General features: G+C 42.6%; 1 non-coding gene across 1 annotated transcript; it reads right to left on the bottom strand.

Annotated features, from left to right (window-relative positions):
* Positions 1–24,701: 24,701 nt before the first annotated feature.
* Positions 24,702–24,773, bottom strand: Trnag-ucc. Its single transcript has one exon. It is a non-coding gene; the product is annotated as a tRNA-Gly (tRNA).
* Positions 24,774–72,089: the final 47,316 nt, after the last annotated feature.

Here is a 72,089-nt window from a genome sequence, read left to right as displayed (position 1 = left end):
GTTTTAATTTAATAAGGGTCTATTTAGGCCATCTAAAAGTGGTGTCAGAATACATAAAAAGCAAAGATGGATGCGAAGAGATAGTTCAGAATCCATAAGCACACAAGAGCAATCCATTACTATAACTGAGGAAACTGGCTGAGAGAGAGCAAAGAGCAGTGATGAGCAGCTGGGGCAACAGACCCCATTTGGTGGACACCTGGGCCTCAGGCTGTTGGAGCCACCAGCAAATATTAGGCTGAGAGGAACAGAACAGAGGGTTGCTTCTTGGTTCTTGAGGTTCACATGTGCTCAGAGGGGCACCCTAAGATGAGAGCTCCCCATGGTGTTCCGGAGAGGATGCGTCTCTACATCCTTCTTGTACATCAGCTGTACTAGTACCATCATCTCACTGTGGTTCACATGATACAGAGGACCAGGAGCCCTGGGCAGTCCCTTTTACAGGGGCATCGATTGCAGTCAGGGCCTTCACCCTCATGACCTCATCACCCACAGCACCATCACATTAGGGGTAACAACTTCAACATCTGAATTTGAGAGGGCATTGACATCCTGCCCACAGCACTCCACACATGCAGACATACATGGCAGAGTGTGCATTCCGGCTGAGAGCACAGAGAAGATTTCCCCAAATTAACTATGCTGAAACAGGATTGGAATCTCCCAGGGTTCTCTGCCTCCAGAGTAGACCATTCTCGTGCCCTTTTCCCATCCACACACAGCTCTGTTTCTTGCCCTTGCCTCATTGGTTCACCAGAATTCTCTGATGTGACTCAGGAAACCATAACTCTCTTCCGTGATGCTGTTGTTGATGGGTATGTTATTTCAGTCAACCGCCTGGTTCAGTTCAGTTTTGCCTGTCCAGTCTCTCTTGGTTCACCTCTTCCCCAGCTCCACGGCATCAGGAAAGGAAGCTGCAGTGCTGTCTTGGACCCTGTAGAACCTTAGTGTCTCCCCACATCTGCTCTCGTCTCCTGTGAAATCAACATCCATCTTGCACTCATGATAGCCACTAGAAATGCAACTCTGATCTCATTGACTTTGGTGACATCTTCATTGCCTAATCCTCTGCATCCACAGACCCTGGGACTGACAGACCATAGCTTCTTGCATTCTCCATTATGGTGCACCTAGCCAATGTCAGCTCTCACTGTACCATCCTGTAGCAGTGTGCTTTACTGTCTGTGGTGCTCAGCCATGCTTGGTTTCTTCCCATCTTTCTCTCCATTTCTCCATCTCTCTCCTCCCTCTTCAACACATGCAACACGATCCAGTTCTGGGTCATTCTGACAGAGGAATAGCAGTAACAGGGATGTCTAAAGTGAGGGTCTGCATAGGATGATCAGGAGAGGCGTGAAGGAGCTTTCACAGGTTTCAGGATCAATGGGCTTCACCTATCATTTGTTCAGATTAAGATGCTCTAATCCTCTGCATCCACAGACCCTGGGACTGACAGACCACAGGTTCTTGCATTCCCCATTATGGTCATTCCAGAAGCAGCCTCCAGCTTTCTTATTCTTGAAGCCTCTGCCAACACGTAGCCTATAATTTCCACAGAATGTGCTCACAGGTGGACAAAGAATGCACGTGTAGGTACTGCTGGGAGAACAAGAGCACAGATGGTCTGTGTATCCCCAGCACGGTGAAGGGTAGCAGAAATAGACACAGGTTTTTGTCAGAATGTGTTTTGTGGGTCACCTGTTTCTAAGTGATGGATGCTTACGCTGAGCTATGCTACCACAGTTTGGAGTTCAGCTTCATGTGTTTATTCCATGCAGCTGGTGGTTTTCCCACACCATGGCCATTCTAATGTCTGAGCTGTTAAGAAAGCCATGTTTACTGGTAAAGGACACTCTGCTTTGCTTCTCAGAAGTAGTCCCAAATGAGTTCTCAAGGCTGGATACACTTCCACAAGTAAACAGTGCCAGGACAAATTAGCACACTGCCTGTGTGACACAGTACAGCTGGGATGGTTGCCTGTCCCTGGGTCCTCCAGCCTGGCTAACATGAAGAGAAGTTTACAGAGGCAGGAGGAAACAGATCCTTCACCTGTGGATGCTTTGAACTACCTGTACTCACAGAACCACCAAGGGCATGACCCTTCTGCTCTTAGAATCACCTCCCACTTGAAGGAACGATCCCGCCTACAGGCTTTGTGTCAGAGAACACAACCCACCCTATTCCCACAGCAGATTTGCCAAGGTGTTCAGAATTCCTCTTTCATATAATTTCAATGACCTGGAATCTAACATTACCTTTAAGACTCAACAGTAAAACTGCAACAATCAGAACTGGGAATTTTTCTGGAGGTAAGACGTGTTCAGAAGGACCCTGTGATCATTGATGCCCCCAAATTTACCTTAGAAGATGGCCTCTCCCACAGGAATCCAACCCCAGACACAGGTGCACTTTGCACTTACAGATTTTGTGCCTCAAGCCCTTAAGACTTCCCAAACACCAGTCCTGACTTCTGCTGACTCTCTCCTCAGTCTGGCCTTGAAATCTCACCAGCCAATCATGACTACGTGAGTTATCTGCCAACACAACAGTTGATAACCCGAGCTTTGCCAGAGGGAAAAGTCAGGTGACATTCAGTGTTCTCTGATGGCTCAAGAACACACACACATAGCAGATGCTGTCACTACTGATCTCAAATCATTCAGTTCCAGAACAGACACCACTAACTGAGAAAACCAGAATGGAACACAACATTCTTGCTCTACACCTAAGAACTGCAACATCTCTTCTGAAAACAAGACAATAGTATATGTTTTATGATAATTTTACCACTGGTGTTTGAACTGCCTCTTCAACAGGAACAAAAAGATGACTACTGTGTAAACTATAGATGTACTAATTAAATTTTATTTGTAAGAAGAACAACCAGGCTGGAGGGCCTGGTTTGCTGATGCTGTTTCAGGTCAGCATAGCTAAAAAGCAGGCAGGCTCCTGACAGCAGGTGTTGGAGCAGGACAGCCTGGCAGTGATTCCTTTCTCCTCTGGCTGTGTGAATATAAAATGTGGAATTCTTCAGTACTGAAGCTGAAGGCAGAATGGGACATGTGTGGATGCTCAGACTGTATCACCAAAGCCACCCCAATCGTGGTCAGGCTCAGGGACCCCTTGAAGCTATTTTGAGTTGTTTACCTTCTGTATTAGGGAGCTTCCCTGCAGGATGCAATGTTTCAGTTTCAGGGGAAACAGCTGCACGGCAGTATGTGACATGGACAGACCTTAGGAGAAGATGGTGGCTCTTGAGCCAAACTCTGGAGAAGCACCGTGTCCCCACTGTGCCCACTGTGCAGACCTTACAGGGAGTAGCTGAGCTCAGGATTCTTGCCTGACCAGGTTCCATACCCTCTTTTCTGTCCTCAGCTGTTCTGTACCCAGAGGGGTTCTTGCTGATATAAGCTACATCATCAGATCTGAACCATGGTGTTAACCCTAGTCTGCATTTAAAGGTGGATCCTTCATAGTGGACCAAATGCACACAGCCAGTCATAGAAAATCAGAAAAACAATACCTGAGGATTATAGACATCATAATTCTGAAAATTATTTGCTTCAGAATTTAGGAAGCACTAACTGCTTGATAATAATCAGAGAAAATGGTCTACCTTCAGTTTCATAAGTCATCTTAAGCAGATTTGATCTTGAGATCCAGGGGTGCCTGGTTTGCAGGCATCACCCTGAACTTGCACATCCTCTTTAATTCTGTCAGGTTGGAAGGTTTTAATTCCTATTCATATTTACTGCGTTAAGTTCCTTGGTTCCTCCCATCCTCTTCATTCAAATAGAAGTCTACACAATCCATCCATTCTCTTGTAGTTTTTCATGATGAAGATTTCATTTGATTCTTTTCGTAATTCCCACTTTTTAGTGAGAATTTTCATCTTTATATTCTTTTCAGTGGTGTTTGCTCTTGGATGAAGCATGTTGTAATGACTGCTGAACAGTTCATCAAATAATCCCTAAGTCTATGTCATGTCGTCTTTGTGTGGCATTTGCTGACCATCCTTTCTGTTGGGTTTTTGTTGAAATTCTCCTAGTTTTCTGGGTGGTTAAGAAGTTTAGTTGCATTTGGGACATTTTTTAAAAGAAACTCAAGGAGCTGATAACATCCCCTGTAGGGGATTTTGGTGGCTTATTTAAGCAGTAGCCAAACCATCCACTGCCTCTTTACTAAAGGTTTGCCACTTTACTTCAGTGGGAGAAACTATATCACAAAATAATTTTGTACAGTGTTCTTCAAAACATTGATAGCTTTACTATGGCAACCCAGGGAAAGGGGTACAGCAGAGATAATAGGTGCCATCTAGCTTGAGATTCTCATCCTATCTAGATGGCCTAGCTGGATGGCATGATACACTTAAGAATTCTGAATGACACACAGATACGTTGGTACTTATATTTTTGTGTGTATAATGGTTGATATAAACTCCCATCTCCTCTTCTTGAAGGCAAAGGCATTTCTGCATTTTTAATGTTATGAGTGCATGGCTATTCAAGAGACTCAAGGCTATATATGGGACTTAAGCTAGTGCTGCTTAGGTCTTGGCAGTTCACGAAACAGGGGCAACCCGACATGACTTGCTACTATGCCCTGTAATGCTAATTTAAATTTGGGGTTTGTTTTCTCTGTTCATGTTAATACTGCTTCACACTGTGCAAGATATTGCTGGGAAAAAAATACACTAGTTTAGCACTAAGATACTAAAAAATGAATAAAAGATGTTCAAAGCTCATAAAATTCCTTTTAACTTAGAACATATGTATAGACGATGACAAGAGTATGTGTTGATTTATAGAGACAGTTTGGGAATATGATAGCTTTAAAAATATTTTTATTGGGCAGTTTCAGCTACATTTCTGAAATGTATATTCAGATGCTTTTGAAATATTACAGGTGACAGATGTTCCAAAGTCTGAGTCCAATTCAGTTTTCCATAGAACCTTTCCAGCGGTTTTCCTGTGCGAATTTCTTAGTCTTCCCTACTGTTTGTTTTGAATATGCTTCTCCACTGGGGGTAGGTCACTCCTCTGTCTGGAAAATACTTTTTTGAGCATGTAGCTTCTGGAAAGAGGCCTATGGAATGGAAAGCAAAAGGTGGATACTACTTAACTTGTCAAAATTGTCTGAAGTGACCACGAAAAGACCCTCTTGAGGTTATAGCCCATTCCTCTTGGAGAGCTTTTGGCTTCTAGTTGTTCATTAAGTTGTTTACATCTACTAATCAACTTGGGTTCGTTCCGCTCTATACCATCAGAATGCGTCACTCACATTCTGTGTTTCCATGGACAGCAGCTCCCCACTGCTGCCCACAAGTGCTGATGATGATTCTGGGCTTCACGTAGGCCAGGCAAGCACTCCACTGCAGCTCTATTTCTTTTCTCTTAGTATGGAGAATCTTGCTATACTTGATATACTGGTAAATTCAGGCTATCACCATAACTACAAGGTCAGTTAAGCTCCCTTAGAGGCCCTTCCTTCAGGGCCTAGGAATGTGAGCAGTAACTGAGATCTGAGGGAACACCTTCTGTAGGTGTCCTGGATGTCTTCTCCAGAAGGAAGACCCAAAGATAGCATGAGGCCCAGGTGCTTCTGCCATGACTACAGCTCCTGAGTGGGTCTGCTCTGCTGTAATTGACCTGTGACATTTATGTCACAGAGGTCTCCAGAGTTCTAAATTTGTGAACTCCCCATATTCTACAAATGCATTATATTTTTAATAAGAGTTACTTTCTAGTTCTTTCTGCCAAAGTACTCTAATTTACAAGTAAGTCGCTTCTATACCGACAGAAAGTTAATGTTGGCCTTGGTGGCCACAGCTGCCCAAACCTCTCCCGACATTGCATTATTATTCACACACAAACTGATTCTGTTTTAGTAGCATTTGAGTTAATGAGTAGAGTTGGTAGTGGTGTGAAGACACAGCTGTGGGGACTCCAACTAAGGGATGGTCCATTTCAGCTGCCCTGTATGGTGAGAGAGTGGCTAATTGCCCAGCCTTTTCTGGCTGATTTGCAGCGTGTATCTATCACACATCATTTGTGATGTAAACTTTATTGTTTAAGCTAAAGCCACTTGATATTTTATTCAAGAATACTCATCCCCAATTATACTTACACTCTTGAGGGTAGAGACTGTCAATTAAATTCTGTAATTAGGTGTTGGGGATTTAGCTCAGTGGTAGAGCGCTTGCCTAACAAGCGCAAGGCCCTGGGTTCAATCCTCAGCTCAAAAAAAAAAATCTGTAATTATCTCTGATAGAGTTGTTGAAATGAAAAGATATTTTCAAAACAAAAAAAGACTGCATAGTCAGCCAATGAGTGACTCAAATGAATTTTAAAATTTTTGTTGTATGAAATCTTAAAGTGATTAAATTATGTTTGACTAAGGAAGTATTATATTTATTGATTATTTGTCACATTTTAGACAGTTTTAAAGCATGAGACACATGAAAAAATGTTTCTATCTGTGCTTATTTACGTAACCACATCCTTAATATGCAGAATTATAGGAGAGTCTGGTACTGAGGCAGTTATTAGCAGTACAGGCATCCCAGTCATGGTAAGCCAGCATTCTAATGGGCTGTTGCTCACAGCCTGCTAGTTGGGATAACATCATTCACCGTGCAATGAAATGATAATAATAAGTAACATTGAAATGTGAACATTGAACCACACTGATCTACAAATGATTCAGAATAATTACAATGTGAGAAAGAACCCAGGTGAGACATCACATCCAAAATACAAGAAGTACTGGGTGAGTAGAAAGGACTGTGTGCTTTCCTAGAGACAGATGGCCTTGGAGCAGGAACCGTGGAGAGGGGTGGTCTCAAGGGCGGAGGTGCCCTACAGGTGGCGGCAGCCTCACTACCCCGACTGCACTGTTGGCCTCATATGTGCTGACCTGCATTAAAACGGCAAACTGTATACTCCAGACACATGGAGTTGATTTCCTGTCAGTGCCACCTCAATATGCTTGCTAAAAATACAACAAGACATGCTTTACAGAGTTGGGAACTATCTGTGGAAATGGACACAGATGTCGGAAAAAGAATAATGAGGGACTCACACTTCATGCATAACAGAGTTCTGTTCTGTCTTCATGAAGACAAAGCTGGAGACTTTATTGACGGTGTGGCTTGTTTATTAACCATCCTGTTTTCTACAGGGTGATTTTAGCCAGACTTAGTGTTCCACTGCTTAAGTGTGGTCTGACGTGGGACTCTGCTTTCAAGGGTGGTGCTGCCTGTGTCCCACCATATTTAGTATCGATTGTGAACTTGGTCTGGTGGACCAATGCTAGTAAGCCCCCCTAAACAGGAAGCTTCATGTGTTGATTTTCTGCCTCTTCTCTTACATCCGAACAAGTTTTCAAAACCCAGTTGTAAAGTGTGTTATCTGAGGAGGCTAACTCCTCAGACTTGCTGAGAGATGTTATATGAGAAAGCAATTCTGTTCCAATTTAATTGAAAGACACACTTGACATAAGTTTTCTTTGTTTTGGTTTATACTTTTACTGAACATCTTCCAAAGGTCAAAAGTGTATAATCTACCCCGTTTTGTATCACGTATTTGGTTAGCAAACATGTCCTGCTTTGACCTTCTTGTAGGAGTGCTAATCCACCAAGTACTGCACTGGGGCTCTCGGGGCCATGAGATTGTGAGAACTGCAGAACTGCAGAACTGCAGAACTGCAGAACTGCAGAACTGCAGAACTGCAGAACTGCAGAACTGCAGAACTGTAAGGAAGATGACCGAACAAGAGAACAGAAGGATCTCCAGCTGCCGGGCTAGTTCACATTTCTATCTACATCGTGCTGGGAGCTGTAAAGCTTTCTTCAAGAGTTATATTCAGAGAAGTTTTTCCATTCATTTCACAGGTTCTCCACAGGCATGTATGTATTCTGCATCAGGTCTGTTAAAGGGTGTGATCCAGGGCACCTCTCTAGGAAGATGAGTAATTTCAGATGGCGGAAAGTGCTGTGAAGAAGACAAAACACAGAAGAGATGGGTGGGTGTTGACTGAAAATGCCTACTAAGCTTTGAGGGACATCAGCACTGTCATAGAGCAGAAGCCACAGGTTCTAAAGCCCTTGAACCCAGTGTCAGCTTTCTAGAGTTAACATGGCTGCTACACGCCAGACAAGAAGCTCATAGTGTGACGAGTTCTCAGGACAGCATGGAGAAATCCTAGGGACAGAGAAACTGCCAAAGGCTGTCCTACCCCAAGGTTGGGTAAGCACAGTACCTTCCCTCAACCTGGGGCCCTACTGACACCTACAACATCAGTTCAAAAGGTTGTGGACTTGTGAGTCCAGCTACTTCCAGAATTTCCCGTATCCAAACACTACATTGCATTCCTGATAGAGTCCGGGTAACACCTGTATAGTTTAGCAGGGAATGGCACCTCAAGACCAGGAAGACTGAATTCCTTGTCCCCGGGGCCCGAGACCTATTTCCCATACTCCCCTAATTCTTGTATCAACACTGCTGTCACCTGTATCATTGTGCTCATTGCAACTGGAACTTTGTCCGGTTTGAGGCTGTCCCTTCCAATGAACTACATCTCAGGGGCCACTGCCAGCACCGCCTGAGGCTCTGCCACAGTTGGCAATTTACATTCTTCCCTTTGGACCCAAGATGATACAACCATGGCAGCACACACCTACCAAAGGTGCCCCTCTACTTTCACAAGTACCTGAAGTCTGGGTTATTGGAGCAGCGAAAGCCACTGCTATTTGTTATAGACACAGAAGTGTCATGGAGATCACATTTGTGTCCATTCAGAAGCATGGAGGAGGTGGCTGCTTCATCAGCTCTGCAGACATTCAAAGAGGACACAAGAAGCATGGAGGAGGGGCACAGAGGGAGGCAGATCTCCGTGAGTTCGAGGCCAGCCTGGGCTAGAGAGTGAGTTCCAGGAAAGGCACCAAAGCTGTACAGAGAAACCCTATCTTGAAAAGTCAAAAGAAAGAAAGAAAGAAAGAAAGGAAGGAAGGAAGGAAGGAAGGAAGGAAGGGAAAGAAAGAAAGAAAAACCAAATAGATTGCAAACAAAATAATAGCTAAAAATTCGCAAGCCATGGGACAAGTAGGAACACCAGATCCAGGAAGACTCAAAGGAGTAAAAATAGCCTCAATCCAAGAAGCTAGTCACACTTTCAAGAGTCTAAAAACATCAAGAGTAAAGTATCAATTCCCATACAAAAGGATCTTCACCAGACTAACGTGAGATTTCTCAGCAGAACCTCACAGGCTAGAAGGTATTGATATGATTACATTCAAATTCTTAAAAGCAAAGCCACATATTCACAAATGCTATGAGTGACATGGTTCTACAGAAGTTATGCCTTTTCTAGGTTAACAAAGCCTAAGTCTAACTGCTGCTAGACCGACTCACAAGGAACTCTTAAGAATGTGCTGCAGACTGGGCATGGTGGCACACACTTTAATTCCAGCATTTGGGAGTCAGAGGCAGGCGGTTCTCTGTGAGTTCAAGTTTGAGACCAGCCTGGTCTATAGAGTGAGTTCCAGGACAGCCAGGATACACAGAGAAAACCTGTCTCAAACAAAACCAAAAACAGAACAAAAGGAATGTGCTGTAACAGGAAGTGAAAGGATGGTAACAACCATCATGAAAGGGTGAAAAATAGTCAATCTTACTGGAAGCACAGGTTGCATATGCGGGAAAGGACAAATAACCAGTGAAACAATCGTCATCACCCTCCCAAAGCCCCAATAAACAAGCAAACAAAAACACCAAATCACAAAGATGGGCACCAAAGGAGATTTAATGGAACAAAGACCTTAAAAAACAAAACGAAAACAGAAATGATTAATAACGTGAAGAGACAAAATTCCTATAATGATATCCATATATTTAAACATTTAATTCCACAAGCTGAAAATGTATTAGCAAAAATGCGTTGAAATGGAGAGAATGGGAGCCACTGTATGCTGTCTGCAACAAACTCAGCTCTCTGGGATAGGTGCACATAGATCAAAGGTGAAGAGAGGGACAAAGATCCCCCAAGTGAACAGAGGCCTAAAGTGAGCAGGAGAAACTTCTGTCAGATAAAATAGATGTCAGGTTAAAACCTTGTCAAAGGATGTCGTTCAGTCATGGCAGAGGGCTCAATTCAGCAAGAAGGCTATAAACACTTGTAAGTACCTAAGTGCCCGGTCCTAAATTGTACAAACATATAGAGCAAATATTCTCTGTTGACAGACCTAAAGGGAGCAATGGGTGCTCATGCATTGTCAAGTGAGATTATCAATATTCATGTTCAGCAATAGAGCATTCAGTTATAGATCAATAAAAAACACATGGGTGTTTACAGAATGCTTTCGTCCATCCATGGTTTCACAATGTATGTTCTTGTCAGTGCCTGAGATGTTTCTCAAGACAGACCTGTGCTATGTCACAGTCAATAAATTTTTAATAATTGAAAATATATCATGCATCTCTTATTATGTAGAATAAAATTACAAATTAATAGGAGCAACAATGAAAATTATACAAATCTATGAAAATTAAATAATATGCCCTTGAACAACCAATGGGTTAATGGAGAAATTAGAAGAGGATTCACAAAATTCTAAAAGTAAATGAAGATAAAATGCATCTGACCAAAACATACAAAATAAGAAAAAGCAGATATAAGAGTGAATGTGGAATAAATAACATCTGTGTCATCAAAGGAGAAGTGTACTGTATATACACATATAACTTTCATAGCTCATTCATTAGAAAGATGGGTTAAAAAAATCTTATGGCATAAGAGCCATCTAGAGACCAAAATCACACAGCACTCACTCAGGCTCTGAGGTGTCTTCCTGGGCTTGCCGCTGTGTCTCGGGAGAGGCCACTTTCAGTTCTGCTTCTGGGATCTCTGTTGCTGTTCAACCCTCTCCCTTCATGGCCATCGGAGTCCAGTATGACTACATCTTGTCCTCTGAGGAGTCTCTTTTCTTCAGTGTCAGGGCCTTGGCCTCTACCTTTCCATTTCCCTTCCTGCCACTCCTGTACGGCTGCTCTTCTCCTTAATTAGACTTTTATGTTCATTGAAAATGGTGACTTTATTGCCCTTGCCCATAATTATTCCCAAAATGTCTACCACACAATAGGCACTTAATAAATTATGACAGCCTGAGTGGACACAGCAATCATTTCTAGTATTGATAATGGCACATGATGTTCGTGTGAACCAAACCTGAGGGCCACATTTCATGGTGAACAGCAGATGGAGAATGAGTAGTTGGAGACATTCTAAAAGAATAGTTGGTAAGTGGTGCAGTAACTTCTAGTGCTGTTGGTCATAGTAATGGTCTTTAGGAAGTCTGGCTCATGGAATGGAGTGAAGACTTGAAGGACAGAGGGCTAGGGCAGTTCAGATCTTGAGAACAACCACACCACAACACAACTCACATCACAGCACAACCCACACCAGGGTACAACAACAACCTACAACACAACCCACATCACAATACAACCCACAACACAACTCACATCACATACAATATACATCACAACACAACACAACACACAACACAACATATACCATGGCACAATCCATACAACCGTGAGGTAATGGGCTAAAACCAGAAATATCTGTAAGGATTTGACCTTGGGAAGGTCCTGGACCATGGCTGTGGAGTAGCACAGGGAGGAATGTGTGGCAGCTTCCGGCTTCCTGCCTGTGCTCCCTCATCTTCTGCTGGCCATCATCTTCCACTTCCTGCCTGTGCTCCCTCATCCTGCCCAGCGGCCTGTGAGCCGCCTGAGGAATACCATGCCTCATGGTTTGGAATGGTCACATTAATAGTTATCATATGTGACTTCAAATTATTTTTATCTTGGAAAGGAAAATTTTGACCAAGAAATCATTACATATTTATTTTAACATTTCGTGAGTAGAAACACATTTTCTTGGTTGTATTTTTCTCTTCAGCATTTTGGAAAAGTTAAGAGGAAAAGGGATTTGGAAGGCATAAAAGGGAAAGAAGTTTTTGGCTTTAAATATGTTGGGAGTATTAAACTTTCAAATCTTTTGGAATCTTATCAGAAATCATCCTGCGTCTTCAACCCTGCAACTGTCCATGATGGAGCTCAGCCTTTCCTGTGATGAATTGTGTACTTGTGTTCCTGAGGAATTCCTGCCTGTGCTCCCATAAATTTCAAAATCAAGCCATCCTTTGGGATCCTCATGAAAAATAGCAGCAGCGGAAACAGGCCACATGACCAGCCTGGTGCCTTCTCGTTGATCACAGTCCTTCAACGTCTTAGCTCACTTGCTCAGCATCTGTGTTATGTAGGCTTTTTTTTTTTAAGAAAGTGAAACTGACCTCAACACTTTATCCCACAAGCCCCTTCTATGGTGGAAAGTGAGGTGACAGACGTGTGGAGCAAACGAAGCTAGAGCCAATCTGATCTGGGCCAGGGAGTTATGTGAGTAGAGCAAAGGAAAGATGGACTCCGAGATGCATCTGAACCACAGCCTGTGGGGTGGGGTGAAGCGTGAAGGACATAGGGCCTAAAAACAATCAAGCCTCCTTCATGCAACTGTCTCTCCAATAGTTCCTACGAAAAGCAAGCCTGATTCTCCTCAGCATGGGCTGGAAACTGCAAACTCCCTTCTCTCAAACTTCTCTGTACACAGGAGAAGCCTCATTTTGACCTTCAGCTTTACAGCTTCCTTAATGTCTCTCATGCAAAGTAAAGCATGAAACCCTGGCTATGGAGAACAAGAGTCTTTCCTTATAACCACTCTCTTTTCAGCTTCATTTCCTGTTCATCTTTTCTTCCTCCTTCCACCGTATCCTTCCTTAGCTCTGAAAAGATTTAAAACCTGTTTTCATTTCAGGACTTGTAAGTCTATCCCCCCGGGTATCAGGACAGGAACTGGACCCATGTGCTTGTTTTTATTCCTTCACTGCACGCTAAGCTTCTTTACTTGGGAATTCAGCAGAGGGATTTTCTGTATTCCTAGCTCTTGGAGCCACAGGGTGTAGAAGGGGAAGATGACCAGAAAAAAAAATGTATATTGATTGTCTTCTGTTAATGATGATCGAAATAATGATTAATTCACAATTTGATTAAAAATATCTTAAATGGGGGCTGGAAAGGTGGCTCAGAGGTTAAGAGCATTGGCAGCTCTTCTAGAGGTCCTGAGTTCAATTCCCAATCACCACATGGGGCTCACAGCCATCTATAATAGGTTCTGATGCCCTCTTCTGGCATGCAGATGTATATGGAGATGGAGCACTACATACATAAAATAAATAAACCTTAAAAAATTATAAAATTAACTTAAGGGGTTGGGGATTTAGCTCAGTGGTAGAGCGCTTGCCTAGCAAGCACAAGGTCCTAGGTTCGGTCCTCAGCTCTGGCAAAAACAAACGAACAAACAAACAAAACTTAAAGCTCATTAAAAAATGAAATACATCAAGATAGATGTTGAACAAAAATAATGAATTCTATTTTGAAGCAAAGGGTGTATGTAGTAGGCCTCCTCAGAGTAAGAAGACTGGGAGAGGCTGAGGCCTCCCTTGTGTGCAAGTCTCTAGGTGACTCTCAGGAGCCCTGCGACCACCCTCATATGATGTTTCCCTCAGAGAACAAACTGGTTCCACCCTGTCTGTCCCCGTCCTTTCATGTGTGCCCAGCCTTGAGTTAAGAACCAACACTTAGGAGCAGGAGAGCATCTGAGCTACTCTGCTCCCGGTTGCTGAACCGTAGACATTTATTGGCTTTCCAGTGTAGGGGTCTTTCCAGTTGTCAGGAATAGTCCTGACAATCACTGCAAGCTGCCTTGGAGGAAACAGAGACACTGAACTCAGAAAAGGCATTAATGAGGAAAGGGGTCAAGTGTGATGCGCAGCTGAGTCTAGGGGAATTTGGAAGTCAGGAAAAGGATACCTCATTCTTCATTGTTTGAGGAAGCATCTTATATTTCCAATATTTGGAAGATAAAGAGAAAAAACTTATCCCAGTGAAATAACCTCTAATAGGAGATAAGGTCTGTGCCTGGCTATCTGGTTCAGGGAAGTCTCATTGTTGAAAGATAGAACGAGAGAAATGTGTCCATGGCCTGTGGGTTGGAATTATTTGTACTTATCTCAGTACTGGGAGCCTCTGTGGAGAGGTTTTGAACAGGTTTAGAATGCTGTGCAATTAGAGGAACCATCTCAAAGTTCTTAGAACCTCCATAGCCGAATTTTGAATATCACGTGCTCAACACTGCCAAACCTTCTCAGTTTCTTCTGGTCTTCACCTCTGTCACCTGTTTTCAGGGCATGTGTGTGGGAGCCCATTTTCAGGTTCCTCGTGGCCTTACCCAGCAGGTCCACATAGAGAGGATGATTGACCACTGGCCTGAGTGCAGGTGTCTGAGATGGTCTGCACTTGGCTGTGCTGGGGGGGAGGTCTTTTGCTCCACCCCTTGGCATCTCTATAAATACCATAGGGTAGAGACAGGCCCTCTCAAGGCTATCCTATATTTTCTATCTGTTTATCTCCATACTTTAAATCCTTCTATCAAATATTTCTTGCTGTTCCCACTCAAGAGCACTCTGGGGGAATGTGGGGGTGATGGGCATCCCCCCTATACATGTGCACTATGGGATGGCATGCATCTTACCTCTTGGACCCAGGGAAATGTAGCTATGCCTATAGCATGGCCCACAACAGACTCAGGAAATGGCCCACCTTCTAGCATTTGTAACCCCTGGATTCTGTTATTTTGCTTCAGGGAAACAGCTCTTTGGGTATAGTGATATGACTTTTAGTATTTTCACTGCAAAAATGAGTAATATCTTGAATTTATTTTTGCAATAAGACAAATATGATCTAGAAAATAATTTTATGCTGATGAGATACATTTAAAAAATCTTATTCATATTGTAACATTTTCCGAAGACTTGGGAAGATTAAATAAAGATCAAAACCTTACACACACACACACACACACACACACACACACACACACAAATCCTCATTTTTGGATGATCCATTACAAACAAAAATAAAAAATTTCTCACAATTTTTTCAAGAACAAAATTAATAGCCATCTCTCTAAATGTGTTTTTAATAAATTCTCCAGGGCCCTGGAAACTACAGAAGATTCAAAGTTCCTCACATTGTCATTGTTTTGTATGGAAGCCAGCCCTAGGAACTCAGAGAAAGGGTGGCAGGCAGATACATATGTTTACACAGCCACTCCAGGAAGAATTCGGGTTTGGAAGGGACTTGAACGCCAGCTCTGCGGTGGAAATTCTTGCTCCATATTCCTTTATTAGGGACAACAGGAAGGATCATTTGCATTCCGTGTGTGTCCCATTTCCCAGAAGGCTCCTTTCCTTTGTTTGTTTTTCATGGAATGTTACTTTTCCAAGGTGTTGGGGAGTGGGCTCATGGAAAAGACGACTCCAGTGGGGTTCAAGAGCAGCAGGACCAGCTGGTTTGGAAGCTTTTCTACCTCCCTTCCTTCCTGTCTCCCACGAGAGACAGCTGCTGCTTTCCGCTCCACTTTCTCCCCATCCCCCACATCCTTTGATTCCTCCTGCCAACATTCTAATAGTTAATGAATTTATTAATCACCTAGACATTTCAAGGAGATGTTTTCAGCTCTTTGTAGACTCCTTGAGCTACCCACTTCTTTGGTGTGTCTAAAGAGAAATGTTTTCAGCACATAAGCCAATGGCAGTGATTGTTTTCTGAAAGTATGCTGTTTCCAGCTCTTTAAGGTCCGAGGTTCCCACACCAGCTAACTCAGTGTGGTGTAGCATGAAGAGAAACTGTTTTTACCATGTTCCTGAAATGTTGGGCAGACTCTGGAATTAGGTAGATGCTTGCTGTTTGATAAACTGACAACTTCATGTGCACTGTGATCAGTTCTGAATGGTATGGAATTAGACAGATTAGTAACTTCTTAGATGAGGTTGTCTTTGTAAGGTGTCTATCTCCAGCTTTTATTGCAGAGCTCACCAAGCTGGAAACTGCTTACGGCAGATGCACATATTTCCAAACATTGGAAGTGCTTCAACAAGACAAGGGATATCTGCCCAACTGAGATAGCCAGACACCTCTGCAAATGCTAGAAAACTAAGTGCTGTGTGCACCACCACTCTCGTCAAGTCTTCTGCATGGATGCGAGAGATCACATCAGCACCACATTGAGATAGTGTGCTGGAGTTGACCGGTTCATGACTTTTCCCATCCTTATAGCCTACTGAGAGAGAAGAAGTCAAATAGATTTCTTGTTCCAAATGAGAATTCATGACTGGCAGGGTAGAGTCTGTTTCTTTTGTAAAGTGATATATTCATGAGTTGAGGTTGGCATGTAAACATATGCTGATAATACATATGTTTACACAGCAACCCCATGGAAGAGTTGTTCCTAGAGCTATTAGGGTCAGAGCCTGGGCCCTGGCAACCCTAATGAGTCAGGCCCAGGGGGCATCTTCAATAGGTCAGTTAAAGAAACAATAGTGAAAAGCCGAGAAAAAAGTCTTATTCCATGTGGCTATATTAGGAAGAGGGGCATAGTTCCTGCACAAGTCCATTTCATTTTCTAGGTCTTGATATGATGTTTAAATAGAAGGACAGAGAGATGTATGCCTAAGCAGTTCTGGTGAAAGTGTAGTCTGTCCCACTCATCATGATTGTCTTAGCTGCAGTTTCTCCTTCAAGGTGATCTGACAAGTTCTCAGGTGGCATGAGGTCTCTTTCCCTCCATCTGGTACTAGGCTTCAGTCTTTTCTTTGCCCCACATAAGAGTCCAGGGAAATGCCAATTTCCAAAGGAGGACTTGTTTCAGTAGTCTGCTGCTGAAAGGGAAGGACACTGTCTCTTAGAGTATCTTCCTTGTTGCTGGTATGGTCACCTGATCTTTAACAGAAAAGTGCTTAATGACATGCGCCCTGTGCTGGACTTTGCCAGAGCAGAAGTGGTCATCAGCTAAAATAAACTGATATAAACACAGATGCCTCTGGAAATTCTACTTGTTTCCTCTCACCATTTCTAATGGCTGCAAAAGTCATCCAGTTCTTCCTGGGATGATTTTTAGTGGAAAAGATAACATGGCTGGCATTGCAGTGTCGGGGCATGATGTTTTCAGAGGAATGGCAAGTATCAATACTTCTTTCAAATTCCCAAGCCACCCATCTTCTGACATGTGGTGTGGCCTTGGCACCAGTTTGAAGTTAGATCCAGCTAGATTTTGCCTTAGTTCTTACTGGAGTTTCAACTGCTGGATGAAATGGCCAAGAGCTCTCTCTTCCAATGTGATGGACACCAGAAACCAAAATGGTGGTTAGTCTGTTGACCATATATGTTGTGTCTCTGAAGAGCAGAGACCACATGAACCTGAATCATATGAAGCATTAATACAGAGCAAACTTTAACAGTTCAAATTTACTATATTTGGAGAGATCAGGGTTCTCACAAAATAACCTAGTGTCAGCTTCTAATATAAACATAAGTTCAGTTTCTCAACACAAGAGCTACCTTATGGTCCAGGAAAGTGGCAGTGAGAGAGATGAGGCTGGAATTGAGAGGCAATCAGCTTGCTGCAGAATCACATGAAATCTTGAGATAGCAGACCCAGAGACAGAGCAAGAGGACATGGGACACCTGGGTCTGTCCTTGCAGGCAAGAAGGCAGAAAACAAGATGCTGGCTGCATGTTTGAAGAAAACAGGATGCTAGTGGCTTGTTTGGGAGAGAGTCCTTTGGTTGTCATGGGTCATATTTGATAATGTCCCACAAACCAAAAAACCAAAATGAGATAAATATTCAGTCTTATGTCAAGATAAAAAGGGACTGGGGACAGTCCAGAATCCTGGGACCTGGAGACCTTTAAGAATCAAACAATAAAGGCAGCACAGATCTGACTGCCTTTGAGAGACAGAACATGAGAAACCAGCCCTGAGGTTCTGCTCAGCAGCTCTCGGTCCTCACTCAGCATGGGCACCTGCAGCAGAACCAGGAGCAATCACTCCAAAGTTCTGGTCTGAGACTGAGGCTTTGAGGTGGGAGAGCAAAGGTGCCGGTCTAGCCCCGAGGTCAACATGGAGGAGAGGGGCTCCTCTGTCTGCTCCTCTTGTGTGCACTCCTCAAGTCCCACAGCCAGCAATGGCAGACACAGACACAGCTGTCTGAATTACTGTTGTGTACTAGCCTCCAGGTATTAAAAATAACATTAAAAAATTAGATGTGCTGGTATTGTGTTCCCCAAAATATTGTGCACCCTAATAAACTTATCTGGGGTCAGAGACAGAACAGCCACAATATTAAACATGAGGATAGGCAGTGGTAGCACACGCCTTTAATCCTAGCATTCCAGAGGCAGAAATCCATCTGTTCAAGGATACAGCCAAGCATGGTGACTCTCGTCTTTAATCCCAGAAAGCCAGCCTTTAATCCCAGGGAGTGATGGTAGAAAACAGAAAGGTATATAAGGTGTGAGGACCAGAAACTAGAAGCATTTGGCTGGTTAAGCTTTTAGGTTTTTGAGCAGCAGTTCAGCTGAGATCCATTTGGATGTGAGGACTCAGAGGCTTCCAGTCTAAGGAAACAGGATCAGCTGAGGAACTAGCCAGGTGAGGTAGCTGTGGCTTGTTCTACTTCTCTGATCTTCCAGCATTCATCCCAATACCTGGCTTTGGGTTTGTTTTATTAATAAGACTCTTTAAGATTCGTGCTGCAAATAGATTTTAAATTGAAATAGAATTACATCACCATCCCCCTTCATCTCTCCATCATCCTCTAGCTGTCTTCTCTTAAATCCCTCTTATGTTCCCCTTTCAAGTTAATAACCTCACTTTTCATTATTGTTACATATCTATATATCTGTGTGTATAGGTGTATACACATATATAAATATATATACAGGTATACATATAAATATGCAACCTGCTGAGTATATTTTTGTCATTTTTTTTTTTAATATATGGTTTCAGGGTTGACCACTTTGTATTGGAAAAAAAGTAAGGGAGTTCATCCCTGAGACAGGCTAATTCTCCTCCTTGCAATTATACAAATGGGTTGCAAGCACACCACATAATTTCATCTTAAGGAAATGGATTATACACAGGTTTTATTTTTGAAAGAATTATTTGTTTATAATGATGTGTATGTGTGTGCGTCCACATGTGGATATGTGCACTTGAGTGCAGTTGCCTCTGGAGGCCGGATGAGGTCATCAGATCGTCTGGGAACTAAACCCAGGTTCTCTAAAGAACAGTGTCGAGCCATCTCTCCAGTTCCCATGTGTCCTTTTTAAATCCCACAAGCTTAGGTGCACAACAGAAAAAAAAATGTAAGAATGTTATAGAAACAAAGTTTCCCAAATTTTCTAATTTATGTTTTGTTGGATATATTTTTAATAAAGCACAAATGCCTAAATATTAGTACATGATTTACTGCTACCTGATCTTATATAATACAACAGATATTTACAAAGAATCTAGATAGTATAATTTCTACATGTGTCAATATATTCTGATTCACCCTCAGGTGTTCTAGGGAGTGGCGAGAAGGCCAAGAAAGGAAAGAAAAGCACTTTTTAGAAGGGAGTCAGCCTTTAATTTGCATATAAGCTGTGATGATTAATGGTATCAACTTTATGTCTACACAAGGATCCAAAGCAATGGTTCTCAATTTGTGGGTCACAACCCCTTCAGGACTCAAACACAGGGTTTTACATTGTGATTCATAACAGTAGCAAAATTACAGTTATGAAGTAGCAACAAAAATAATTTTATGGTTCGGGGTCACCACAGCATGAGGAACTGTGTTAAAAGGTTGCAACATTAGGAAGGTTGAGACCCACTCTTCTAGAATCACCTTGAAGACAAACTTCCAGGCATTTAGGGGAGACCCCATGCCATGGGTTGAGATTCTCCTAGCTGGAATAAAAAAGAGCAAGCAAGCATAGGATCAGCACGCATCTCTCTGATGCCCAGCTTCCCCAAACTCACCTCTAGTGTCGAGTTAGAATAGCCTGGCTGCTGTTCCCTTCTCCTCCTGTTCTCTTCTGTCACCCGCAGCCCCACACAAGGGTCCCTCGGCTCTTCAGCCTTCACTGTGTTTCCGCACACCTGACTCTCAGATATTCTCTTCACCTGTGTCTTGGCAAATTCCTACACATCTTGCTTATAGAATCAATGAGAAACCCCTCAACCTGCCATCCAGCTACTCTTCAAGTCACCCTCCAGCACCTGCCTCGGTTTCTCTAGGTCTAGAGTGAACCCATGGCACTGGCAGTCTCTACTATGCATCCTGCTGACAGGGAGGAACCATACTGCTCAGAAAATGGACCTTTTACTTCCTTTCTTCTGATGCTCAGTCTAGTTTCTATTGAAAATGAAAGACTATGTTCAGCTCACCCATGGCCCTCAGCTGTTGTGTAAGCGATGTCTTCCTTGGGAGCTGCAAAGGCTTTCTTTGTGTCTGCCAATGTCACCAGTGAAAGGGGAATAAGCAGGTCATGTGTGGTGTGACTTTAGCACAACCCCCACCCCATGTTAACATGTCACAGCTGAAGAGGGAATCTGCAGCTCATCTCTCCTCAACTAGGATGTTGGCCACATGCTAACAACAAAACCAAGATGTGTTTCCATGGTCCCTCAAAACAGCAGCCACTGCCCCAGACTCAGGGAAATGCAATCTTAATTTTCTGGTTAAGTAAGTGAAGCCTACAGCAGATATGTTAGTAGCTAGCCTACTCACTGGTTGTTCATGGGGCACTGACACAGTTGGATCAATTGAATAGTGGTTTTCTTTGAAAACAAAGACTTTCCAGAAGATGTACATGATAGTCTCAGTGACTATTTAACTACTCCTAGCTTAGCCATAGATATGATTAACCATAAATAATGAATCTTCAGTAATCTGTGCATATGCTCTGATATTCGACAGTGATTTATATAAAAATTTCCTTGCCTGATTTCCAAGTCTGTAATCCAAGTGGGGTGGAAGTAATTACCTTGACTCATCCCTGAATATCCGAACATAGGGTAGCCCTTGGCTTACCCTCAAGTTGCCCAATATGTTTTATTTTTCCTGACTATACCGAGGCCCATTTCCCTAAAGAGGCAATGATACATCCACACAGTTTATTTATGGCTTCTCCAAGGGGCTAAAGCCATAGGAGTAAGCAAAGCCAATGGGAATCTGAGAGGACATCCTTGCTTGTAACTGTTTATTCTTAGGAAAGCAGTGTGTGGCTACTTAATGGAGGTACACCAGCACACTGGCCTCTGAAGAGTTTGTTTCCTCAGACTGTACTCAACAGTATGGTATGTGGTCTATAGGACTCATCTCATTGATATCTTTATTCTTTCTTTTAAAATCCACTTTATTTTATTCCCTTAGTTTTAAAAAAAATGTTTTCTACAAATGGCTTCCCTGTTTCCCTGAGTATTGCAGGTATTTATACCATCCACTAACTGTTCTTGGCGGTCAAGTTATACATATGAAAAAGAAACCTTCAGAAGTTAAGTAAATTCCCTCAGGTGACCAAGATTGGGGAGATCAGTGGTCTGGCACACAGAGAGCCTTTCTCCTGGACCTTTTTGTCAGCAGTTGCTGAGCTCTTCCCAGTCTTTTGGTGTGGGACAGGTCACATAGTTTCCAGAGCTTGCAATATAGTCGTTATTTAGGGCAAAGCTGCAGAATTAAGGAAGAGACACAGCTGGGATGTTTTGGCTGGTGCCCAAATACTTTTATAAGCCATAATACATCTTTTAAGGTCCAGGGCAATAGTCAAAATTCCTGGTATGGGTTGGGAGAACTCTGCTTGACCCCACTCCTGGGCTGCTCTGTCTGCTCAGCGGTAGCTTCGCAGGACTAGGCCATTATCTAGGACACAAGAGTCAGGCCCAAGTCTGCATCTCTGAGCTACAGGCCACCCAGATCTGTCAAGGAGGCTGATGTGGGAACGCCCCCTTTGCCGGTATGGCTTTATAGGAAATGCAAGCTTCTTCCACAGACATGTTCAAGCTCCAAGTTTATTTTGGAAAGTGATTCCACCACCAGTCCAAGATATTATCCTGGACATTTGGGTTATTTTAAATTACTTTGCAAACACACATACACATTTAAATACAAATAAATGTTAGTTATTTTTATTAATTCCTGTGTACAAAGCCAAGGTACTTTGAAACATGTACTAAAACAATGAGAAAAAGAGAGAGAGAGAGAGAGAGAGAGAGAGAGAGAGAGAGAGAGAGAGAGAGAGAACATATAGGTAACACAGCTCATCTATACCCTCAGTCCAGTCAGAGCTTTGTTTTGTTCCTGGCACTTTACATAGAACTTGAGAAAACTATTTCAAACTTGGGCCTTTCTCTTTACATCTTGGATTTCTTCCTTATCTATTTCTCTGGAACTGGAAGACTCCTCTGGACTTGAGAGAGAAGTACCACAGTTATTCACAGGAACACTTACAGATTCCTGATGGCAAGCAATCTTGTTTATATACAATACAGCTCCTTAGCTGTCCCCATTACCCATCTGTCTTGTGGCTGCATGGGTGGGAGACAGCTCCCCTCCCCGTCCCGGTTCCACTAATGCCTGGGGCAGGTGGGAGAGCCCTGTGGTCATAAGAGCAGGAGAACTGTCCCTGACCCCTACCAGCTGCAACACTTATGAGAGCAGGCCTTACACCTGGCCAGGGCAGTACAACAGAGTCAATTCTGATAATGCAGGTGTGGGTGAGCCAGCCCTGCAATTGTGAGCATGGGAGAACTGTCCTCATTCCACATCTGTAGGACCAATCCTACAACTAACTGCTCAGGGCCAAACCCAGGGTTAAGACTTGACCCACCCCATCATCTACCCCATCTATGATCTGTTGAGGCATGTGAAGAGACCTGACCCACATGCCCAAAGCTTTAGGATCTCCACAACACAGGGCAACTATGGGATATCCAGGAAGAGTCCTAGTGAGGGCCCCACATGGATAGTGTAGTAGAAACCAGAGGCCTTGAACCAGACCAATGACTCTTTGCGATATGTACAAAAGGGTTTAAGGCATGACTCACTGTGCTACATTGCAGCTTCCATGATAACATTTTTAATTTTTCCCTTTATTTTATTTTATCTTTTTCCCTTTTTCCTTAAATTTTGTTTTATTTGGGGGGTGCAAGGGTGGAGGGAAGATATGAAGGGACAGAAAAATGAATGGGATCAAGATATAAGATGTAAAAGACACATAGAAAAAGGAGAAAATGAGGTCATGATTTTGAGAGAGAGCAAGGGAGGATGGTATATGGGAGGGACTGGGTTGACAAAAAAGAATAGAGGCAGAAGTTTCTGTCCCACAAACTGCTCCCAAGTAACCACACAGAGGCTTAATATTAGTTATAAATGCTCGGTCAATAGCTCAGGCTTGTTACTAGCTATCTCTTACCTTTAAATTGTCCCATATTTCTTGTCTATGATTTGCCACATGGCTTGGTACCTTTTCTCAGTATGGCATGCCCATCTTGCTTCTCTCCTCATCTGCTCACTACTCCTCTGACTCTGTCCTTCTTCCCAGCATTCTCTGTTTGGCTCTCTCCCTAACCTTATCCTGCCTAGCTATTGGCCAGTCCTGCCTCTTTATTATACCAACCACAGCAACATCTATTCACACAGTGTAAAGAAATATTCTACAAGGGAAATGATGTAATTATAGCTGGAGAGCTCTCTCCAGGTGCCACCAAGCCCCCGTGGTCCCACAACCCACATATAAAATAATCACTCAGATGCTTATATTACTTATAAACTGTATGGCCGTGGCAGGCTTCTTGTTCTATCTTAAATTAACCCATTTCTATTAATCTATAACTTGCCATGGGGCTTGTGGCTTACCTGTACCTTACATCTCGCTTGTCATGGCGGTGGCTGGCAGTATCTCCCCACCTCCCCCCACCTTCCTGTTCCAACAATTCTCTTCTCTCCTTGTCCCGCCTATACTTCCTGCCTGGCTACTGGCCAATCAGCATTTTATTTACACAGAGTGATATCCACAGCATTACATTTTAACTTAAAAAAAAATGTCACAAGCTATAAAAAAGGGATAGGAAATGTAGTTTATATAGACTCTCACTAAAATTTTAAAAAATTATCATGAAAATTACTCACTAATTCTTTGTTTCTGGTGTGTCCTGGACATTTGAAGGTAGCTCTAAGATTTCATTTATAGTATTGGATTAACAACTAGTACTGAATTAAAATGTAAAACTATTGTAATATTATATAAATACAGTCATAATACTGAAGAAACAATAGAGCTCTTTTTTGCTTTTTAAAAAAAATTAAATTAAGATTTATTTTACCTTCATACATGAATAATTTTATTTTGATCAAATCCCCCTTTACTTACCACCTCCAGTTTCTCCTTGGTCTCTTGCCCCACATTTCCCTTCTAACTTCTTGTCCTTATTTAAATATCTATATCTCTATCTCTATCTCAATATATCTCTATATCTATCTATCTATCTATCTATCTATCTATCTATCTATCTATCATCTACCTATTTATGTAGCCTGCCAAGACCAGCTGGTACTGTCTGCATGCACATGTGTATATGGTTGTCCAGTATAGCATGATCGGTCGGTCAGTCACACAGTCTCAGGACAAGCCAAGAGACACCAGACAGGGCCACCCTCAGCCCTGGACCTTGGCAGGACCTTGTGGGGACTCTGTGTTGGCTGGGAATCAAACCCAGGTCAACTGCTTGGAAGGCAGTTACGTTCACCACTCTACCACCAACATCGCACTCCAGTATAGCATGATAAGCCTCCTTTCTGACCCCTGCCAGAGATACTGGCTTTCTTTCCCCCAGTAGCCATCTATGTAGCTCCTCCACAAGGCCTTGTGAGCCCCAAGACACCCATTTGGAATACTGACCACACTCAGCTCGTGCAGGTCACAGTGTTGAGAGCTCAAACTGCCTGTTATATCTGGGAAACACTATGTTACTCCAGTCAGTCCTCCATAACCTCTGACTCTTTCTTCTCCATCTTCTGGGGCATCACCTGAGCCTTGAGATTGGGGTAGGGCATGATATAGATATCCAGTTTAGGAATGAGCCCTCCACGGTCTCTCATTCTCTGCACTTTGCTCATTCATGGATCTCTGTTAATCGCTCCAGTTTTTAGAGGAGCAAGGGGTGTTGTGTGAAGTTTTGTGTTCTGACAAAGCTTGCCTGGAGATCAAAGGGTGAAGCTAGCCACTAGTTAACCATACAGGTCAGGTGGTGGTGGCTCACGCCTTTAATTCCAGCACAATTGGGAGGTGGAGACAGGAATATAAGGCAGGTGGAGTCAGCATCTCACCACTCATGCAGTCTGAAGATTCGTAGAAGTAGGAAGTTTCTAGAGAAATTGCTGAGAATAGGTTGACAGCACAAATTGGACTTGGGTTAAAAAATAATTAGGACAAAATATTAGGTGAGTATATAAAGAGCGTGGGTCTTGAAAGGGCTGGAAGAGAGGTTGTGATTATGATCAAAATGCATTATATGAATTTCTCAAAAATAAATATAATTAAATATAACAACACAACAACAAGTTTCTAGTGGCTGCAGTTCTGCTTCTCTGATCTCCAGGCAAGCTTTATTTGTCAGAACACAAACAAAATACCATACAACAAAGGGGTTTCTATGATGAGAGCTATTACTAATCTACAGGTGAAAGGATCTATTTAGGCAGTTGGGTACTATATCAGTTCAGCAAATGGCAGTAGTAGGTTCTCCCTTAGGGTTTATGACTTCCCTAGCTAGGGGTTCTTGTCCAGGAAGGAGTTCTTTCCTATTGAGTGGGTCTTAAACCCAATGAGACAACTGGTGGTTACCTCCAAGTCATTTGTGCCACTCTTGCACCAATGGGCATCCCTTGCTGGGCAAGTCCTTGTTGTGGTTCACAGGTTTCACAGATAGGGAAGATGGTTGATGACTCTTCTCTCTTAGCAGCCTGCATAGCACTCTGGCTTTATGAAAGCTACCCATCAGGAGGACATTTCCGGTTTAGTACCAGCTTGACTTCTCCCTGTCCTTTGACCAAAGTAGTTAGTGTTTTCAGCAATAAGGTCTCACCATCAAGTTCTAGTGGGCAACCAAGAGCAATGGCAGTACCCTGTACCATTTCAATGGTCTCTTGGATACCCCTGACAACAACTCAAAGCACTGGTCTCTTTGTTTGATGGACTATGGTTTCTTGGTATATCCTCTTCTGTCTTCAGAGAGGTGACTGGAACATGACTAGTCCTTAGCCTTCTGTTTCTTGTCATGAATGGAGTTTTTTTTTTATACTTATTTATTGTATGTACAGTTTACCAGCACTTGGTTCATTTTCCTTGAGTTGTACTATTATGTTGCATGAATGAATGTGTCACACTTTATTCTTTTTCCCATTTACTGACACTGGGTTCTTGGTCTTTTTCTGTTGACATTCTTCAGTGGAATAAACAGTAATGTTTCTTTTGATGAATAAGTGCATGGATATTTTTGGATTGCACTAATTTTGTAGTGTTATACAGCAAATAACTACATTTTATGGATGACTTGAAACAATACTGGTTTCTGTGAATCAGGCATTAGGCTCACCTGGACCATGTCATATGTTTGGGACCTCAGGAGGCCACAGCTCAATGCCAGCAATAAAGCTTCCTTGTGGAGTGAGGGTTACCAATAGAGGTGGAGCAGTGGTCAGCAGAATTCAGAGCCTTGAAACTGTGGGACTGACAAGCCTAGAGCCCACCTGGAGTTTCCTGCCCCAGAGTGCTCAGCATAGCAGTGAACCTCACATCAGCATGCTTCTTCAAAAATGCACATCCTCGTCAATTAGCCACCTTGCAGCTTCTGGTATGTAGTGTAGGGATGAAGAGCCAAGCCTCTCCCATGTGACAAGGTTAGAAGCCAGTCCCAGGACCTACAGCACTCAAGGCAGAAAATTACATCAGGAGGCAAGAGGCATAGAGTTGTCTGCATGCCCACTGGTCACAGCAATGAGAAAAATGAATGACATGTGACACTTGGATTGGAATTGTGAGGTTGTTACATTAACCTGCAATGAGCTTCAGTGGACACTGTCCACTTTCTTCCAGAGTGCCTGTGGTCATCTGCCTGCAATACGCTAGGGACAATTCCCACACCTTATGCACTGCTGTTGGTAGCATTCTTCTTTACAAATATCTCTTTGGTACATGTGGGGCACTTGATCCACAGGAACTCAGGGTATATTTCCACATGCTTTCTGGACACCTTCCATCTTGCTTTTCAGAGCCCTGTTCTCAAAGGATAGAACTGTATAATTAAAGCAGAAAGAATATGAAGACAAATTCTTAGACTTTAAATAAAATTAATAAGGCTGTATAGTATAAGGCCAGAACACAGACTAAATTGCATTTCACATGCTGGCATAGTTAGGGTTTCTATTGCCATGAAGAGACACCATGACCACCTCAACTCTTATAAAGGAAAAATATTTAACTGGGGCTGGCTTACAGCTGCAGAGGTTTAGTCCACAATCATCATGGCAGGAAGCAAGGCAGCATGCCCGTAGTCATGATGCTAGAGAAGGAGCTGAGAGTTCTTACATCTGGACTCACAGGCAACAGGAAGTGGTCTGTCTCACTGGGTATAGCCTGAGCATATATGAGACCTCAAAGTCCACCTCCACAGTGACATACTTTCTCCAACAAGACCACATCTATTCCAATAAGGTCATACCTAATAGTGCCACTCCCTTTGGGGGTCATTTTCTTTGAAACCACCACATTCCACTCCCTCTACCCCAAAGGCTTATAGCCATATCATAATGCAAAATGCATTCAATCCAAGTCCCCATAGTCTATCACAGTCTCAAACTTATTTAAAAGTCGGAAGTCCCAAGTTTCCTTTGAGATTCATGTAATCTCTTAACTGTAATCCCTCATAAAATTAAAATTAAAAAAACATGTCATAAACTTCCAATATATAATGGAACAGGATATACATTACCATTCCAAAATGTAGGTAAGGGAGCACAGTGAAGAAATACTAGACCAAAGCAAGACCAAAAAACAGCTGGGTAAACTCCAAACTCTGCAACTCCATGTCTGAAGTCAAAGTGACCTTCATATTTCCAACTCATTTCAGCTTTGTTGACTACAGCACACTTCTTTCTCTTGTTCCACTCCCTGTTAGCAGTTCTCCTCAGCAGGTATCCCACGGCTCTGGTATCTCCAACATCTTGGGATCTCCAAAGTAACCCAGGCTTCACTTTCACAGTTTCACACAATGGCCTCTCTGGGCCTCCATTTAGGGACATCTCTGACACATGCTTGGCCTCAGCAGCTTTCCTTAGTCATGGGGGGCAAATTCCATAGTCTCTTTCTTCTATCCGTGACTCTAAAGCCAGAACCACATGGCCGAAGCTGCCAAGTTCTGCTGCTTGCTGAGCTGGAACATGATTCTCTCAGTCAATTACACTTTCACCAGATTTCTGTTTTCAGTGGTTACTTTCATTGCCTAAGCTTGGTTGTTCTGGTATTTCTTCTCTAGACCAGGCTGGCCTCAAATTCAGAGATCTGCCAGCCTCTGCCTCTGGGGTGCCAGGATTAAAGGCTTGCATCACCACACCAGGCTCTAAACTTTTCTTTAATTCATTTTCACAAGTTGGAAACTTAGCTGTGTAGGATCTTGCCCTTAGGTCACCACTCTTTTTATTTCATTACTTAATTTGTTTATCTCCTTAAACACAAGACTTAGCTCCATTCCAGTTTCTGGTGTTCCTTTTCTCCTCAAAATTTACGTTTTCTTGCTTCATTTCATTATAAATCTGTATAAGTGTAACCAATAATAACCACACAACAGAGTCAATACTAAGCTGTTTTCAGATTTCCTCGGCCAACAGAATTAATCAAAAACTCTTCACTTTAGCCTCAGGCAAACTCTTCAGACAAGGATAAAAAACAGCCACATTCTTAAGCAAAATATCACAAGAATGATCTCGAGGTCACATGGTAATATTCTTTTCCTCTGAGACACTTTGATCCAGGCACCCACAGTTCAAATCACACTCAGTACCACTATCTTCCATGTTCCTACTAGGATGGCCCATTAAACAGAACTTAAAGCACTCAACTGTTTTTTTAAATCCACAATCCCAAGGTCCTTATTATTCCAAACGAATACATGTTCAGGCCTATCACAACTATACCCCACTCTCAGTACCAACTTTTGTCTTAGTTGGGGTTTCTGTTGCTATGAGGAGACACCATGGCCATGGCAACTCTTATAATGGAAAAACATTTAGCTGGGGCTGGCTTACAGTTCAGAGGTTTAGTCCATTATCATCCTGGCAGGAAGCAAGGGATCCTGCAGGCAGACTTGGTGCTAGAGAAGGAGCTGAGAGTTCTTACATTTTGACTCAGAGGTAACAGGAAGTGGTCTGTCTCATTGGGCATGACTTGAGCATATATGAGACTTCAAAGCCTATTTCCACAGTGACACGCTTCCTCCAACAAGACCACATGTACTTCAACAAGATTATATCTCCTAATAGTGCCACTCCCTTTGAGGGCCTTTTTTTTTTTTTTTCAAACCACCACACATGTCATAAGTCACACAAATAAAACCAAGAATAAGAACTTGGTATTTAAATTATGGTATGTATGGTACCATAAAGTTTACAATATGGACCAGCTATACCACTCCTTGACATATTCTCAAAAGACTAGATATCTGACTCCACAGATACTTTCTTAGCCATGTTCATTGCTGTTTACTCACACTGGCTAGGAAATGGAAACCACCTAAGTGTCCTTCACCTGACAGACAGACAGTGAAAATATGAACTTTGCAAGTAAATGAATGAAACTAGAAAAAGTCATGTCGAGTGAGGAACACAGATGTGAATTTAAAAAGCCACATGTTCCCTCTCACCTGAGAGATCTAACTCCAACTCTTCATGGATGAGTACAGATGCTGGGTTAGCTGCAGAAGCCAAAGAGGGTCCACTGTCAGAGCTAGGAGTGAAGGAGTAAGAAAGAGGGAATATCAGTGGACAAGTGATCTGGTGGGGGAAATGGGGAAATGGGGAGCTCTAGTTAGGGAAGGGGGAGCAGGGAGGAAGTAGAAATAACAGTAAGGGTGTCTGCAAAGGTCATAAGGAATCATACTAGTATTTACCTAAAAATACCTATAATACACATAAGTCTGTGTAAGTACCCATACATAGTTTAAATAAAAGTTTCCCATCTGGACTGACAATGATCCCTTCAAGAGACAAAGCCATCTAACAAAACCACAACACCAGGCATGAGGAGCTAGCTCCCTTTTATTTGTTGGTCTGGGTTGTTTAAGAGACTCCCTGATATTAAAGGCTGTTGCTGTTGACCTTGGTTGCCCCTCAGAGGTGGAAGTTAAGCCCCTATTGCTGAAGATACCATATACTTCAGACACAGCTTCCAGAGGACCCTGTGCTGGAACTGCCCTGAAAGCCTCCTCATGAGGACTAGCTCTCATGGTACCAGAAGGTGTCAGGCAAGCTTCCAAAGAAGGGAAGCAGCCAGCAGTCCTACCTAGTCCTGGCTATGATGCCCATGAACCACAGCAATGATAGTATGGCACAGTAACCCTAAGGGTGCAGTAATGGCATGTACACCTTGGTAATAACCAACAGCTCTCTAATTGGACTTAAGACTTGCTCAACAAGAGGGAAATCATACCTGGTATTAGAAACCTAGCCAATTACTTAGGGCTAGTGAAGCATGGATCTTAGAGGAGAACCTACAATAACCACTTTGCTAGTCCAGCATAATAACTGAGTACATTTTAAATATTTGTCCTTATATCCACAGGTTAAGTGTAGTCCTACATCAAGGAAGCATCTCTTTTCAACAGACACAGACCATTTCAGAAAACTATATTCAAGCAAGATGCAGAATTATGGAGCACAGTCTCAATGTATACAACAGCTACAATACACCTCCTGCACCAAGGCTCAGGGATCTCTGTGGAAAGGGGTGGAAAGATGGTGAGAGCCCGAGGAACAGTGGTTTGCTGTGAGACTGTCTTCTAGGAAGCTCAGAGGCTACACCTCTTACCAACAACTTACCAATATGTCTACCTAAACATGAGCTGAACAAGAACAACTGTAGCACCAATTCTAATTGGTCTTAATAAAAACCTGGAGTCAGATATCAGGATGAAAGCTGGAAGATTAGAAATGCAGAGCATCTGGCTTCTAGTTCTTACCTCTACGACTTCTCAGACCAAAAGGTGCTGAGCTCCTGCCTCCTCCTGCCTTATATTCTTCTCTCTGTCCAACCATATCACTTCCTGTCTCTACCTTCCTAGTGCTGGGATTAAAGGCATGATATCCCAAGTGCTGAGATCAAAGGTGTGTGCCACCACTGCCTGGCTCTGTTTCTCTTTTAGACTGGATCAATCTTGTGTAGCTCAAGGTGGCCTTGAACTCACAGAGATCCATTTGCCTCTGCCTCCCAAGTACTGGGATTAAAGGTGTATGCCACCACTGCCTGGCCTCTATGGCTAACTAGTGGCTTAGTTCTACATTCTGATCTTCAGGCAAGCTTTAGTTGTTAGATCACAAACAAAATGTCAACACAAATAGCAATAGACAGTTTAATGTGGATGAGGGAGGGGGAGTCAACCCTACACAAAAATTACAGGAAGCTAAAGAATGCTGAGTGGGAGAAATAGTCTTTCCCAGAGAAGAGCACAATAGTTGTTTTCCCAATACTCAATGGTCATTCCTGAAAACACGAATACAAGTGACTTTATACAGACTGAAATATATATATATGTGTGTGTACATATACACGTGTCATATACATGTATATTATGTAACAACAATTAATCTAAAAAAATGGCATAAATTTAAAATGAAGCAAGTAGATATCTATGGGAGGGTTTAGTGGAAGGAAGACAAAGGAGGAAATGATGGAATTATATTCTAATTATATTCTAATCTTAAAAAATAAAGGCTGTTTTAAGAAGTATAGTTGGGCTGGAGAGATGGCTCAGAGATTAAGAACACTGGCTGCTCTTCCAGAGGTCCTGAGTTCAATTCCCAGCAACCACATGGTGGCTTACAACATGAGATCTGGTGCCCTCTTCTGGCAAGCAGGCATACATGCAAGCAGAACATTGTATAACACATAATAAATAAATAAAACCTTAAGATTAAATTAAAAAGTATAAAGTAAAAAATTAATAAAAAAACAAAATGAAAAAGTAGCATATGCATGATATCAGAGAGACAAAAAGGCAAAGTGTAGAGGCTATACGATGTTCATGGATTAAACTAGAGATTTAACACAAGGATCATCAGTAATACAATGTTTTTCTTTATCTGTTCTAGTAGATAAAGTAATTGTAAGCTGTTATGGAAGTCCAGAGGTCGAGGTCTGGCTATCATGATCGTGGACAGTAGGAGGAACAATAAATCTTGTTAGTGAACACCAAGAGCTGTGTAACGAAGTAGCTATAGCTCGGGTGGTATCAACACAAAGGCAGACAAATAAATGGTGAGGTATAGAAGCAGAGGCAGGTGATCTGAACATGAGCTTATGGAAACAGTAAAACTCTGGTCATGTGTCTATACAAGGGAAAGGTATAGACCTTTGTCCTTCAAACCATAGCCTAAAAACAATTCCAGGTGTACTATATATGTACAATTATGCCAGCGGCCATGTCAGTGAAGTTCAAGGTGTCAGCCCTTCAGGAGGCAAATCCCTGATGTGTGAATCTCAGATAAACAAGGGCCTGAGAGCTCAGACTCCAGAATGTCTTTTGCTTCTGCTGTGCCTTTACATGTTTGTAGCTGGCATCTTACTCTGGTATCTGGCATGGTGTGGATGGATGTGGAGAGATCCCCACTGCCTATGATATAGTGTGTTTAACTCATGGAAACATCCCGTTCTAGTGGGCATTTTTACCTCTGGATTATTATGAAGATGATTTCTTCCTTAACTGTACTGTCTGATTGTTAATAATAATAATAATATTAGTTTAAATAGTTTTGATAAGAAATAAAACAAGTAAGTGTCACACAGCAAAACACATGAGTTTCTATTGAAGAGCCATATAGACCGTGGCTTAGGTTAATGATCAAGAAAAACAATTGGATTTCAGTAGCCCAGCTAGCTTAAATTCTTTTAATCTTATTATTGGGAGATGTATTCACAGGTTTCAGAGTGCATCATAACTGAAACAAAGCTTTGAAATAGCTTAAAGTTAGACTAAGATGTTTTTGTTAAATAGTTTTGAGGTGAAAAACCCAAGAAGACAATCTAAAGTTTTAGAAAGGCACAGAGTAGAGTGAGGAACTCTCTAAGATCAGGGAACAAGAACAGAGCAGCCCAATTGTTAACAGCTGATGTGTCTTTCTTGCTAGGATTGGTTGATCACCAAAGGTGATGATTAATTCATTATACTCATTTCTGCCCTCAATCTCCTTGTATAAAAAACTATTGATGAGTGGGTATGTACTCTAAAGATTTAAAGTAGAGATGACTGATTATATATATATGTTTAAATTTGTGATTCCTTTAAGATTCCTTATAAGATTACTTTTAAAGATAAGTCATACAGTGATTTTCCTTTCTGCTAAATGCAGCCTGCCAGTAAAAGACCTGATTGATAAAAAAAAAAAAAAACCTTGCTTGCCCACACAGTTAATCTATAACAAGTTGCTTGAATATGAATGCACATGGGTTCTTGGGATAATTTGTTTTTCACCTGTAATATGTAAATTGCTTAATCATGTAAGGGGTATGGAAAACATGCTGTTTTTTTACTTGTATTCATTGTAATAATTCACTTGAAAAACAGAATGTAACCACATTGCAGTTTTTATATTGCATGAAAGATTTTGCTAGAATATATAAGCTGTAAGGGAAAGAACAAAGATAGAGTTAAAATGAGTTAGAAGGAAAACATCAAGAATGAGAGAGTTAGGAAGAAAACATCAAGAATGAGAGAAGGAAATCACCAGGAAAATAAAGAATAGAGAATGCACAAGAAGAATAAAGAAAAGGTCTGAAGGAAACCATCAAGAGAGTGTGTGAGTGTCTTTCCCCTAATCCCCTCAGACTAAAAAAAAAGTCATAGTACAAGACTCCCTGTGAATTCCCTTTGCATTCTGCACTGCTAGAGGCTGGTCCCCCAGGCAGCAGAACGGTTTTAAGAGGAAGAATAAAGCCTTTAGAAGACAAAACAATGAACAGTCTCAATACTAAGTATAAAGAAATACCTAGAGGATTATCTTAAAATGAATCTGTGTCAAGGTCATTTACCTAAATATAAATATACTCCACACATACACATATGATAAAAAGGACCAGATTGCGTTCTAACATGATCTCACTACACACCTACCTGCCAGGGAAGTGCCGCCTCACATGATGGACAGCACAGAGTCACAGCTCAGAGGAGGAGTTGATGGAAACTCTACACGTTGTGCCAAATTCGGCACTGCTGTTCACAAAAGCTGTTACAGCTCAATAACAAAAATGAGTACAGCCAGTGGTTAGACTTCTCTAAGTATCTGTCTTTACCATCTCAAGTAACTTATTTAAGGAATGTGTTTGGAAGAGACAGCAGTGAGTGGATGGAGGTGAGAGGATGAAGCAGGGGACAAAGACAAATGAAGCGGACACTTCAGGTGATGTCACAGCTTCAGCCTCATCTGTAAAAGAGCTCTAGATAAGGCCTAAGTGAGTGTTCCCCTCAGGGCTCTGGGCTGCTCCGGTGCCTCAGAAAGCCTTCTGTTAAGTGTGATGCTCCGGAACCTAGCAGCACACAGACACAACAGTGATTGAAAGTAAGTTAATATTCAATGGTGTGGACTGGGCCTGGCAGGAACCTGAGTTCACACTGAACCCAGACATATAAATGTCCGGAGATCAGAGCAGGGTGAGAAACACCACATGTCTAGCAGGATGTCCCCAGAAGGGACATAAAGGCAGAGAGAGACAGTGACAGATGAAATTCAAGCCTGACAGAAAACAGAGAAGAGGCATGGTGTCCCAGGCCATCGAGGTGCCTATAGAGTCCATTCTGGCAAATACAAGAACTCATGGAAGTTCTTCGCATGGGACCTGTGGACAAGTCTGCCAGTGCAGATGGAGTTAAGAAGCATAATTCAATTCTGCATAAGGTGCTCTTTGCTCCCTTAGACATCAAAACATGCCCACATCTTCATTCCTACTAGACCCGTGAGTTTGTTGATAGTGATTTTATTTATTCTAGCCCAGACTGAGGGAAAAAAATCATGTCAATCAACTATTGTATGGGTCAGTAAATTAAGGTATCTTTTCAATAATAGGTTGCCTCACAGGAAAGCCACATGAAGCTTGGGTGAATGGAATGCCACAAGCATCGAGCTGAGTGTAGAAGTCTGTAGGAAGGACCTGTGCCCACGGTTTAAAGCACTTAGATGAAAGACTTTCTTCTGGAAAAGGAGGAGGGAGTTCTGATAAGAAGGGTGACAAGTACCACTGGGGTATGAATAACTCTATTTCCAATTACCACCTCCATATCTTCAAAGGGTGAACCATTCATGAAATGCTGACAGGTACTTCAAGTATGGGTGCGTTTAACACATTTGATAGCAATGTCTCCTAACGTAGAATCAGAGACCCAAGTAGGCATGCAGTTTCTAGATATTAAAATCTATTACTCAATATTTGGGGCCCAAAGAAATGAGGTCCATGACTTTTCCGTCTTGGCTGGTGATGTGGTGTGTTGTAATTCGCAGAAGTGACTAAAGGTTCTGAGCTCTCAGGGGACAGATACTCTGAGGTCACATCGCCCAGTGTTGATAGGCTTCTTTGTCTCCACCTGTGTTTGAGAATGGTGGGAGAGGGTGTTGACACCATGTCTGGCAGAGTGCTGCCTGAGTCTGGATTTGTGGTCTCCTCAGATCAAATCCCTTTCCTTGTTATGTGTTGCCTAGATTGCCTGTTTCTGACAGACCTATCTGAGTGTGATGGAGTGAAGTGTGCCGGGTCTGTGTGGGTTCACCAAGTCAAACCCCTGGTGTCCACCCAGCCTCTCTGCAGTGTTCCTGCCACCACAGCTTAGCCACATGAGGCCGTAAAACACGATGGTAAGCAGGGTTTGGGCTCTGTCAGTAGCCAGGTTGACTCACCATTCACTTCTCATCACACCAGTGACCTCAACCTGACTCACAGCAGACTCTAACTCTCTCCAAATTCCTCCAGGGTTGTCCAGGGCCCTGTGCATCTGAACCTTGAGAGCAGACCCTTCTCCACTAGGCAGAGGCAAGCGCCCAGAGCTTTTTTTCTTTTAAGGTACTCCAGTTTGGCACATGCTAGCCCTCAGAGAAATTGCTCAGAATATGACCCAAATTCTCCACTTCTTTCTCCCAGAAAACACGTGTGCATCTGACATTTGGTTCTTATTATTCTGAGATTACAAGGAGCATCAGAGTTTTATTTAAGGCACATGACGTGATTGGATGTATATACCCTGATAGGCATACATAGCAACCACTGTTGCTGAGTGTCACATGAAATGCTGTACATGAGGTGGGGATGAGCATGTGAGAGTGTGTGTGATGCATCTGTGGTCTCTGTTTTATGTGTGGTATATATGAGCAGTGTCATGAGTGTGTGTGTGTGTATGTAGAGTATATTTTAATTGCAAGTGTGTTTATGTGTGTTGTGTGAGGTGTGTGCCTGAAGGGAGTGTATGTACTGTATGTGTGTAGTGTACAGTGTGTGTGGTGTTTGTGTATTGCATAGAGTATATGTGGTGTGTATGTAGTATGAATATCTGGTGTGGAGTTTGTGTGGTACATGTGTGTAGTGTGTAATATGTGTGATGCATGTGTATTGTGTATAGGGAGTGTATGCATGTAATGTTTATGGAGTATGTGTTCATGGACAGTATTTGTGATATGTATATAATGTGTTGAGTATTAAATACAACTAAAATTTACTTTTATACACATTTACAGAATGATGCTAAAGACTGGAAGGTGTGGGAGCTAGGCCAAAGGATCTAGAACCTTGGTTACTCAGAGTCCAGGGACTGACTGAACAGACAAGCCTGCCATATGTGTTCAGGGACTTACAGAGACAGCAGCAACTACCGGAAAGCCCTGGATGTATGCCACTGTCCACCCCCGCAGCAGTGTCCCCTCCCCTTTTCAGTAAAGTCGAGACACGGATAGACTGAGCAGAAGCAGCCTTGGATGAGAAGGCTTCAATCTACTGCATGAGGCAAAGGCACAGATCATTTATAAATTATAGGAAAATAGCAATTATAGTGATATTAATAATAGTTATAGAAAACATAGGCCTTTCTAAGGATTTGTTATAAAACAGACAGTTTTAATAGACTTGCAGAGTCACATTGGCTCTGCTGGGGAGAAATCCCACACCAAAAGAGAAGGGAGAGAGAGGGAGAGAGAGAGAGAGAGAGAGAGAGAGAGAGAGAGAGAGAGAGAGAGAGAGAGAGAGAGAGAGAGAGAGAGAGAGAGAGAGAGAGAGAATAGGCCTAATGTTTGATGTATACTCAGCTCAGCTCTCACTAAAGTGAGGAGACACTCTGTCCCAGACACTCATGTGTTGGGGGTGTGAATATTTGACGAAATTAAGTGTCTGGCTTTCATTCTTGAAGATGAACCATATTCAGTTGAGCTGCTCATTGGGAGATGTGAATGTAGAAGCAAATTGTATCAACTATTACTGGGCAATGTGAAGTTTACTTCTTGTCTAGATGAGTCATGCCTAACAACCCTGAGCTTTGTGTTCTCTTCAGTGACATATAATTGAGCAAGATACAAAAATGTAAGAGACAATATTACTTGATTTCATAGGTGCCTGGATGGAGTTTTTGAAATAGTGGAAATGCTGATCATAGAGACCCTGTCATAAATATTACCTGCTCCTTCCCTTGTTTGTTCCAGACTCATATAACCAGACCTAAACCTGTCCCTTCACACATCAGCACCAATGCACGGGGGCACTCACAGCATCACATGCTCATGTACACCGTTACACAAACACCATGTTACTGACCCAGAAAATCAAAGCTAAAATCGCCCCAGATGGCAGAAGAGACAACTATGAGCTTTGTGTGAAGTTCAGGAAAGCAGATTCCTATGGGGTGGGTGGAAGTCTAACGGGGACATGTCCGGAAGAGCCACTGCGTGGATTCAGAACTGTAAGGATGATGAAGGCTGGAAGAACATGGGTATCTGAGGAAGAGCAAGGCCAATCTTCTCTGCTCCTCCAGACCTTTTGTTAAAGGTGTTTTATACAAATAAGTCTTTACATAAATGAACATTACCTGACTTGAATAACAGCTACAGTTTTAGAAAAATGTGAAATGAGGAGTGGACACGCTTGCAAAGCAGGTTTGGAAAGCCAAGTGGAAACAGATTTTGGAAGAGTACAGGACGAGGGCTAAAGTTTATGTGACAAAAATACTCCAGAAAGGGGACTCACGGGCCTGCAAGTGTGACTGAGAAGCTCAGCCAAGAGCAAAGACACCTATAAATGAAATAAAATTCAGCCCCAGAATATACGCATTTTCTCTCCCCAAACCATGATCAAATATTCTTTGAAGTTGACATAAAAAGTGAATAATAGCCTTAAACATTGTGAGTCACATCGTAGCATTCATCTTAAACAATAGGGAAATTCTTAGAGCGGAAGGATGAGGAATTAGGATGTTGCTGTGGAAACCATGTTCATAAGAACAAATTGCAGCCATTACAACAAAGGAGGCAACCAGAGAGGGCATCACGGAGACCTTTCTACCAGAATTTGAACTACGCAATCCAAGTTCAACCCATAATAAAACTAGCCCTGTTCTTTCTTGGCTGACTTTTTTCTTTTCTTGTACCTGTCTTAATCTCATTTTGCGTAAGGAAGACACTAAAACCTTCTATGCCTCAGCTTCGTCCTGGAAGTCTATGCGTAGATGCTATAAACCATGCAACAGTACTTCTAGCAATTAAGCAGTAACTCCAGGTTATTTAATAGGGTAAAATCAATTAATCAAGGTGACCAAAGAGTTGGATTAATATCATGTAGAAGAGCTTAAATTTTTAAAAAAGCGATAAAATAATAGGATTTGTATTAGAAGAACATACATTACTATATACTGTATGTGTATGGGTGTGGGTGTGTCTGGCTTCTTTGTGATGCCTAGGTGGAATTGAGCTGTGCAAGCTGGAGTTTTGAACCTGATACCTATAAGGAAGAGAGGGAAGGCACAGGACCCTTAGGAAAGAGCACAGGTCAGGTCCTGAGGAAAGATGTGGAAAAGGCAAGATAGGGTAGGATAGTGGTAGAAAATCCTGACAGTACTCCAGATAGCTGTGGTGTTAAGGTGTGGTGCTGCCACACGCACAGTTTGAGTGACGTGGAAGGGAGCTGCAGTGCAGTCCTGCCACCCTCATCCGCGGATTTCTTATCTGCCTCTGAAACAACCTCTTGAGCACCCCACACTTAGTCTTCAAGTCAAATTGACTCACTCCCCTCCTGCAGGGCTCAGCAGACTTGCAAATGTGGCTTCAGCTCCCAGACTAACTCACAGAAAGGAGACCAGAAAGAGCAGAGTGCTGCAGAGGTGTGTGTGCAGGCCCAGGGCCTGAGAGGCCTGGGGGTCTCTGGCATCTGTGTCAGTATGGAAGCTTTTCCTGCCCACTGTACACAAGTTAACAAACTCCAGCATTGCTGTTTTGTCCATTTCCTGTCCCAGAATTTGAATTCCAGCAAAGAGAGAATTATTTTAACATTAGCCCTTCAATACATTAAGGGAATGTAAACTATAAGAAAAATGAGGGTTTTGATTGTGCTCTTCCTCAGGCATCTGTAATTTACATCTAGGCACCACCTACTGAGACCTAATCTAATCCATATGGTGTGCCTTAATCTTGATAAATAATATCCTGGGTGAGCCAGGACCCTTTTATCCCTAGTGAAACACACAGTCCTTCCAACTCCCCAAAAGAAAATCAGTCGGAAAGCTGCTGCTTAGCCTGTTCTTTCTAGTGGTGTGTGTGTGTGTGTGTGTGTGTGTGTGTGTGTGTGTGTGTCTGTGTTGTTGTTGTTGTTGTTGTTGTTGTGTATAAGTGTGAGGAGTATATAAGGATATGTGGTGTTGTGTGTGTGGTGTTGTGTATAAGTGTGAGGAGTATGTAAGGATATGTGGTGGTGGTGTGTGTATATGTGTGTGTGTATACATGTGCGGTATGTGTTTGTAGTATGTGTGTGGGATGTGTGTACACTCTCATGAATGTGTGCGCTTGGGATAAACCTGGGATCTCGTACATGCTTCACAAGCTCTATGCCACTTAGCCACACCATATCCTCCTACACTGAGGGCAAAACAATGAGCTGGGGGCTTCCCTTCACCTTTTCAGACACCTCTTTCAGGAACTGACTCTCAGTCTTTGTTGTCCAGCTGTGCTAGTGAAAAAAATTGCACATGTTTCAACAGGAAATAGTTTAAATACTTAGTGGTAGGTTAGAGGAAAAGAAAGCATTTTAAAACTATCCCCACATTTCCACCCTAAACATAAAATCCACAGACAAAGCATTTAGTTAAAGAAAAATTCAATTCAGTTTTTCCATAAACTTTCATTTCCCTCATCTTTTTTTTATTATTATTGGAAATTTTCCCATTAAGCAAAGCCTGGCTGCTAAGGGGCAATATTGAGAGGGATGCAATCAATGTATCCTGGGCCACTAAAGTTTCAGGTTGCCATGGATAAAGCTCCAGAAGGCTATCATTTTGAAAGGACATGTACTAAGACTTTTTCCCATGGTAAAAATAGAACAGAGTCATGATGCCATTGTTTTTTACTGCTGAGTAGTACTCTGCTGTGTATATGTACCATATTTTCTTTATCCATTCTTCAAGTGAGGGGCATCTAGGTTGTTTCCAGGTTCTGGCTATTACAAATAATACTGCTATGAACATAGTTGAACATGTGTCCTTTTGGTATGATTGAGCATTCCTTGTATATATGCCCAAGAGTGGTTGGGTCTTGAGGTAGATTGATTCCCATTTTTTTTTTTTTTTTTTTTTTTTTTTTTTTTTTTTTAGAAACTGCCATACTGATTTCATGATGACAGGAAATTTTCAGGCAAATGAATGGAACTAGAAAATATCATCCTGAGTGAGGTAACTCAGACTCAGAATGACAAACATGGTATGTACTCACTCATAAGTGGATACTAGACATAAAACTAACAAGGAGGACCTAAGAGGGACACATGGATTGCCCTCAGAGGGGGTAATAAATGAGATCTCCATGAGTAAACTGGGGGAAAGTGTGGCAATAGAGGGTAGGGGATGGGGGATGAGAACATGAGGAAACCAGATGGTCAAGCTGGGGGAGGGATGGAGTGGGAGAGCAATGAAAGAGATATCTTGATAGAGGGAGACATTATGGGGTAAGGAAGAGATGTGGTGCTAGGGAAATTCCCAGGAATCCACAAGGATGACCCCAGCTTAGACTACTAGCAATAGTGGAGAGGGTGCCTGAACTGGCTTACTCCAGTAATCAGATGGGTGAATACCCTAACTGTCATCATAGAACCTTCATCCAGTAACTGATGGAAGCAGATGCAGAGATCCACAGCCAAGCACCAGGCCGAGTTCTAGGAGTCCAGTCGAACAGAGGGAAGAAGGATTTTATGAGCAAGAGGCATCATAGAATCTGGAAAAACCTACAGAGACTGAACCCAGCTAGTGGGAACTCATGAACTTTAGACCAACAGCTGTGGACCCTGCATGGGACTAGACTAGGACCTCTGCATAAGCAAGACAGTTGCGTAGCTGGGTCTGTTTGAGGGGCCCCTGACAGTGGGATCAGGATCTATCTCTGGTGCATGAGCTGGCTTTTTGGAGCCTCTTACCTATGGTGGGATGCTTTGCACAGCCTTCATGCAGAGCCAGGGGGACTTGGATTTGCCTCAGCTGAATGTACCAGGCTCTGCTGACTCCCCATGAGAGGCCTTACCTTTTTGGAGGAGGGGATGGGTGAGTTGGGGTGGGAGAGTGGGAGAAGAGATGAGAGAGGCATCTCTGGTTGGTATGTAAAATGAATTAAAAATTTCTTAATTAAAAAAAGAATTAAAACAGAGTCAAAGAACTACAGGAGACTGTTAAGCCTGAGAAGACCTTTGGGGAAGTGGGAGCCTGTGGGCATTGCTGAAGAAGCTGCACCACCCAGACCACTATGGAATCTGCAGAGCTGAGGTGTCTGGACATGCTGAGGACAGAAATAAAGGGAGAACTATGAACCACAGCTATGGAAAAGGGAACCACGATGAAAAAGAAAGGAAACACAGATTAATATCCCTTAAGAACAGAGATGTAAAGTTTCTCAATAATACATTTGCAAACCTAATTCAAAACCACACAGAAAAGATAATCCACCAGGATCAAATTGGCTTGATCCCAGAGATGTAGGAATGGTTCAATATACATAAATCAATAAACCTAATCCACCACAATAACAGACTGAAAGACAAAAAACACATGATCTCTAGAAGAAGAAATAGCCTTTTGGCAAAATCCAACAACCCTTCATGATAAAAGTCCTGGAGAAAATGGGGATGTAAGGGGCACACCCCAACACAACAAAGGCAGTTTACAGCAAGCTCAAGCCTTCACCAACAAACATCACCCTAAATGGAGAGAAACTCAAATGAGATGTAAATTAAAACTACTTTGAGATTTCATCTTACCCCAGTCAGAATGGCCAAGATAAGTGAAACAAGCTGGGAAGGATTCTGAGAAAGGAAGAATACTTACTTATCGAGGGTGGGAATCCAAAATGATACGGTCACTATGGAAATCAGTGTGGAGGTTCCTTCAAAAGCTAAAAATCCATCAAACACAGAACACAGCTATGTCAGTCTTGGACATGCACCCAAAGGACTCAACACTTTATTTCAGAGATGCTTGCTCATGTATGTTCACTGTCTCTTTATTCATCATAGCTAGAAGTTGGAAACAGCCTAGATGTCCATCAGTTGATGGATGGATAATAAAAAATGTGGTCTGTATAGCCAATGGGATGTTATTTAGCTGTGAAGAGAAATGAAATTACGAAAATTTCAGGTAAATGGATGGAACTAGAACTAATCATCCTGAGTGAGGTAACCCAGACCCCCAAAAGACAAATAGTGCATGTTTTCTCTTGTGTACAGATGCTAAATTTTAAGCTTTAGATATGTGTGTTGAAATCTGAGTAACCACAGAGGTTAGGTAGCTACGCTACTAAGGGACCAAGGAGAAGAGGGGATCTTTTAAGGAAGGGGAAGTAGGATACAGTGTTATGAGGAGATAAAGAGGAAGCTGGAACAGGGGATTAAAGGGGGCGGGACAGGAAGAGAGGGACAGCTAACACCAAAGGCCTTTTGAAAAGCCACATGGAAACCTACTACTGCAGAAGCTTCCTAAAATATGTGCATATGCGAAAGGAATTTAAAAGGAGTCACCATATAAGGGTCTTCAAAACCAGAAAAACAAAAATTCACTTGCATAGAGTTCAAAACCTAACAAAAAAAGTAAATGAATAAAGACCTGGTGGGTATGCAGCAAACAGGAAGCGCTTGTCTTCAGAATGATAGATACCTGCAGACCCTCATATCCAGCCACAATGCATATAAATGTTTTAAATAAATGTTTTGCATTTATAACTAAATGTAATAGGAAATTTAAAGTGTCTACGCTTTATATAATAACAAAAGGTTCAAACATCCCAAATTGTCAGTACCCGCTAAACTGAGACTCTGAGACATATTTCCCAAAGACTATGAGAAAGTCCTTCAAATTCTAGACAAGGGGCAGATTTTCTTATCTGTCATGCCTACCTCCTATAGTCCTTTTATCTATAATATATTGATAAACGTATTTCAGAGGAAGGAGGGGTCTAAAGGAAGGACCATCCATGACCCTGCAGAGAAAAAAACACATTTCACAACAAAGACAGGCACTGCTTTGAAGAAAATAAAACAATTCTTCTTCCCTTTAATTCATTCTCTTCTGTTCCAGTTACCTTGAAAACTACAAAGTCTTCCTCCATTACTCCCATTAGTGACAATTAATGCACCCCTCACACACAACTTCTATCCCCAGCTTGCTCTTCTTTGGGATGGCTAGAAAGACTGGTCTCACACACCCTGGGTCTGCCTGTCTCACATACCATGAATTCCTGTCTCAGCATCTACCTCACAGACATGATTTATGATCTGGCTAGAACAGCAAGTGTATATGCCAAACTCAAGGCTATGAGACAGCACTTACCACCATGAACCCTCCAAGGTCCTAGTCTCTAACATTCTTGAACACTGAGTGGTTACCATTGTATTCTTTTTGAGTTGTATCTATTCAGGGTGTCCTACATATAATTACCACCACAGGCTGATGTATAGCCATACTGTCATGTCATTACTGCTATGGCACAAAAATATCCCTGCAGATGGCCAATCTATAAAGCAATAATTTCTCTGTAGCTCACCGGCTGGACCTCAGCTCTCTAGACTGGCCCAGGCCCATCTACTCAACGTGGGTATGACTTGCACCCTTTGTCCCCAGCTGGGAGTCTCCTTACTCACTGTTCTGCCTTGCTACTGTTCCTATGTTCACGTCCTTGGCATACCGGAGTGATGGTTAGCGTTATGGGAACACTATTCCCGCCTCTGCCTGTACTATGCTCACTCTTGACTGTCCAGCTTCTTTGTCCTCAGCAGATCTTATGGCTCTTCCTGGAACCACACTCCTCTGCTGAGAATTTCTGTGACCCGCAGGTGTCACAACATGCAGCTTTATGCTCTCTGGGCATCTTGAGGATGAAGATTAAGGCTTGGCTCCTCTGTAGCCATGGGGCCGGACATGATTGGGGTGCATCGTACCTGTCTGCTGGGCTCTTTAATATTAGATTAAGCTAAAGAGAACATTAGCACATTTCTGCCAGAGAACTGACATTCAAATTCAGCTGCTGCATTCAGACTGATACATGTGTGAGCTGGTCAAGATGGTGGGGATCTGCAGAGCCAGGAGACCACCGTGAAGGATGCTGGGCCTCCTGAAACTGTGGTGGTTTTGCTCATACTTACACAGCAAAGTGATTTTTCTTCTTGGGTTGCCTCCCTTATTTTAGAGACCTTGGACTGGGCAGGCCCTCTCCAGAGTGATGCCTTCACATGGGGTCAGCTGATCCACACAGGAGCTCCATTCCGATCTGAACCACATTCTTAGACATGGGTAGTTATGTAAGAAAAGAATTCAGGCTTCTATTCTGGTTCTAGAGAATTTATGATTATGTTCAGGAGCCTGGAGTTATGAAAAGCAGCTGGGTAAATGTATCCTCACATGAACCAGAGGTAGGGGCTAATGTGAATAATGTTTGATTCAGGAAGTCATAACTTGGTGTTCAACTTATGCAGTCCCAGTATCCCCCTCTCCCCAAGAAAGGCAAGTTGAACAAAACACAGATTACAAAGCAACATCTTTTCCTAGTGTCGTTATAAAATGCCATCCATAGGCTGTTCTATTACCTAGAAATTCTAATATTTTTAATGTAACAAAAGTCATTCTTTGAAAATTTTACCTTAGGAAAATTAGTTTACCCATAACTAATATAGACATTAAGTATATCATGGCATGCCTGGAGTCAAGTGTTTTGTAGGATACAGCTGTGAAAAGCCCTCTAGAAGGTGGCTGTTTTAGCCTGAACTCTCTGCAAAGTAGACCTGAGTGAGTTCAATGCAAGCTCTACTAAGCAGTCAGAACCCAGGGCTGTAGGGCAAGGGAGCAAGGGCTGAGGATACCAGAGAGCACATGCATGCTCTATAACATCAACATCACTGCTGGGCTCCCCAAATTATCAAAGACCAAAGGAAGGTTTATGGGTCCAGAAAATGGAGCCTTCTGTACCCTAGCTGTGACAAGTCCAGTCTCTGCTGTACATTACAGGCCAGCTGATCTACGGAGGACACTGGCTGCAAATGTGGTTGACAGTGAAGACATAATGCCACCATTGAGACAGGTTCTGTATTAGATCAAAGTTAACAAAGAATCTTTTCAGCTCAGTTTCCTGTGAATTTACAACATAGCATGGCTTTTTTCTGCAACCTCAGTGAGAGGCTGAGGCTCCACCCAGGTGTCCTACAGACTGCCTTTGCAGAAGAGCTGGGTTCCAAGGCCCTTCCAGCTTGTGAGTCTCTGCTGGACAAGGAGCAGACATGAGTAGACCTATCTCCTTGGCATTCTTTGGCTTCTCTAGTGTTTTCATTTTTCAGTCTTTTATTTTTCTTTCTGTGGAAAAAAAATCTTTAATCAGCTCTTATGAAAGCAAGCAGAATCCTAGTTGCATTCCTGAGTTGGGAACCCCACCATGCTCTACCTTTCAGCGGTGGGATGCTCTTAGCTGCTTCAATCTTGTATCACTGGAAGCAGTTTTCCATTTTGCTGCTTAGAAAGTCTGAAGTGGAATTCATGTGGAGGAGCCTTGCCTTAAATATGAGCTGCTCAAATACTCCAGAAAAGCAAATTACTATTATGTGCTTAGGGATTCACTGCACAGCTGGCTACACCATCTTCCCCATCTGTAAACTATGGTCTTTTTTTTTTAAATCATTTTTTTCTAGGTTGCCATGAGCTCCAAAATGCAAGTCACTCTATATATGTAATGATGTGTATTTAGCAAGCTTAAGCCAATAATCTATACCAACATATCAAACTGTTCACAGGACACCTGGTAAAGTCATGCTAGTTGTTCAGACACATAGTGTGTCTACAGCTGGGGAAGCTAAGGGAAACCCTGGGCTTCAGCATCATGGATTCTTTGAAGATGCAATGTGGTACCCACAAAAGTTCCTTGGAGTGAGTTCTAGATCAACCCTGCCCCAAACCAGCCACCACTCTCAGAACACCTTCTCCTCAGGTGCAGCAGGCCCGACTTCCCAGCCTTCTAAGGTATATTTGCACCCCATTTTCCTGCCTAGATGAGTACCCTTAATTCCCTGACCCAGGTTTTCTTGTCTTCTGCCTGCAGCCCACCTTTATTTACATCATTCTTATTTGCCAAAATTTGTTCCTTACCTCTTATCTGGGAGGTGTTGTGTTGAAGTCTTAGTTCCTGGAGCTCATGGATACAGTCTTTGTAAATGAGTGTCTCTGCCATGGAGAATAAGATGTGCTTACTGGGGGAACCTGTGCTACCATACAGGGAGGCAAACACAGAGGTACAGCGGACCATGAGAGATGCCCTCATGAAATGACCCCCTGAGGTTAAATGAAGGCATGAGGGTGGTATGGGATCCCAGGCAAACAAGAGGAGAGAGACTGTGAGACATTAAGAGAGTTTTCTTACTTTCAACCACCTATGTGTGATTAGTCAAAGTGGCTGGAGACAGAGCAATTGTCCCTGGCATGGTCTAGCCAATGCTTTATCCCCTCACATCTAACCAATTTATCCCTGTCCTTTGCTTCCTTATAAATTGTCTGTGTCTTTCTTCATCATTGCCTGTTATTCTCCTGTATCTTGTGGAGTGTGTTGGGGGGTGTTGCTCATAGACAAAGAGACAGAGGTTGGAGTCAGTCTTCTACCGTCTACTCATTGTCACAGCCCTTGTGGCATTCTGTCTACCAGCAAACCCCTAGAGGTGCATTCGAATTTAGTTGAAGGTACAGTAAAAGTGGCAGACAGATAGGCATCCATGAATAGACAGTCTCATCATGCATCATTCTGCTACCACCCAAGATCACAGACACGTTTTAGCACCAAGCATCTGTGGCCTTGTCCCTTTTGCTTCAGTTCATTTGCCAGCTGCTCTTGTTGGAACGCCAACCCAGAATTCTGCCTTGCAGATAAGAGGACCTACCCAGATCTGCCTGCTGTCTCTCTCCTGCCCCTGACTTTACCTCTGGCAACAGAACATGTCTCAGAACAGAGTGACTCTCAGACGTGATGAAGTTCCCAGTGAGCCCCAGAACCTGAACTCTCCCAGTGGCCCCTGAATCCACTGTCCCGGGCAGCATGAAAAAGAGCATGGTTGGTCCAGAGAGGAGTGAAGACAGTTTGTCTCTGATGATCTGAACAGTTGTTCTCCCTATCTATGTCTTGTTACATACCATCATACCATTTTTTATACATTCACCCCCTTTTATCGACAGTAGTTTGCAGAGAAATAATGTCACCATTTCATTATTATATGGTTCTTCCTTATTCAAAGCTCAAGTGACTTGCACACACAATGTGGACAGAGAAACAGCAACCAGGGGATCAGGGAGGATCTCTAAGGGCCAGCCCCAACTCTGCCACCCATCATGTGGTCATCTCTTTTTGTCACTGTTTTCTTTTTAATCTATTAAAACATTTTTATAATGACACAAATTTTAAAAAATGCAGAGAGCTGAACTAGACTCCAAATCTATACATCTCAGTGACCCTCAACGACCTCGAATGACCTTCTCAATAGCCATTCTGAAACTCCACTATCATTTCTTGGTTTGACACTCAAGACAGGCCAACACTCTTCACATAGCTGACTGTGAGCAGCAAAGAGGGCTGTGCATACCAAGCTCTTGCTCCAAACCCCATGCCTCGTGTGGGGTTAACGAGTATCTGTTTCTCTACATTTAGATTTTATGTTGAGGTTTGCTTGGGAAAGGAAACTGTGCAAATGGCTTGAATTACAAATAAGCTGGTGTCTCTGAAGATTCAAATACAGAGAGATTTATGAGGAATATTTAAAATCTAAGCATTTCTTTTGTGTCCATGAGCTCTTAACTTTCCAGAAAATCCTTTCCAATTAGAGTGTTGACAGTTCTTTCCTGCAATTGGGAAGTACTCTATCACCCCAAAGTACTCTAAAAATGTGTTTGTTAGACAAAAATAGATACAGAAAATCTAGAAAAGGCAAACTTAAAGCATCTACTCATGATAAAACAATCACCTTTTGATACATATCTTTCAATAAGTTCTGATCTCTGTGAGTGTCTATTTTTTTTTTAATATTTTACTGTATTTTTAAAAATTGGAGAAAAATGTGTCTTTGCATTTGTTCTCATCTGTTTGGCTGCTTTCTTAAGAGGTTAATTTGCTTGCAAAATGGCACTTGTTTTGAACATATATGCCCACATTTCTCTTTTATACCCAAACCATCTTAGGTCAGCTAAAAGCTTAGATGAGGGAGCCCCTGTTGGCTAGGGTGGGCTCAGCAACAGCTGTCATCATGACAGCAGAGGCACAGCTATGACAGATGTTCTGAAAACCAAGGGGGCTCTCTGCCTTGGACAGATGTGTGATGTTTCCTGTTTGGGGGAGGCTTTACCTTATAAGTTAAAAAACTGTATTGTACAGACACAACAAAAGGGGCTCTGTGGTAGAGCCTGAGTATTGGGAGCTGTGGGTAAGCACAGCCATCTTCTGTGCTGATGGAGGTGTGTCAGGCTCTTAGATACTGACTGCTCCAAGCCTGGAAAGTCAGACCCACTATGTGCAGCGGGCCACAGAAGCAGCAGTGTGTATATATGTCTATGTGGGTCTTTCCTCCGGTTTTCCACTAATCAGAAAGAACCAACACAGGCATCAGAATTGCCTTCTGTGCTATTTGTTTTCACAGGCAATGCCATTGGATAGCACCCGACATTATTTTTATCTCTAATTTAATTATGATTTTTCCTGTATTATTATAAACCACCACTAAAAATACTTAAAAGTTCTCCAAATTGTAAATAAATTAGGCTCCATTTTTATTGAAATAGTTATTATTTTTTAATGCTTAAATGTGGCTTAAAAATCTATGCCAGGTTACAGAAAGGCAAAATCACCACAAAATAAATTGAAGGGATGTTCCTTTGTTGTATTTATATTAAGTCTAGTTCATATTGTTCACAGGAAGAAAAAAGAAAGAAAGAAATCCCTTCCTGCTGAAGCTCAGAAACCAGACATGCCTGTGGTACTTGGGAAAGTCTGCCCAGCGTTTCCAGTAATCCAGCTGTGGGCACACGCTCAAAACTACCAGCCTATAGGCTCTGTTTTCCACTGATTCAGTCTGTAGTCACAGTTGACCTGAGGGAGAAACCAAACCAGAGAAAATGAGAAGCTTCAACGCAGAGGCAATGGGATCCAGATTGACTTCTGTAAGTCATCAGCAGAGTCAGCCTTGGGCCCTCTGCTAGCAGGGAGCCCCTTCGCCATCAGTATTGGCTCCTCCCTGGAGGAGGCAAGGGGACTTGGCTGCAGTTCTGCTCAGGCAGCACTCTCTCCCAGGCCTCTTCATCTGTGTTCCAAATATTCAAACATTCACTCTTTATCCCTCCAGATAATGTGATAATGAGGGAGCCAAAGAACTCTTCCTTTCCTAACCCGTCTTCCTGCGCATGCTCATTAAACAGAGGCAAAGTTGTCTGTCCTTATGTAAGAATGTTTGGAGATCTAGTGCCAAGACCCGTAGAGGGTCTTAGGGAAATAAAGTCAGCATCATCGGAGTGAAGCATGGCCTGTGTACACACAGAGGGAAGAAATCTCCTTTGCACACAGCAGGGCCTCATGTGCACTCTCCATGGTGTGCATGCTGAGTTACCCTTTTCATACATTTAATGATAATTTGTTTTTAAAAAAGTGTTCTGCATTTTTGTGTGTAAGAGAAGCTGCACACTGCTGGGTTGGGTATTTTCCCCCCTCATTTGGATCCTCTGAGTGGCAAGTACTCCTCAGAACCCAGCTTGGTTTTCCACTCTCTCCTGATTGTGCCCAGCCTTCTGGCAGCCACTAGGGTCCTCTTGGTACTTGGATTTCATCTTATTTGACTTGACTCGGCCTATTTTGTTGGTATTTAACCTACTCAGATTTCTGGTACTTTTTGAGTCTTTGCCTTTGAACATCTCTATTTCAGAAAATTCTCCATGGTCATCACTTTCATCTGCCTCCCAAGGAGCATCTTTAGTCTGGTCCCTGAACCTTAAGCTTGGTGAGTTCCAGTTGTGCGCCAAAGCCTTTCCTGCTGTGTGGGGCTCCAGGTCCCAGCTGTGATGCTGGGCTCAGGCTGCTCCCTCTTCCCTTCTACCTCTGTCTTTTCTTTCTTTCGTTTTTTTTAAATTTCCCTCTCATTTCTAGAGGGTTTTTTTTTTGTTTTTTTTCTTTTGTTTTGGTTTTTTTTTTTGACTACTCAGCCCTCATGAAAACAGGTTAAGTAAAACCTTTCAACACTCCAATCTGATTTATTTTTCACCATCTTTTCACTAACCTTAGCCTCTCCATCAGCAGGGGCTGTGAGTTCATAAACCACACAAAGAGTGGGGCTCTTTCCTTCATCGTCCTCTTCCATGGAGGCCCAGTCATGCCTTGCACCCAGAGACACGTGTGGTGTGTATCTCCAGCACCTCCAGGGGACTTGTGCTGATTCCAGCTGCTGCTTCCTCCTGAGCCTTCAGTCATGTGGGACCCATGGAGCTGCTCTTTTTTTTTTTTTTCTTTAAGATTTATTTATTTATTACATATACAGTGTTCTGCCTGCATGTATCCCTGCAGGGCACCAGATCTCATAACGGATGGTTGTGAGCTACTATGTGGTGGCTGGGAATTGAACTCAGGACCTCTGGAAGAGCAGCCAATGCTCTTAACCGCTGAGCCACCTCTCCAGCCCTGGAGCTGCTCTTGAGGATAATGGCCACCTCTGAAGCCTCTGGAGTGAGAGAGTTTGCCCCTCCCACAAGAGGTTAAACTAACTCTCTTCTCAAATTCTTTTCATTGTTTTTTTAAAGAAAATGGTGTCCCCCTTTTCATTGCTCTGAAAAGTCTGTCTTCCTCAAACTAGTTCATAACAGTCCTTAATTTTCTTAAGACTGTCCTTCTAAGCTATAGATTGCCTGAAATTGCTTTTTCTAATCTTGGTCTCTACAATTCACGCTCTTGCAGACCCTCCTCTTTCTCGACAGTTGGACACCTGGAGCTCCACCTGGGGCCTGAGGATCTCTGCATCCACTTCCATCAGTTATTGTGTGAGAGTTCCAGCTCGACTGGTAGGGTGTTTGGTCATCTGATCACCAGACTAGGTCAGATCAGGCTTTCTCTCGACCATTGCCAGCAGTCTACAGAGGATATATCATTGTGGATTTCTGGGGACCTCTCCAGCACTCTGCCTATTCCTGTTCTCATGTGGTCATTATTTATCATGGTCTATTATTCCTTGTTCTCCCTTTCTGTTCTTGATCCAGCTGGGATCTCCTGCTCCCCTAAGCTTTCTTTCCCTCAAACCTTGCCCTTCATTACTCCCACTGTCGTCCAGGTTGTTCATGTAGATCTCATCCGTTTCTCTGTCATTGGGAACCCACTTTCTAATGGACTCCAAAGTGAGAGCTTGAAGGATTGTGCACAGGACAATGGACAAACTGAGAGGAGTGTGGTGAAGAAAGTTGTGTTTTCTGATTTTTTTTCTTTTTTCTTTTTCTTTTTTTTTTTTAACCAAGGACAGGATGGGTTCTGAATCATTCATTTTGGTAGCTCTGACACTAACATTTCTGAAAACATATGAAGCCAAGGACTCACGTATTGTTGAAAGCAGCCATTGTGGGCTACTACACGTGTGCCTAATAAGAACAGTTTGCACCGTGCTGTGTGAGGAACTCACAGTACACTGTTTTGGACAGAGTGTTTCCACCTACGCACTGGCTACTTGTTACTGCTGATGTAGAACAGGATCAACTCCAAATCTTGAGACTGATGGCTGTTGACATTGATACAGAACATTAGAAGAAAGCTTTGAAAATGGGTTTAGGTAACCAAGCCAACATTCTGACTTTTCCAGAGGGATGTCATTTTTGATATTCACAGATCTTGAAAGAAGCCAGGAGTCCTGAGAGCTTAGAGAATCCTGGATCATCAAATAAAGGCCTGAAAGTGTAGTATTCTGGAAGCCACTAATGGGATATAAAGGGTCCTGGGGAGATAACAATGAGCTTGCCCCTCAAGTGGGGCCTGAACTCTATCTGAAGAACTCATGTGGAAAAAGCTAGGTGTGGTAGAGTATGCTTGTGACCCAAGCATGGGGACACAGGAACAGAAGGATCCCTGAGGCTCAGTGCCAGCCAGCCTAAGCTAGGTGGTGAGACCCAGACCAACGAACAGTCTGTAGGAAGCACAGTTGTACAACTACTCTGCACCTCTGAAAAGCCCATACCTGGATGCAAAGAGAACGAGTCTGTCCTGGCCACCCTATATCAATCAACTTCAAGTCTACCGCTTTTCATTTCTATAAAGCAGAAACAATGAAGTTATCATCTGTACTGAAATGAGAAAAAGAGGTTTTTATGTTTGTATTGGGATTTGATGTTGCTGAATTCTGGCAAAACAAACACACAATTAATTCAACAGGAACGAGAGTGCAAATGCCTTGCTGAGTTTCGGTTCCTCTGGCTTAGGAGTTAAGAAATATTTCTTCCAGATCTTCCTTTTCAAAACCATCAGTACAAGTACACGAGCGATGATGTGAAATGACTGGTTTACAAGCTAGGGACCTTCCAGAGCCTTCTATCTGTATTATGACGTAAGGAAGTCCATTTTAAAATATAAGCTTTCTGTTGCCTTTGGGCAGACAGATATGTTAAGCACAGCTTTGGAATCAAACAGAATTCTGTGATGCTAGCTTGGACACCCTGTGGGCTGGCATGGTCTCAGCGCTACTGTGAGCTGCTCCCCTCTTTCCCATGCTGGCACTTTCTGAGCTGCCTGCTCTTCCTGATGCGGACAGTGGCCATCCTTTTATGTGTCATTTGGAGGTTTTGGAGGCTGTGGTCTCTGGACATGTGAACTATACATTTCTTCAGGTCCGAGTGCTGCTCTGTGGCTTCTGGGAATTGACGGCGTAGCAAAGCTCCCTGATCTCAACTTTGGCAGAGGAGGATCCTGGGCCTGTTTCCTTTCTCAAGCCAAATTTGTGAAATAATGGAGCAGAGGTTGGGTTTGGCTGAGAGAGATTCAATCTTAGGTCAGAAGTTTTGAACTTCAAGCGAGGACACTGTCTCAAGCAAGGAGTTCCCTGCAGTGAAGGAACCATGGGTGGAGAAATGGTCCATGAGGAATGAGCACTTGCTGGTCCTCTTTCTACCTCCCATTGAGGCTGGTGCAGTCTTGGAGTGGCCTATGTGGGACTATGTGTCCTCTCCCAAAGAAGGGCATCCCTCAGGCAGAACCCAGTCCCAAGGATGCATTATTCCAGGGGAGAAGCATGGCACATCCAGGATTCACTTCCCTGAGGACTTCAGCTTGTGGGTGCCACTCTTAGAAGCTGTCGGAACTCCTCCTTACAGAGCTCAGCAGCCCCAATTCATTCAAAACTATTTTCCCCAATCAATGGTTCCTACCTTCCCTGACCACACAATGAGAAGACATCGCAATTCCTGCCTGATTAGCCACATATAAGGTTTCATCTCTGAATGATGTTTGTCCACCCAGTGAAGGTCTCACAGGTGCTCATATAGACCAGAGGTCTGGACAACTGCATTGACGCCTTCTCTTTCACCCTGGAACTTTTGTTTGTAGATCATTTTGAATTGATAGCTAGGAACAACAGCGAAAAATTCAGACTGGATGTGTCAGTTCCTAATTACACAGAGCTCACCTATCACCCTTAGACCTGCAGGGGTGGGGTCCAGCCACAGGAAGGAGCAGCTGTGCTCTGGGCCTGCATTTATTCAAGGCTGAAGGTAGTCGATCACAGATCTGACAGTTTGCCCACTGCAGATGCACTCAACTCCTCCCCGATTCATGTCCAGACTCAAGAGCAGAAGCCCCTGAACAGCTCTTGGGAGACCTTATTTGATTGCCCAGAGACACACCCTATACATAATGAAGTTTGCATTAAACTCCGCACACACAGACTGAAGTATGACCCAATTTCCCATAAAGGAAAGGAAGGAGTAGTTTAGCTGAACTCATTGTTAAAAAACAAAACAAACACAACAAACAAACAACACAAAATGAAAATTTCACATATCAGCACTTGAATACAAAACCCAGCATGTTCCTGAGACTTAAGGTTTTTATAATGTTTAAGATAAGAGAGCAGACAGACATTCCAATAGATTCTTGGAAAATAGCTGAAGATCAGCAGGGTCTCTGAAAACCTTCAGAAGCCCCAGGCAACCTTAGGTGCCATCTGGATCTATACGATACCTACAGAATATTCCATCCCGGATTTACAGAATAGATGATCTTTGCAGATATACCTTGTATTTCACTGAGACAGGTTATATTTTTTTCCACAAACAGGCCTCAAAACATGAGAACATGCTCGTTTAAAACCTAACGGAAACATTTATTCACATAATGTAACAGTGTCTCTGAGAAAGCCATCCCAGAACAGCATCTGAAAAGCCCAACAAACAAGTATCTGAAGCAACTGGGTGAGAAGAGAGGATGCAGGGAAAGGTAAGATACATTGAAAAAGTGAATAAAAATAAAATTTAGGGAGTGCAGGGATGGCTCAGTCACTAAAATGTTCAACACACAAGCATAAGGACCTCTATTTGATCTCCAGAAACCATGTAAAAAGTCATGCATGGTAGCCATGTCTGTAGTTCAAGTGCTGGGAGTGGATGGGGGATGTGGAGACAGGAGGACCCCCACGGCTTGCTAGCTAGCTCATCTAGTCTACTTGTCAAGTTTCAGGTCATTGCAAGACATTGTCTTAAAAGATAAGATGGCTAGCCTGAGGAACAACACCTAAATTTGAGCTGTGGCCTCCAAATGCACACGAATGTACGTGCACTTGCACACCCACATAAATAAACAAAACTTCTCAAATGCAGATGAAGAAATGCTTGGAGGGACTGTGGGGTCTGAAAGCATCTGTGTCACTGTCATTAATCCCGCCCCCCTCAAGAAGCTGAAACCGACACCTAAGAAAAGCAGAGTTGTCGATGCAAGAATAAAAAGTGAAAAATAGAAATCGGTCCACAGGAGCTAGCTCGGCAAAATAGTAATGTGAATGGAATCAATGGCTCTTTGAAAAGATCTGTAGCACATAAAGCCTGTGCCAGATTAAGATAAAAAGAAAAGAAAAGAAAAGAAAGGAAGGAAGGAAGAAAGGAAGGAAGGAAGGAAGGAAGGAAAGAAGGAAGGAAGGAAAGAAGGAAGGAAGGAAGGAAGGAGGAAGGAAGGACGGAAAGAAGGAAGAAGGGAGGGAGGGAGGAAAGAGGAAATAAAGAAAGGATGGAAGGAAGAAAGGGATGAATGAATGAATGAATGAATAAATAAATAAATAAATAAATAAATAAATAAATAAATAAATAAATCTGTGGCTTATTAAATGTGGAGTAAAGCATGCACTTAAAAATTCCTGTACAGATACTATGTGGAACAGATTCATTCCTGGAAATCCATGAACTGAAAAAAAAAAAAAGAGGCTCTAAAACATTCTTTATGTATTTAAAAGAAGGAAAACATTTTACCAGAAATTTCCAAGTAGGCCATGTGAAAAGGTGGTAAGAAGAACAGAGGGCATATAAATCAGGAAAATGTGACATATCTGTCTCACCTCCCTAGTGGCATAGTCGCCCTTGAGAACACCACCCACATGCACAGGGACACTGTCCACTTAGGGCCGCGTTGAAGCATCAAGCTCAGAGGTCTCCTTTGTCCTGTAGACACAAGTTCTGCCAAAAGCAGAAGATTGAAATTGAAGTGCCATTAGTAACAGCATCAAAATCATGGAAAATATAAAAATAAACTTATATATATATATAACCACTACATTTAGAAATCCGAGGCTTCTGGGAGACAGCAAAGATTTAGATAAAATACATGAATGGTTCCCAAGTCAAGACTCATATTGTTATAGCTACAATTTTAAAAATTTATGAGGCTAAATTTTTCCAATTGACTTAAAATCATCCTAGTAAGCATTCCAGAAATTCTGGTTTTTTTTTAATTGACATGCAGATTTTAGAATTACATGGGAATTCAAGGGATCTAGAGTTAAAGCACCCTCAATGTATTCAAGGCTTCCTATAAATTTCCCCAGGGAACCATGGAACAAAATATTTGAGATTTTGTGAGATTTTTTTTATTTTTAGATATGACATTAAATGAATGTCTAATAGAAGAACTTAATAAATTGCACTTTAACAAACCAAATGATGCTAATCTTCAAAACGATGGGAAAAAAAGACAGGCAAGCCACACATGGGGAGAGAATATAAAGTAAGAAACTGTTGAGAACTCTCACTATTCAAAAATCACATGAACAAAACAAAGTCAGAGAGCCAAACAACCACAGGTCGAGACCCCATCTAAACAACCGAAATCTGAAATGCTCCAAAGCTGGAAAAGTTTTAGTGCAGACTTGAGGCCACAAAGAGAAACATTAAACCCGACCTCACAAATATGGCAAGTTACCATTTCATTGCAGTTGCCCGATCACTGAAGCAGGCATTAAGATCATCCCTAACTGAAGGAGGGAGGTTGTAGGCCGACGAGCACATACGCTAAGGGGCTATGGAAGCTGTTAGACTAAGTGAAATAACCCAGACTGAGACTGATGAAGACCACATCTAATAAGCAGATCCTCGATGTCAATCCTTTTCTCTGAATATATGTGGGTGTGAGTGTAGTGGAGATTGTGAAGCTGGAAATGGAACCCTGAGAAGACAAAGGAGGCCTTAAGGGAAGAGGAAGAGAAAAAGTAACAGAATATATGTGACATTAAAACACAATGGAGACAACTGGGGGCAGACAGGACCAATAGGAGGCCAAGGAACAAGAAAGAAAAATGGGGGGGGTGGGCCAGGAAGACCAAAGTATGTAGTAAAAGGCCACAATGGAACTCATTACTTTGGATGTTAATTTTACAGTATATATATATATATATATATATATATATATATATATATATATATATATATATATATATATATATATGTATATATATATATATATAATCTATCTATATATATCTATATCTATCTATATCTATCTATCTATCTATCTATCTATCTATCTATCTATCTAGAGACCCTATAAATGTGACAAACATTTGCTTACACAACATTTGCACATCGTGTTCAGGTCACAGTGTGAGCTCACCCAACTGCTAGGTTCTGCAGCAGTGTGCAGGGGAGAGGGTGCTCTGGAAATAGGGTCTCAGAAGCTCCTGTCTGTTTCTCCATAGATGCTTTTGGCCATGAGGACAGATGGGTTACTCTCACCGAGTGGATGGCAAACTGGCCGCTCAAACCCTTGCTTTTCCAATGGTTACATGGCCAGCAAGGGGACACACTACAGCACCATCTGCTATACAATTCCTCTTCTTGTCCCTTCTGCAGTTAAACGTCACCTTCAGATTTGAGAGATGTTAATGGAGCTAACGGGAAGCTGAACAGGGTCACAAGCTTTGTTTAGAAGGAATTTCTTGGACCAGCAAAGCGGTGACTGTGAGAAATCAGCCACCCCCTTAGGCAACGTGCCACCCATAAATTTTGGACATTTTATTTTTATTCTCGGCTATTTGGGGAAGTCCCTCATCACTGTTAGTCTGGGCACTGCAAGGCAATCCAGTGACCAGGCTTCCAGAAAGCAGGAGAAATAATTAAGCTAAACACCACAACAGCATAAGGGACATGAAAGAAATAGCACGTTCCGTTTCCCAGATACGGTCCTTTCCCTGGCCGAAGTTGGTGGGCTGCCCCTGGTAGGAGCCATCTGCTGACTATAGCTTCAGTCAATGGAATTACCACTGGAAAGTGTGGCAGCCACCTCTACACCCCAGAGCTAAGACTTTATCAGTCTTGGTACTCTCACAGTCTTGATCCTCTACAGTCCTAGTGCAGATTAGAGCAGACAACCATGATCCTGAACCCATAAAACTGGGACACAGTGGTAGAAACGTGGTAACAGATCTTTTCCAATCAGTGTATAGCAGCATTTGTCCTGCGTTGCCTGTGAGGGCATCACTGTCAGAAACATCAGCAACAGCTACTCAGCCAATGGTGTTACACATCTGCACACCTCTGCCCAAAACAGAGCTTCAAGCATACATACCCTGGCAGCTCCACCCTCCACAGACACACAGTAAAAAGCTCCCCAAATTGTATCTGCACAGCTGGCTCATGATCCTCTGCGTTTTGAGATATGACTTCTGGTCTCCTGTCTTCTCTTGGGCTAGCCATTGCTTCTCTTTGGGTCATGTGTCCTCTTGCCTCCTCTGACATTCAGTTTATTTTAATCCCCCGCCCCCTCCCTCTCCCTTTCCTTTTTTTCTAATTCCTTACTCTGTTCTGGCACCATCTCTTCAACATCAAAGCACATTCATGCCATATCCAGTGTGCCAAGCTCCCCATCCCATTCTCTTGCTCATCACGCTAAGCTCATGAAGGCTTTTAATGCTCATTCACTCTGTCCTCTGCTTTCGTTTCTTTTTAGAAGCTGCTGTGATCTTGTTTTATACCCACTGTTTAACCGAAATTACCCCTGGCAGAATCACAATTTGTTCTCCAGTCATACTATCCAGTATCTCCTACTCAATTCTTCCACTCATCACTTTAAATTCTGCTTTTTCAGTCACCAGTCAATAAATAATATATCATTATGTGCTGACCACCATTTTGTTTGCTGAGAGTATAAAAAACAAGACTGATGAAAGCCATGATTTCATTAAGTTATACGGGTTAAAAAGTAAACAACAGAGGCCTGTTTCTTGGTGTGAAGTGTGGAGGAGGCGAGTGGAGGTGGTAGAGGGCGATTGTCCATAGAAAGATAGTAAAAATTCTCTTAGCTGGTTACAGAGAATTACATCTGAGTAAAGGTAAAGCGAGAGCACACCGAATGGAGCTTTTAAATCAGTTTAGTGTATTATGCTGCAATTATACTTTTGTATAAAATTGTTTTCTTTTTAAGATTTTATTTATTTTTATTTTACAACTATGGATGATTTTCCTGCATGTATGTATGTGCACCATAGGCATACAGTGCCCTGGGGAGGCAGGAGAGGACTTCAGATCCCCTGGAACAGACAGTTGTGAGCTGCCATACAGGTTCTGGGAAGTGAACCCCAGATTTCTGGAAAGGCAGGCAGTGCCCTTAACCACCGAGCCGTCTCTACGGTCCCAGTAAAGGTGTTTTGTTTGGTTTCCTGCTCTGGACAGGGGCATAAAGGGAAGATACTGCTGGGCCACGGGGAGATGCTCCAGTCAGCAGGCAGACTGGTGTTGAGTTGTAGAACAAGAAAAGGTATAGGCGCTGCTAAGGTGGAGGAACTTTTGCCTTCCTCAGAGGGACAGACTGGAGGGAGGGAGCTGTAGTCCCTCGGGAGCCTACCAAGCGGCTATGCACTTCCTGCCCACCCTCCTTGTACAGACGAAGATCTTTACTATGAAGGGTTTCCCACTCTTCCAAATCCATACTTTTTTTTAGTTATTATGTTCATGCTTACACAGTGAAGGACTTTTCATTCTGAAACAACTGCGTGCTTACACTTTAGTGCTAAACTTAAAGGCAATTTAATTTCATGATTCGGAGAGTCAGTTATCCACTGACATGTCATTTAGGGAGCAGCAATCGCAGAGTGTATTATTGAGGGGTAACAAAAATACCTGTGAACAGAATATAAACCGTGTATTACATTATGTTAGTAAATTTTCACTTTCCTGGAGTTTTTCAAATGTAGAATTCTCATTACAGAATCAAATTGAAGGTGCTGACCTCATGTTTTGCTTTGCTTTAACAAAATGGGAAGATTTGATTCAAACAAGAATATTTTCAAGGATTTCATTTCTTATAATGGGGTTTTTCAGAGTGTAATGGAAACTTAATCAAATGCACATTTCTCTGCAAAACCAGTGATTGATAGGAAAAACAATTTTGTGCAAAATATATTTGCCAGAACCTTTCAGAAAGAGGTTAAGATGCATTTAGCTGAGACAGAAAGGCTGCCGGTTCTGTCCACCCCATCAACAGATATCTATGTTGGGAAGAGGAGAGCCCAAGGCCAGAGACAATCCGACATGAGAACCAGATGTGGATTCTCACAGAGGAGCATTCCAGAAAAATAGGCTGCAGTTTTAGAAACCACCGAACAGGAGCATTGTGCTGCCCGAGTCTGTGGGGTACACCCAGCTATGACTACTAGGAGGACCTGGCCATCCAGCAGACCTTCTCTCCCACCACCGGCTGCATCTCAGGAACAGAGTCCTTGGAGAGCTCGTGCAGTTGATAGCCTGGAACACGAACTCACACACTAACTGTCTTTGGATTAAATGAAGCTATGTTACTGCATGTGGCCCAGCCACTCTGATAAGGGGTGGACCAAGCTTGAACCCTGTAGCCTCAGACAGAGCCCACCTGTATGTAGAAGGTTGGGGCTGGACCCACAGAACCCTGGCTTAGAAAGGATGTAGTTTCCAGAAAATGAATTCTCACTTTGGAAGCCATAAAGAACAAATTCACAAGTTAACTATATTCCCAATGTGTGTATGCACATGTGTGTATCGCACATGTATGTCCAAGTGTCTAAGTTCATAGACTGCTCTATATCAAGCTGCTAGAGATGTGCACATGTTTATCTATATAAATACATGCATAGACAAAACGAAATCAATAAATATATCTCAAATTTCCAAAGGGAGTAGGAAGCAGATTTGTCCTTGTAATTAAACCTGGAGAATAGAACAAGCCAACTTACCCTGTGAAGAGGACCTTGACCCCAGCTCAGATTTGGACCAGAAGGGTCAAGATACTTGTGGTAGTCTGAAAGAAAAATGGCCCCCAAAGGAAGTGGCACTATTGGGAGGTGTGGCCTTGTTGGAGAATATGTGTCACTGTGGAAGTGGGCTTTGAGGTTTCATATATGCTCAAGCCATACCCAGTATCTCAGACCACTTCCTGTTATCTGCAAAATGTAAAACTCTCAGCTCCTTCTCCAGGACCATGTTGCCTGCATGTTGCCATGTCCAGCCATGATGATAATGGACTAAATCTCTGAAACTGTAAGCCATACCCAATAAAATGTTTTTCTTTAGAAGAGTTGCCATGGTCATGGTGTCTCTTCACAGCAATAGAAACCCTATGACAGAAGTTGGTACCAGGGATTAGGTATTTCTGTAACAGGTCTGACCATGTTTTTGTTTGGAGGAATTTGGACTTTGGGAGTTGGTGGTTAGGAAAGCAGCTGAATACTTTAAGGAACATGGAAAACAGTGGTGCTGACAGTGAGTTCTACTGCCGGTGGCTGGCTCAAGAAGTTTCAGAGAAGACTTTTAGTGTGTTGCCTGGAAATTAGCTTGTGATATTTTGGTGAAAATGTGGCTGCTCTTTGCCCTTATCTGAAAAGTTTGCCTGGGGCTAAAGTGAAGAGTTTTAGAATAATTCCATTGGCAGGAGAAATCTCGAAACAGCTAAGTATAGATTCGGTTGTGTTATTAAAGGTAACTCTAATGAAGATTTATAATGAAAAGGAGCAAGCTGAGCAGGGTAAATTACAAAATATAAAATCTGACAAGAAAAGGAGGACCAGGAAGAGGAATGGAGCTAAGTCCTGTGTTCAAGGAGATAAACAGATTAAGAAATGGAATAAAGGGACTGGTGAACTCAGAGCAAGATCCCACCCAACTAAATTTCCAACTTGTGAAAAGGAATTAAAGAACAGTTTAGCTGGGTGGTGGTGGCACATGCCTTTAATCCCAGCACTTGGGAGGCAGAGCCAGGCAGATCTCTGTGAGTTCAAGGCCAGCCTGGGCTACAGAGTGAGTTCCAGGAAAGGCGTAAAGCTACACAGAGAAACCCTGTCTCAAAAAAAAAACTAGAAAAAAAAAGAGTAAAGAAAAGATTAAAGCCAGGTGTGGTGGTGCAAGCCTTTTATCCCAGCACTCCAGAGGCAGAGGCTGGCAGATCTCTGACTTTGAGGCCAGCCTGGTCTATAGATCCAGTTTCAGGACAGCCAAGCTTAGGCAGTAAGGACAGAAAGCTGGTGAAGATGTAATTGAATGAGAGGGCCATGTTCCAGCCCCAGTAAGCAGCAGAACTTGGTAGCTCCAGCCACGTAGTTCTGACTTTAGACTTAAGGATAGAAGAAATGGGCTATGGAATTTGCCTCTGTGTCTAAATAAAGTCGGTGCAGCCAGGCATGTGTCAGGGGTGTCTCTGAAGGGAGGCCTAGAGAGGCCATTGCATGAATCTGTGAAGTTGAAGCCTGGATTACCTTGGAGACCCCAAGAAGGTGGAGACAGGAGAGCCATAGAATGCTTGCTGAGGAAAGCTGCTAACAGGGAGTGAAACCAGCCCAAGAGAGAGAAGTGTGTTGCAGACAACAGAGCTGAAAGGAGCTGGAGATCTGAGGAGCACGTTGACATCAGACATGGAGATGCAGAGTTTGGAGTTTGCCCAGCTGTTTTCAGTCTTGGTTTGGTCTAGTAGTTCCTCACTGTGCTCCTTTCCCTGTGTTTTGGAATGATAATGTATATCCTGTGCCATTATATTATTGGAAGTATGTGATCTACTTTTTGATTTTGATTTTATAGGGGATTTTATAGTTAAGCGATTACATGAATCTCAGAAAATAATTAGAAATTTAGACTTTTAAACAAGTTTGAGACTGTTATAGACTATGTGAGCCTTTGAAGTTGAACTGAAAGCATTTTTGCATTATGATATGGCTACCAGACCCTGGCCATGGGCCTGTCTGTGCTTGGAGGTCCTGAATGTAGTATGGCCAGCAACATGTTAGCTACCTGAAGCTCAATTATTTTTTTAGGGGGTGGATTTCAAGACAGGGTTTCTCTGTAGCTTTGGAGCCTGTCCTGGACCTCACTCTGTAGACCAGGCTGGCCTCGAATTTATAGAGATCCACCTGTCTCTGCCTCCCAAGTGCTGGGATTAACTATTTTTTTAATTAATTATATTTATTTATTTTACATCCTGACCACGGTTTCCCTCGCCTCCTCTCCTCCCACTCCCTCCTCCCACCTTTCCTTCCCCCCAGCCTCCTAATCTACTCCTCCTCTGTTTCTGTTCAGAAAGGAGCAGACCTCCCATGGGTATCAGCAAAGCAAGTATCAAGTTGCCTTAAGACTAAGCACCTCCCCTTGTATTTAGGGGCTCTGAGTAACAGACAACAGCTTCAGCCAATCACAGGCAGTGGTCATGAGCCTGATAAAAGGTAATGACTTCACCCAAGGCCAAGCCAGAGACAGCATCCAGGCTACTCCCTTCCTAGCTTCTTGCTCTGCCTATCTATGCCCAGGCTCCTGCTACAACGAGCTCTGTAGTGTACACTCTATACCAAGCTGAGCGCTGCCTAGCTCCCGACTCAAACTCTTAAATTCAAACGGCATGAAGTTTTTCATTTAATTCAGGAAGAATTTACAAAATTTATCACCAGATACCGATTTATAGTATTTGATGAGTCTCCTTTTCACCCATCATATTTAAGCTTCAGAGAACATGGATGTCATTTACTCACATGTCTTCCACACCTAGGGCAGTGGATATAGTACAACAGAACATTGTCAAGTGTTAAATTAATATCATCCCTCTGGGCCTTGTGAAGTATTCAGAATTGCAGAAAGCTAGGGGCAGGACAGTAATGAATGTTACCACAAAGACGTAGGGGGCCTCTGAAAACAGATGTGATTTGAGTGGACATCGGGACCTCTGGGGAGCTGTCAGCAGAGAAAGTGAGAGGTGGAAGGCGCAGCAACTGGAGAGGAGAATGCAGAACCAGTCAGTCTGCAGCCCTGACACACAGGAGAAGTCGGCAGTGACAGGGAGCTTGCTAACAGGGAGGCGTCTACAAGGCATCACAGGGTTAGGGCCAACTGTATCACAACAGTTGTGGGCATGGGGTAGATTTTAGGGAGAAAGGAGGAATCTGGAAATTCAGTGTGAAAGAATGATACAAGCCAGGTAGTGCCACCAAATTGGATGCCAACAGCCAGAACTGAAGAAGGCATGAAAGAACCACTGAGGGCCCAGGGGTCTAACATTACCCTCTGATTGTGGATATTAAAGAGGAAGCTGAACTGTGATGCTTTTAAATCTTGAGAATGAGGTTTCCATGAACTGGAGATGTTAGTCAGGTGTCCCAGAATTTTGGAAGAGCAAAGAAGATGAGGAGGTTGGGTTTAGACATCTTGAATTTGTGTGAGAACAGACCCCATGCTGGACACAGCTTAATGACCCTACTTGTATCATCTCTTCTTGTTGACATCACTGTAACTTAAATGTGTTGCCTGTCTAGCCACAAGCCATAACATTTCATTACTCAGAGACCATTTAGCTTCATTCCTGCTGCTGTGATAAAAGACTCTGACAAACACTTAGATGAGAAAGTCTATTTAGTTCACACTCACAGGTTCAGTCCATCAAGGCAGGGATGTCAGAGCAGCAGAAGCCAGAGAGAGAGCTACTCACATCACTTGGGTAATCAGGAACAGGCAGAGGATTTATGTGTGTGCTCAGTTCCCTTTCTTCACACATGTAGTTCAGGTTCCAAGCCTGGAAATGGTGCCACCCATAGCATGTGGGTCTTCCCACATCAGTCAGTGTCCTCAAGACAATCCTCACAGACATTCTCACAAGTTAACTTGATCTAGACAATTCCACATTTTGTGACTCTCTCTCCAAATGATTCTAAATTATGTCAAGTTGACAATAAATGGACTATCACAACAGCATATCAAAAGCAAAGAAGTGATGGTTGACACCATAGGGTAGTGGTTGGACCATCTTAGGGAGGACAGAGTAGAGATGTGGAAGACCAGACACTTGATACGTAAGTAAATTTCTCCAATTGGCAATATGAGTAAGAGAAGAGAAAGTCTATCAGTGAATTTTGGATAGGCAGAGTAAACGTATGTTCAGGCTGTACTCCAGCAAATGCACAGGGGATTGAAATTCTTTGCAAAGTATACGATTAGATATCTGAAGCACTGACCATGGGCTTTACTTTCAGTGATGTTTAGTTTGAGAGGATATGCTTTCAGTCCCAATGCTCATCGCAAACATCACACCATGAATTTGTTTTCCAGATTAAATATATGACTCTTGAAGATAATATGAACACAGGATGGCTTTCATTTACCTGAGTAAAAAGCAGTCATTGACACTTGGACATAAAATGTGATGAATTGAGATTTGATTTCCAAGACTACCCATTAAAGTCATTATTTTGTTTTTCCAGTCTACATTTTGGTTACTTATTCTGTCAACTGTATCTGCAGAGAGGCCTGGAGAGATTTAGACGAATGGGAAATTAATCTCAAATCTATAAACACAGGACATAAACTTATGCGTGGAGAGGTCTGTGTTCTGGCTTTCTGTGTAGGAAAAGAAGAGCGAGAGGCCAAACTTTAGTGCATTTTCTAGCAATACCAAGAAACCAAACTCAAGCAAAGTCAGTCTCAGACGATTTAAGGCTGTGTTTGAGAAGAGGGACATTGTGGCCAAGGGAGGTGAAGAGAAAAACAGTCTCCTTCAGATTCGTGGATTCCCATCCATGGATCCGCTTACCCAGCCAACACAGCCAGAAAGCATTTCGAAGCACACCCTCATGTCCCATGTGCAGACAGTGTTTCCTCATTATTCCTTAAACAAACAGCATACACAGGAAGTGTTTATACTACATCAGGCTATAGATGTCAGCTCCTGACAATTTAGAGTTTTGACAGCTCACATAAGGGTCCTGAGCATCGCTTGGCAAATGTCAGTATCTGCAAGGGGGAGTAGACGCAGATGGACACACACCATTGCCTGATATTTGTAAACATTTCAATGTCATTTTAAAAGCAGTAGAGAAATAACAACAGCAAGAGGCTAGAAGATGGCTCACAGGTCAGAGGGCAAATATGAAGGCCTGAGTTAAGATCCTCAGCACCCAATGTTAAAAGCCAGGTATAGCGGTATGTGTCTGGAACCTGGGTGCTGGGGAGGAGGCGATGGAGGCAGTCAGGTCCCTAGGGCTGGATGTCCAGCCAGTCTAGTGAAAACTGCAAGATCTAGGTTCAGTAAGAGACCAAGCCTTGAAAAAGAGCCTGGAGAGTGACGGGATAAGGAAAGTCAATTTCTGGCCTTTACGCATGCACACACAGACACAGGCGAATATACCCACATACACAACACACACTCCTGCACTCACACCCCCACACATAGGTATTACATACTAAAAAGAGGAGGAGGAGGAAAAAGAAGAAATAAGACTGAGTGGGGGACCATTGATGAAGCTGCTTGAGCATGAACTGAGCAGAGGCCCTGGTGCTGAAGCAGGGTGGGCAGGGCATAGCAACTTAGAGGTTGTTTCTACTAACATCCTGCTAGAGAAAGCTCTGGACTCATCTTCAGCTTTTACTAGTTATAACAGATTTTATACCACAAAACATTTCCAGAAATTTGTAAGTAAGTATAATTTTAGCTTTGCAGCCCTCTGCACCTCAGAGGCCAGGAAATGGCTGCCATGAGTGGATATTCCTATGAATCTGGTGTAGGACATGACACTGTTCTTAAAACTGCTGCCTTGCTCAGAAGGTGGGGTGGAGGTGCATGCCACCATAAGCAGATTAGAAGCTAAAGCTCGGAGCTCAGGACCTCTGAAGTTCTGAGTATCCTGTTTGTGACTGAGGATGACATTTTCCTCAAGACCTACCTAACCTGACTCCCCAAGAGGCTCCTAAGATTTAAAATAGATCTCTTCCATCTAGACCCCCAGCCACATGGGAAAGCAGGGGTGTGTAGGATTCAGTGGGTGCTATTCTTTGAGAGCTCTGGGATCAATCTGCCACCTTAAGGTGAACTGCACAAGTGAAATTGTGACTATTTCTCTGTTAATTTAACAGGAATACCTAACAAAATTTAACACTGTATCACACTCCACCTTCCAAGTCTGTTGGCAACTTGGAACCTTACAATCTCTGAATAAGCTGGGCACCCCACCTGAGGACCAAGAATAGATGAAATGGCTTGAGGCAGTGTGGGGGACCTGCCCCACTTTTCCCTGGGTACTCTTGAAGAGAGAGGGATAGAATATCAGATAGAAAGAGAGACCTAGCAGACAGAAAGAAAGACAGAAACACAGCATAGATTCGAGAGAACCTGGGTCAATAACCAATGGCCCAGAACTTTATTCAAATGGCTTTTTATAACAATGCCAAGGAGTGGGGCAAAAGATCTCCCCCTTGCTAGATACAGCCAAGTGTAGACTCTTCCAAATACCTCGGAACCATGCCTGTGGTCAAATCATCCCTTTATGCATCCCTGCTGGGTAAGGCAAGCTCAGATTCTTTGACCTTGAGAAATCTGGGCCTCCACAAGGTGGTAAGTCTCCTGCCCCTCCAAGGGCCAAAGCTCCCTCTTCACCTAGAACCGAATGATTAACAACTGACGCAAATTCTCACCACCTATTATCCAGATTTAGGACTAGTTTCTCAAACTAATAGGAAATTTACCATTTTATTTAATTTGCCTGTTCAAATACACCAACTTACTTAACTTTCAAAGGATCTCATATAGTAGATATTAATCTTTATATTTTAAAGATAGAAATTCTAAACCGCTACTTACTTGAGAAGCCATTATCAGGAGAGCGGCTTCTGGGCTTGCCCCCAGGCCAGGCCGAAGCTTGTGTTCAGCTGAGTTTCTGGACAGTGTGGGCCCACGTTAGTCTGCTTTGCCTTAGTTTGATATCAGCTTCCCTTTGGTGAGCTTTAGTGTTATAAATCTTTCCCCATTCCTGATCTACACACGTCTTTATGTTTAAAGTCACAAAGACAGCATGAACTTAGGTCTTATTCTATTGGAACTGTAAATCAAGGCCCACAATAGTTTTTTCTGAAGTTCAGTGGTCCTTTCTTTTATTTTAGTCTTTCCTTGCTGCTACTGAACATTTTCTAGAATTCCGTTTTCTTTCTTACTACCATATATACTTTGTGTCTGTTCTTGAAGTTGTAATGGCTTTCCTTAAGTTGATAATTGAATCACTTGACTTACTTAAGTATATCTTCAAATGAAAACAGTGACTCAGGTGTGGTATGTCCCAATTCTTGTCTAATCTCCTATGAATGCTGTCATTCATTTTGTCATCACTGTTAAATATATTTCTATTCCTATTACTTCTAACAGTTACCTTTTAGGTCGATTAAGGCTAAGAAAAATAGAACATTGTATTTTCTTTCACTTCCAAATGCCCTTCCTTTAAGTAGACCTGTGTTTCTCCCCAGGCCACTTTGCTCTTTCTGAAGTGTGCTTCTTACTGTTTCTTTCTAGATAAATCCTGAAGCAATGAATTTCCTCAAAGAATTTTTTTTTGTCTGACAAGGATTTATAAATATAAAATATCTGATTTTTTTTAAAACCAGTATCAGTATATAAAGACTTCTAAGTATGTTGTGTGCAGGTTTTTCTTTGAATTCTTTGAATATCACACCTACTTGAGCTTCTTGGCTTCATGGATTCTAACTCAGAATGCAATTAACTTCCATCCTGTTGTCTAAAGGGCTTTGGGATATATGTGCTTCCTTCAATTTGCATGTGTTTACGTGCAGTTTTTCATATTTTATATTCATCGCGCGCGCGCGCGCACGTGTGTGTGTGTGTGTGTGTGTGTGTGTGTGTGTGTGTGTGTGTGTGTTCTCTGAGCTTCCTAGATCTCTGAATTTGTATGTGTCATTAATTTTGGAAAAATTTCAACCACTGCTATTTTAAACCTTCTTTAACTTCCCATGCTCTCTCAATTACACACTTGTTATACCACAGGACATCACCCCATAACCCGTGAGTGTTCTGCTCTCTATTTTTAAAAATGCTTTTATTTCAGTTTTGGAAGGTTTTACTGACATGTCACCGAGTTTACTGACTCTTCTGTCAACCCTGTCTGGTATACTGATAGGCCCAGCAGACACATTTTTTTATTTATACCAGGATGTTTTGATTTCTAAAAGTTCCCTTTGACCCTTAACAAAATTTCCATTTCTCAACTTAAAATGATTCTCTGTGTTCTCCACTTTTGAACATTGGGGTGCAGGGGTCTCTGCAAACTTCACAGCCAGCAGAACAAAGATCAGAGGGAGGCAAGAAGGCAGTTTGGATCAATATAACTCATTGACGATGTTGGTTTAAATGTCAGGAGTCTGACCCTGAGTTGTTTATTTTAAGCATATTTAAGCAAAGCACAATTTGGTGAAAACTATTCTGGTGATAATTAACTCAATCCTGCCAACACAACAAAGCATACGTAAATCTCCTTGAGGAACAAAGTGAGCTAAATACAGATCAGACATGACTACGTTGGAACTCTGTGAAGTCCATAAAGATAGGTTCTATAGATTGACTGAGAAAAGCAAATAAGGGTCTGAGGGAGGATCCAACTGGTGCTGGAAAAGTCTCTGGCCACACAGAGAGTGCAAAGATCACCAGGCTAGAAGGCACACCCAATTCCAGTCTTCTGGGCAGATAACAGATTTTGCCTTCTTTGCCTGGAAGGAACAGCCCTGTGTGCTTAACATTTCCGGTTCCCTTAGTGCCTATCTGTGAACACAAAGGCCTCTCCATGCCTCCTACATTGGGGGTTCCTAATATGTTAATCATAGCTTTGTGAACATTCTATCTGACAGCTAGGTCAGCATTGCCTCTGAATGTGACTGTAGTATTTATTTTCCTTCTGCTGATCTGTTCTTATCTCTTAGTATCCGTCATCACTGCTGTCACTGCTCTTGATTCCTGGATACAATGGGGTACAGGGGTCAAGGAAGACCTCCAGGTGTGAGGACTTCCTTGAGTTTAAAGGCCAGGACCCTGGAGGTGCTCAGTGAGAAACACTAGCAGGTCTTACCAGCGTTGTCTCATCTGCAAGAACAGACCTCAGGTTTGACCAAGGCTGCTGTGAACATGGTTAAGATCTATCTACAGTTGGTTAGAGAAACTTTCTGTGCTGCAGAATCTGCACAGGCAACTTCCCTGCTCTGTCCTGAATACAGGACAAGGACAGGACACACAATAAGACCTCCATGGAATGTATCTCCAAACCCTGTGAGCTGGGATAGAAGAATGAAGTTGGATATAAAGAACAGCAGTGCAAACTTTGGGATAGATACCTAGGCACTGTATGTAGGGTGGGACTGTATATCCCCTCTCATTTATGAAAATGAACATTAGTGATGTGTTACTAAATTGAAGGAAAATGTGTGTGATGCAGACCACATTGTAATTATGTTGTGTATTTCCAGGAAAAGTTGAGTGGATCATTTTCTGAAGTGGTGGAAATGAATCACTGATGGCCCCAAGTTGGTGGCAGGTGCTTCTAACTTTGTCTTCAAGAAATAATTTCTGTTTTTTTTAAACTTAGATTATATATGTCTGATAGAAGTAGATACCAATTTAATCTATCTTGTGTTTCCAATGCCTATGACCCAAACTGGCACATTCCCAACAGAGACCCCCCAGAAAATGTGTTGGAGGCATGAACCTAGCAGGTTGGGATTCTTACCCCATAATCCCCTGGCCACACCATACTATTTGTTTCTGTGACCTATGTTCTGATCTCTCATCCATACTCCAGAACTCCAAGAACACCATCCTAAGCTTCAGTGTCTCCTGACCTACAACTGTATTGTAACTATCACCCAGACATACAATTGTATTATAACTATCACCCAGACAGACAATTGTATTATAACTATCACCCAGACAGACAATGGTGTTGTAACTATCACCCAGACAGACAATGGTGTTGTAACTATCACCCAGACATACAATTGTATTGTAACTATCACCCAGACATACAATTGTATTGTAACTATCACCTAGACATACAATTGTATTATAACTATCACTCAGACATACAATTGTGTTGTAACTATCACCCAGACAGACAATCGTATTGTAACTATCACCCGGACAGACAATTGTATTATAACAATCACCCATAATCACTGATGGAAGTGATTGTGCTGGCTAGTTTTATATCAACTTGCTACAACCAAGAGGAGGGATCCTCAATTGAGAAAGTTCCTCCATAAGATCAAGCAGCAGGCAGGTGGGCATTTTCTTAATTAGTGATTGATGGGGGAAGGCCCAGCCCATTATGGGTGGGGCCACCCCT

The sequence above is a fragment of the Onychomys torridus genome, chromosome 19 (genome assembly GCF_903995425.1).
Source record: "Onychomys torridus chromosome 19, mOncTor1.1, whole genome shotgun sequence".
NCBI classification, from domain to species: Eukaryota; Metazoa; Chordata; class Mammalia; order Rodentia; family Cricetidae; genus Onychomys; species Onychomys torridus.
The sequence above is the reverse complement of the archived record's forward strand: the minus strand, read 5'-3'. Positions and strand labels throughout refer to the sequence as shown.